This window comes from Pseudophryne corroboree, chromosome 4, assembly GCF_028390025.1.
Source record: "Pseudophryne corroboree isolate aPseCor3 chromosome 4, aPseCor3.hap2, whole genome shotgun sequence".
NCBI lineage: Eukaryota > Metazoa > Chordata > Amphibia > Anura > Myobatrachidae > Pseudophryne > Pseudophryne corroboree.
Genome location: NC_086447.1, coordinates 520,338,731 through 520,410,819, shown reverse-complemented (window position 1 = coordinate 520,410,819; position 72,089 = coordinate 520,338,731).

The following is a 72,089-nucleotide window of genomic DNA, read 5'->3' as shown; positions in this document are numbered from 1 at the left end:
TTGCACATACAATGAATTTGGTGGTGCAGAATTTTTTAAAAAATGAGAGTGGTGTGCAGGAGATGCTGTCGGTGGCCCGAAAAATTTTGGGACACTTTCGGCATTCTGCCACTGCGTGCCGAAGACTGGAGCGCCAGCAAACACTCCTGTACCTGCCTCGCCATCAACTGAAGCAAGAGGTGGTAACGAGGTGGAATTTAACACTCTATATGCTTCAGAGGATGGAGGAGCAGCAAAAGGCCATTCAAGCATATACATCCACCTACGATATAGGCAAAGGAGGGGTAATGCACCTGACTCAAACGCAGTGGAGAATGATTTCCATCTTGTGCAAGGTTCTCCAACCCTTCGAACTTGCCACATGTGAAATCAGTTCAGACACTGCCAGCTTGAGTCAGGTCATTCCCCTCATCAGGCTTTTGCAGAAGCAGCTGGATAAATTGAAGGAGGAGCTAAGACGGAGTGATTCTGCAAAGCTGGCGGTGATGCAGGGCAGTCAGGAGCAAAAGCTGACATCTGGTCCGGACTGAAGGACCTGCCAACGATTACTGACATGTTTACTGTCACTGCATATGATTCTGTCACCATTGAAAGAATGGTGCTGGATTATATGAGTGAAAGCATCCAAGTAGGCATGTACATATACTAGCAGGAAAAAGAGGCAATTTGGAGGCCCTTGCACAAACTGGCTTTATTTTACCTAAGTTGCCCCCCCTCCAGTGTGTACTCCGAAAGAGTGTTTAGTGCAGCCAGTAACCTTGTCAGCAATTGGCGTAGGAGGTTACTTCCACAAAATGTGGAGAAGATGATGTTCATAAAAATGAATTATAAAGTCTTCCGGGAAGACCTTTACCAGCAATTGCCTCCAGGAAGTACACAGGAACCTGTGATGGTGGATTCCAGTGGGGACGAATTAATACTCAGTGAGAAGGATGTACACGGTGAAAGGGGTGAGGAATCAGAGGATGATGATGAGGTGGACATCTTGTCTCTGTAGAGCCAGTTTGTGCAAGGAGAGATTGATTGCTTCTTTTTTGGTGGGGGCCCAAACAAACCAATCATTTCAGCCACAGTCATGTGGCAGACCCTGTCGCTGAAATTATTGGTTAGTTAAAGTGTGCATGTCCTGTTTATACAACATAAGGGTGGGTGGGAGGGCCCGAGGACAATTCCATCTTGCACCTCTTTTTTTTCTTTGCATCATGTGCTGTTTGGGGACTAGTTTATTTTTGTACCATACTGTCTGTATCTGCAGTGCCACTCCTATATGGGCCAGGTGTTTGTGCCGCACACTTGTGTCGCTTAGCTTGGCCATCCAGCTACCTCATTGCTCCTCTTTTTCTTCTTTGCATCATGTTCTGTTTGGGGCCTATTTTTTTTAAATCTGCCATCCTGTCTGCCACTGCAGTGCCACTGCTAGATGGGACAGGTGTTTGTGCCGCACACTTGTGTCGCTTAGCTTGGCCATCCAGCTACCTAATTGCACCTCTTTTTCTTCTTTGCATTATGTGCTGTTTGGGGCCTAGTTTTTGAATAGTGCCATCTTGTCTGCAACTGCAGTGTCACTCCTAGATGGGCCAGGTGTTTGTGCCACACATTCTGTAATTTTAGCTGTTTTTATGGGGTTTTTCCCCCACAAATCATCCAGATCCAAAACCAAAACCAAATCCAAAGCACGAAAGGGTGGTTTTGGCAAAACCAAGCCAAAACCAAAACATGAAAATGGAATTAGAACCAAAACACAAAACACAAAACGTGCCAGCTGCACATCTCTAGTCTGCACTGTATACTGCTATTAGTTAAAAAGAAAAAAAAAATCTGGGTCAGTGGCGAAGTGCCGGTATGCCATACCATGGCATACCAGCCCACTTCAACCACTGTAATGCACTCAGATGTGCCATTTATATAAATTATGCCCCCCTCCAAACACACACATACACACAGATACATACACATACACATAGATACACACACACATACATACACACAGATTCACACACAGATACACACACACATCTTTCCCTCCACATACCATTTGGCTGGCCGCAGTTTCTGTCCTTCTCAGGCTCTGAAGCCTGGTCCCGTGTAGCTCCGGCCCTCGGCGCCATGTAGCCCTGCCCCCTTTTCGTCCAGGGTACGGAGGACACGGCAGGGGGTAAGGGAAGTCTTCAAGCTGCCAGCGCTGCTGCCTGTCAAACGGTGGCCTCCTCCGCACCATGCCGACCACAGCCTCCTCATCCACCGCAGCGCAGACCACAGCATCCTCAGCACCGCCTCTGCTAAATAGGTAATCTTACCCTGCTGCCTTTCACTCTCTCTAGTCCCTACTATATGCCCTTGCTGTCACTCTCCCTGTCCCTGCTGTCACTTTTCCTGTCACTCTCCCTGTCCGTATGTCCCTGCTTTCACTTTCCCTGTCCCTGCTGTCACTTTCCCTTGGTCTCTGTAACTCTCCCTGTCCCTACAGTATGTCCCTGCTGTCACTTTCCCTGTCCCTCTGTCACTCTCTCTGTCCCTATGTCCCTGCTGTCACTCTCCCATGTGGCATAATGTGAATTTCGGCTCATTCTGTGTGCTATAATGTGAATTTCGGCTCATACTATGTGCTATAATGTGAATTTTGGCTCATACTGTGTGGTATAATGTGAAAGGGGCACCAGTACTAGACAGTATAAGGGGTCTTACTATTGTGGTGCATAATGTGTATAAGGGGTATATGGTGTGGTAAACTACACTGAAGGACACACACCCTTTTGAGTGGCCACACACCCCTTTCCAGAGCGTGCGTGACTTCAGCGCGTGCATAATTGCAACCTTCACTTTTCCATACCCCCACTTCAAAATTTCCACTTTGACCACTGGACGTTACACGAAAAAAGGTACTCTACTACAGCATGTGGTGTAATATAAATCAGGGGAAATACATGCGATGTATTGTGAATAAGATTGTGCTACTGTGTAATTTGAATTGGTGGCATTATTATGTGGCTAAATGTCTACCTTGTGAGACCACAGCCCTTTTTTCGCTGCACGAGCTGACCCATTTTTACTTATTGAAGGGAGGGTGCAAATTTATCATTTGCAGGGGGGCTTCTCCAAGACATCACTCTTCCTGTCATATGGATACCGCATTCCCTTTCACGCCAAGGCCACACCCTTGTTGCGAGGCAATGCTTACTCTTTCGGGAGCGCGCACACGCCAACACACTCCTCTTCCCTTGTCATTAGAGGGTGGAAGGGGGAAGCGCCTAAAAAATCTCGCTTAGGCTGCTAGTAGGCCTGGAGCTGGCCCTGTTTTTATGCAAGCATCATGACTCGATCCTCAATGTTTCATGTACGAAGCAGAAAGATTGTATAAGTTCTGTGTGCATGCGTATTGTTTGTGTTCGATGTGGAATATGCTAAATATTATATGCTATTAGTTCTTTAAATGTAACTATAAATTAAATTAAAGGCCTTACTTGATGTTGGTTGTACAGTGCTTCAGATTTAAAATATAATTCTTCTTCTTAACTGTAGATTACAGATAGTATTTACAGAGAAGTGAAGCCAGAAGAAGTAAATTTAGCTTTTGAATATAAAAATGTAAAATAGTTCACTCTAGAAAATCTTTTAATTTGCATACATTTTGTTTTAACCTAGTTAGAGCTTCACATCTGAAATATGTTTTGCAGGTACAGCATGTTTTGAATATGTTTTGAAGTGCACAGATAAAAACATAAATAATATGTGCACACAGTGGTTGAAGTGGGAATTTTGAAATGGGGGTATGGAAAATGTAGAGGCATTTAGTGTTTATACCAGAGTGCGCTGTTGTGGATGCTGGAAAAGGGGGCAGGGTCACTCAAAAGGGGGAGAGCCCTTAAGTCACACACCCTTTTCGTTGGTGTATGGGATGTGCCCAGAGCCTATGGAGATACTGGTCATTCCCAAAGCTCTGAACAGCATGACAGATGCCATATGCATGTAAGCTATGGTGTTAATGAAGCATAGGCTTCTCATGAATGAAACAAAAACATTGACCCTCACAGATAAATAATAAAACACGTAGGCTTTGCATGAAATAAACAAACATATGGGTCCCAACAGGAAAATAATAAAATGCATAGGCTTCACATGAAAGAAACAAACACATGGGCCCCCACAGGAAAATATAAAAATCACAGTCTGTGCATAAAAGAAACAAACACATGGGCCCCCACAGGAAAATATTAAAAAGCTTAGGCATCTCATGAAAGAAAAACACATGGCTCCCCCTGAAAAATAATAAAATACGTTGACTTTGCATGAAAGAAACAAACACATGGGACCCCACAGTAATATAATAAAATGCATAGACTATGCATGAATGACACAAACACATGGACCCCCACAGGAAAATAATAAAACTAATAAGCTTTCCATGAAAAAACAAACCCAGGTATGATAGGAAAAAACTTACACATAGGCCCCCACAGGTAAAAAAATCACACCTACTGTATATGCACCAATAGGAGAAACACACACACATAGGCACCAATAGGAGAACACACATATAGGCCTGCATGTACAACAAGAAAAAACAACACACATATGCAAGGCTGGACTGGGACTAATTAATAGGCCCTGATATTTGAACCACACAGGCCCACATTGGCATCAGCAATGACGGGTGACAGAGAGGAGGAATAGCAGGAGATGTATCAAAGAGAGAGGGAGAAGGAGGAGGATTATGGGTGGTGGAGAGAGAAAAAGAATAGGGGTAGACAGTAGAGAGAGGCGGCATAGTGAGACACAGGAGAGAGAGAAAGAGAGAGGAGGAAGGAATAGTTGGAGACCGGGGAGGATGAATATAGGGAAGATGAGGTTGGCAGAGGGAGTCACAGTCATGGATAAAGGCATAGGGAAGTCATGATGGTGGCCAGTGTGCTGCATTCCCCTACCCTGTACCCTCAGATGACCGGCTCCCTCTTCACCCCAATCAGCATGTCTCACTCTTTGCCCTAACCATTACAAGCCATCCCGGCCCTGCTGCTCTTCCTCCTCCATCCTCCCCCTCACATGCTTTCCTCCAGTGCATGTTCCAGCTCTGGTGATGTCACCCCAGGCAAACCTGTGAGAGCCAGAAGCAGCAGCGGTAGTTGGCTTGGACAGTTACACAGACAGGTGGCACCTTGCAGGACTATGAAGTATCAAAGACATTCCCCTGCTGTACAACTGCTCCAACTCCGGGTCAGTGTGATCGAAGTGCCAGAATGTCATACTGCTACATACCTGCACACGTCGAAAACACTGTGTATACCTGTAATTCGGCTGAAACAATCCCTGATTCTCAGTAATGTGTGGACATGAAGGACATATGGCTTTTATTTTCAATGCACCAGTTATCTTTAAATCAATATCCTTTGGCTTCATGGAAAAATGAAATCTCTTTGTTAAATCATTATGTTGTATTTCTTTTCCATAAGGTTATTGCACAGCTGATCTGGGTACACACTGGAGTCATGTGTACCCAGCAGATATGTCTGCCTGATGGGCTGACATATTGGAACCTGGGTACACATTGAGCAATGTTAATGAATGCGAGAATGATCACTGTTACATCTTTCATTAGCATACATTTCAGGCATACACACTGCCCAATATGCATCAATGTGAGCGATCTGTCGGTCCGATATGCCAGACTGGACAACATACTGTGTCCCCAGCTTTAGAAATAGAAATCAAGGCACATAAAATGTATGTGATACCCTGCAGATGCGTGGTATCAGGACCTGTCCAAGCCACAGATAAAACCCTGCCATTGCAAATTATTACTTTACAGTGACTCTGACAACAGGCACCTCATTAGATAAAAATCCACTAAAATAAGTAGTATAGGTCAGTGCCATTTTTATAAAGTTATTTAGAAACAACAGCAGTTGGAGGAGTGACAGTTTGAGCCATTGAGAGGAGAAAGCTGGGAGACACGACTGAGAAGTGTGATGCAAATAAAAGGATAAGCAGGGATAAGAGACTGCAACAAGCAGAAAGTCCCAATGAATTGAGAGCTGTACTTACCTTTTTATGTGTCCATAAGCATCTACTATGTGCCGCCGGCAGCCAGTAGATAGCGCCTATTGAAGATATTCAATTGTTGCTCCATTCAGGAGCATTCAGCTGCTGGCGCCAGCATTTCAGCTCACCCCTGCTCCCCCGTGAGATGGATACTTAATCATTAGAGGCTGAATTCTCCCCAGTAGCGAATAGGCCCCAAAATATGTCAACATATTTAGTGTTGTGGACATTGGCATTTGGATTAAAGGACCCCCCATTACTTAAAGGGACATTTGTAGAGTGCTAACAGAACACGTTATGTTAGGACTTTTTGAATAACCAGATTTTCTGTTTTTAGTGCATAGAGAATTTGTCTTAAAGAATCATTCTGTAATTTTATAGTAATAGTTCATGAGCGATCATTACTAAAACTGTGAAACTGTATTTAATTCATTGTGAACCTAATGTACATGTAAATCTCATTTAATTTATTACAACCATCTTGCTTCTTATTCCAGTTCTCCTTTGGGCAGTGGCGAATTTCTCATTAGGCATGTGAGGCTCATGCCTATTGGCAGCACTTGGATGCTTGTGTTGGTGCTGTCAGCCCGAAATGTACCAGTAACTGCTAAATACGTCCATTGTACTGTACCATATGCCATCTTGAATGGAGTGTAAATGGCTAGGACATGCACATACTGCCCCTGCAAGCTGTCCTACTTAGTAAATATGTATACATACGGTAATAAAAAAAAAAAAGTGTCATAGTGGCTCTTTTATCATTCTATAAAATTGTCTATCATCAAATGCCTGCTTATAATCAATCAAACAGGGGGAGGGGGCATCTGTTACTGTTGTGCCTCGGGGCACCCTAACCCCTAAATTCGTGCCTGCCTCTGGGGTCACTTAAATTAAGTATTCCAATATTCTACATGCTTGCATGGTTGTGCATTTACTGGGAAAGAATTAGTTTGTTAAAGATGTGCGCAGTAAAAGACAGGATATGCAGCTAGACAGTATATAGAATAGGAGTTCATCCACCTCCAAATTCAATAATAAGAGAAAAAGGTACTATATCCTTTATATAACACAAGAATGAATATATTACTGTACATCCAGCAGAAAGGCAATTGTTCCTTTCCCAGTAAATGAGAGAAGAAGGTACTATGTACTAGCCAAAGCGCCTTCCAATTTACACATGGAGATCAGTATTCCATTCTAAAGTATTTCAACTTTTTAACACATCCCCTGTGTCCTTTAAATATGCCTTTGTAACACATACCAAAGGTTGGAGATAATGATCAATGAGGGCAGAAAGATTTGAGGTTAAACTGTTACAACCCGATATTATCTGGTGGGTTATTCACAACTTTGTGCACTTTGGGAAGGATATAAATTGTTGGGATGGAAGGGTTCGTTATAATTAAAAACTCAAATTCTTTTTGTGTACACCTTTATCGAATGCTTTTTTTGTCAAAGACAGTAAAGCTTTTTCAATTTTCAGGGTGTGGTCACCTTTTAATTTCTTATAAGTGATGCGTCATTTAATTGTCTGTATATTTCCCCCATGTATTTATCCCTATCCATTAATACAATTGACCCACCTTTATCGGACGGTTTTATCATTAACTCTGCCGGTTCAGGTGTACAGCGTTAGATGGGGGTAAAGGCTCCTTTATAAGGAGCGAAGAGCACACTGGTGACCACACTTCTGATGAAGGACCCGGCGAGGTCCGAAACACGTTAAGAGTGTGGTTTTGTCACATTCTCTTTGTGGACATTCACGGACGCTGAATACGATCCCTGGGTGCAGCTGCAGATTCCGAACCTGCTTTTACAGCCACCACGCTGAACATCAGTGTTACTGTGTCTGCCATCCTAAGGATGTTGATATGCTATTTTTAATGTTTGTCTTGTAAGTGCAACTTGTATTAAAATTACGTATCTTTTTAAAAGACTGCTGCACTATTATTATTATTTGTGCTTATTCCCCCTATGTGCAAGCTTGTGTGGGGCAGCACATTTATTGTTTCAGGTTCCCTTTAAAAACAAGCACAATATATACCTGCAACACACCTGGGATTACTTGGCTAATCAGACTTCATTGGAAGCTTGAAGCTCAGTATTTTTAAACATTCTCTTGTGTGTTTTCACGTGGTTCAAACATTTGTGATTTCATCATTGTGGTGCATTATATGGTACATGTGTAAATTGGAAGGCGCTTTGGCTAGTACATAGTAGTGATGAGCACCGGAAATTTTTCGGGTTTTGTGTTTTGGTTTTGGGTTCGGTTCCGCGGCCGTGTTTTGGGTTCGAACGCGTTTTGGCAAAACCTCACCGAATTTTTTTTGTCGGATTCGGGTGTGTTTTGGATTCGGGTGTTTTTTTCAAAAAACCCTAAAAAACAGCTTAAATCATAGAATTTGGGGGTCATTTTGATCCCAAAGTATTATTAACCTCAATAACCATAATTTCCACTCATTTTCAGTCTATTCTGAACACCTCACACCTCACAATATTATTTTTAGTCCTAAAATTTGCAACGAGGTCGCTGGATGGCTAAGCTAAGCGACCCAAGTGGCCGACACAAACACCTGGCCCATCTAGGAGTGGCACTGCAGTGTCACGCAGGATGGCCCTTCCAAAAAACACTCCCCAAACAGCACATGACGCAAAGAAAAAAAGAGGCGCAATGAGGTAGCTGTGTGAGTAAGCTAAGCGACCCTAGTGGCCGACACAAACACCTGGCCAATCTAGGAGTGGCACTGCAGTGTCACGCAGGATGGCCCTTCCAAAAAACACTCCCCAAACAGCACATGACTCAAAGAAAAAAAGAGGCGCAATGAGGTAGCTGTGTGAGTAAGCTAAGCGACCCTAGTGGCCGACACAAACACCTGGCCCATCTAGGAGTGGCACTGCAGTGTCACGCAGGATGGCCCTTCCAAAAAACACTCCCCAAACAGCACATGACGCAAAGAAAAAAAGAGGCGCAATGAGGTAGCTGTGTGAGTAAGCTAAGCGACCCTAGTGGCCGACACAAACACCTGGCCCATCTAGGAGTGGCACTGCAGTGTCACGCAGGATGGCCCTTCCAAAAAACACCCCCCAAACAGCACATGACGCAAAGAAAAATGAAAGAAAAAAGAGGTGCAAGATGGAATTGTCCTTGGGCCCTCCCACCCACCCTTATGTTGTATAAACAGGACATGCACACTTTAACCAACCTATCATTTCAGTGACAGGGTCTGCCACACGACTGTGACTGAAATGACGGGTTGGTTTGGACCCCCACCAAAAAAGAAGCAATTAATCTCTCCTTGCACAAACTGGCTCTACAGAGGCAAGATGTCCACCTCATCATCATCCTCCGATATATCACCGTGTACATCCCCCTCCTCACAGATTATCAATTCGTCCCCACTGGAATCCACCATCTCAGCTCCCTGTGTACTTTGTGGAGGCAATTGCTGCTGGTCAATGTCTCCACGGAGGAATTGATTATAATTCATTTTAATGAACATCATCTTCTCCACATTTTCTGGATGTAACCTCGTACGCCGATTGCTGACAAGGTGAGCGGCGGCACTAAACACTCTTTCGGAGTACACACTTGTGGGAGGGCAACTTAGGTAGAATAAAGCCAGTTTGTGCAAGGGCCTCCAAATTGCCTCTTTTTCCTGCCAGTATAAGTACGGACTGTCTGACGTGCCTACTTGGATGCGGTCACTCATATAATCCTCCACCATTCTTTCAATGGGGAGAGAATCATATGCAGTGACAGTAGACGACATGTCCGTAATCGTTGGCAGGTCCTTCAGTCCGGACCAGATGTCAGCATCAGCAGTCGCTCCAGACTGCCCTGCATCACCGCCAGCGGGTGGGCTCGGAATTCTGAGCCTTTTCCTCGCACCCCCAGTTGCGGGAGAATGTGAAGGAGGAGATGTTGACAGGTCGCGTTCCGCTTGACTTGACAATTTTGTCACCAGCAGTTCTTTGAACCCCAGCAGACTTGTGTCTGCCGGAAAGAGAGATCCAAGGTAGGTTTTAAATCTAGGATCGAGCACGGTGGCCAAAATGTAGTGCTCTGATTTCAACAGATTGACCACCCATGAATCCTTGTTAAGCGAATTAAGGGCTCCATCCACAAGTCCCACATGCCTAGCGGAATCGCTCTGTGTTAGCTCCTCCTTCAATGTCTCCAGCTTCTTCTGCAAAAGCCTGATGAGGGGAATGACCTGACTCAGGCTGGCAGTGTCTGAACTGACTTCACGTGTGGCAAGTTCAAAAGGTTGCAGAACCTTGCACAACGTTGAAATCATTCTCCACTGCGCTTGAGACAGGTGCATTCCACCTCCTATATCGTGCTCAGTTGTATAGGCTTGAATGGCCTTTTGCTGCTCCTCCAACCTCTGAAGCATATAGAGGGTTGAATTCCACCTCGTTACCACTTCTTGCTTCAGATGATGGCAGGGCAGGTTCAGGAATGTTTGGTGGTGCACCAGTCTTCTGTACGTGGTGCCTGTACGCCGAAAGTTTCCCGCAATTCTTCTGGCCACCGACAGCATCTCTTGCACGCCCCTCTCGTTTTTTAAATAATTCTGCACCACCAAATTCAAGGTATGTGCAAAACATGGGACGTGCTGGAATTTGCCCAGATTTAATGCACACACAATATTGCTGGCGTTGTCCGATGCCACAAATCCACAGGAGAGTCCAATTGGGGTAAGCCATTCTGCGATGATCTTCCTCAGTTGCCGTAAGAGGTTTTTAGCTGTGTGCGTATTCTGGAAAGCGGTGATACAAAGCGTAGCCTGCCTAGGAAAGAGTTGGCGTTTGCGAGATGCTGCTACTGGTGCCGCCGCTGCTGTTCTTGCGGCGGGAGTCCATACATCTACCCAGTGGGCTGTCACAGTCATATAGTCCTGAGTCTGCCCTGCTCCACTTGTCCACATGTCCGTGGTTAAGTGGACATTGGGTACAACTGCATTTTTTAGGACACTGGTGAGTCTTTTTCTGAGGTCTGTGTACATTTTCGGTATCGCCTGCCTAGAGAAATGGAACCTAGATGGTATTTGGTACCGGGGACACAGTACCTCCAACAAGTCTCTAGTTGCCTCTGCAGTAATGATGGATACCGGAACCACGTTTCTCACCGCCCAGGATGCCAAGGCCTCAGTTATCCGCTTTGCAGCAGGATGACTGCTGTGATATTTAATCTTCCTCGCAAAGGACTGTTGGACAGTCAATTGCTTGGTGGAAGTAGTAAAAGTGGTCTTACGAGTACGACTTCCCCTCTGGGATGACCATCGACTCCCAGCAGCAACAACAGCAGCGCCAGCAGCAGTAGGCGTTACACGCTAGGATGCATCGGAGGAATCCCAGGCAGGAGAGGACTCGTCATAATTGCCAGTGACATGGCCTGCAGGACTATTGGCATTCCTGGGGAAGGAGGAAATTGACACTGAGGGAGTTGGTGGGGTGGTTTGCTTGAGCTTGGTTACAAGAGGAAGGGATTTACTGGTCAGTGGACTGCTTCCGCTGTCGCCCAAAGTTTTTAAACTTGTCACTGACTTATGATGAATGCGCTGCAGGTGACGTATAAGGGAGGATGTTCCAAGGTGGTTAACGTCCTTACCCCTACTTATTACAGCTTGACAAAGGCAACACACGGCTTGACAAATGTTGTCCGCATTTCTGTTGAAATACTTCCACACCGAAGAGCTGATTTTTTTGGTATTTTCACCAGGCATGTCAATGGCCCTATTCCTCCCACGGACAACAGGTGTCTCCCCGGGTGCCTGACTTAAACAAACCACCTCACCATCAGAATCCTCCTGGTCAATTTCCTCCCCAGCGAGAGGAACACACATATCCTCCTCATCCTGGTGTACTTCAACACTGACATCTTCAATCTGACTATCAGGAACTGGACTGCGGGTGCTCCTTCCAGCACTTGCAGGGGGCGTGCAAATGGTGGAAGGCGCATGCTCTTCACGTCCAGTGTTGGGAAGGTCAGGCATCGCAAACGACACAATTGGACTCTCCTTGTGGATTTGTGATTTCGAAGAACGCACAGTTCTTTGCTGTGCTTTTGCCAGCTTAAGTCTTTTCATTTTTCTAGCGAGAGGCTGAGTGCTTCCATCCTCATGTGAAGCTGAACCACTAGCCATGAACATAGGCCAGGGCCTCAGCCGTTCCTTGCCACTCCGTGTGGTAAATGGCATATTGGCAAGTTTACGCTTCTCCTCCGACAATTTTATTTTAGATTTTTGAGTCCTTTTTTTACTGATATTTGGTGTTTTGGATTTTACATGCTCTGTACTATGACATTGGGCATCGGCCTTGGCAGACGACGTTGCTGGCATTTCATCGTCTAGGCCATGACTAGTGGCAGCAGCTTCAGCACGAGGTGGAAGTCGATCTTGATCTTTCCCTATTTTTGGAACCTCAACACTTTTGTTCTCCATATTTTAATAGGCACAACTAAAAGGCACCTCAGGTAAACAATGGAGATGGATGGATACTAGTATACTTATGGATTGACGAGCGACTGCCGACACAGAGGTAGCTACAGCCGTGGACTACCGTACTGCGTCTGCTGCTAATATAGACTGGACGATAATGAGATATAAAATATATATATATCACTACGCGACACAGAGGTAGCTACAGACGTGGACTACCGTACTGCGTCTGCTGCTAATATAGACTGGATGATAATGAGATATAAAATATATATATATATCACTACTGCAGCCGGACAGGTATATATTATATAATGACGGACCTGCTGGACACTGTCAGCTCAGCACTGCAGACTCCTAAAGTAAGCTACTAGTAGTATCAAGAAGATAGAAAAAAAAAAAACACCACGGGTAGGTGGTATACAATTATGGATGGACTAGCGACTGCCAACACAGAGGTAGCTACAGCCGTGGACTACCGTACTGCGTCTGCTGCTAATATAGACTGGATGATAATGAGATATAAAATATATATATATCACTACTGCAGCCGGACAGGTATATATTATATAATGACGGACGTGCTGGACACTGTCAGCTCAGCACTGCAGACTCCTAAAGTAAGCTACTAGTATCAAGAAGATAGAAAAAAAAAACACCACGGGTAGGTGGTATACAATTATGGATGGACGAGCGACTGCCGACACAGAGGTAGCTACAGCCGTGGACTACCGTACTGCGTCTGCTGCTAATATAGACTGGATGATAATTATATAAAAAATATATATATATATCACTACTGCAGCCGGACAGGTATATATTATATAATGACGGACCTGCTGGACACTGTCAGCTCAGCACTGCAGACTCCTAAAGTAAGCTACTAGTAGTATCAAGAAGATAGAAAAAAAAAAAAACACCACAGGTAGGTGGTATACAATTATGGATGGACTAGCGACTGCCGACACAGAGGTAGCTACAGCCGTGGACTACCGTACTGCGTCTGCTGCTAATATAGACTGGATGATAATGAGATATAAAATATATATATATCACTACTGCAGCCGGACAGGTATATATTATATAATGACGGACCTGCTGGACACTGTCAGCTCAGCACTGCAGACTCCTAAAGTAAGCTACTAGTATCAAGAAGATAGAAAAAAAAAAAAAAACACCACGGGTAGGTGGTATACAATTATGGATGGACTAGCGACTGCCGACACAGAGGTAGCTACAGCCGTGGACTACCGTACTGCGTCTGCTGCTAATATAGACTGGATGATAATGATATAAAAAATATATATATATCACTACTGCAGCCGGACAGGTATATATTATATAATGATGGACCTGCTGGACACTGTCAGCTCAGCACTGCAGACTCCTAAAGTAAGCTACTAGTATCAAGAAGATAGAAGAAAAAAAAACACCACGGGTAGGTGGTATACAATTATGGATGGACGAGCGACTGCCGACACAGAGGTAGCTACAGCCGTGGACTACCGTACTGCGTCTGCTGCAGTGCTAATATAGACTGGATGATAATGATATAAAAAATATATATATATCACTACTGCAGCCGGACAGGTATATATTATATAATGACGGACCTGCTGGACACTGTCAGCAGAATGCGTTTATAGAATTAAAAAAAACACCACACGACGAGTGTTTAACTTTTTCAGGCAGACAATCACAATATACTGGTGGTCAGTGGTCACTGGTCAGTCACACTGGCACTGGCAGTGGCACTCTGGCAGCAAAAGTGTGCACTGTTAAAATATGTACTCCTGCTATAACTGCTCCCCAGTCTCCCCCACAATTAAGCTGTGTGAGCAGTGAGCACTCAGCACAGTCAGATATACAGTATTACATAGATGATGCAGCACACTGAGGGCACACTGAGGCTGAGCACAGATATGGTATGTGACTGTGTCACACTGTGTATCGTTTTTTTTCAGGCAGAGAACGGATTAATTAAACTGGTGGTCACTGGTCACACTATCAGCAAGTAGTACTCCGTCCTAATATGCTCCCCAAAATTAGTAAATCAAGTGTCTCTACTCTCTACTACTCTCTAGTCTACTCTAAACGGAGAGGACGCCAGCCACGTCCTCTCCCTATCAATCTCAATGCACTTGTGAAAATGGCGGCGACGCGCGGCTCCTTATATAGAATCCGAGTCTCGCGATAGAATACGAGCCTCGCGAGAATCCGACAGCGGGATGATGACGTTCGGGCGCGCTTGGGTTAGCCGAGCAAGGCGGGAAGATCCGAGTCTGCCTCGGACCCGTGTAAAAAGCGTGAAGTTCGGGGGGGTTCGGTTTCCGAGAAACCGAAGCCGCTCATCACTAGTACATAGTACCTTTTTCTCTCATTTACTGGGAAAGGAACAATTAACAATTGCCTTTCTGCTGGATGTACAGTAGAGATGAGCGGGTTCGGTTCCTCGGAATCCGAACCCGCCCGAACTTCATGTTTTTTTTCACGGGTCCGAGCGACTCGGATCTTCCCGCCTTGCTCGGTTAACCCGAGCGCGCCCGAACGTCATCATGACGCTGTCGGATTCTCGCGAGGCTCGGATTCTATCGCGAGACTCGGATTCTATATAAGGAGCCGCGCGTCGCCGCCATTTTCACTCGTGCATTGAGATTGATAGGGAGAGGACGTGTCTGGCGTCCTCTCCATTAGAATAGAGATAGATTAGATAGAGAGAGAGAGATTGTGCAGAGTCGCAGACAGAGTTAGTTTACCACAGTCAGTGACCAGTGCAGTTGCTAGTTAACTTTTATTTAATATAATATATCCGTTCACTTCTCTCTGCTATATCCGTTCTCTGCCTGAAAAAAAAAACGATACACAGCACAGTCAGTCACACAGTGTGACTCAGTCTGTGTGCACTCAGCTCAGCCCAGTGTGCTGCACAGTCATCAATGTATAAATTAAAAGCTTATAATTAATTGTGGGGGAGACTGGGGAGCACTGCAGGTTGTTAGCAGGAGCCAGGAGTACAATTATATTAATTAACAGTGCACACTTTTGCTGCAGGAGTGGTGACCAGTGCCTGACCACCAGTATAGTATTGTTGTATACTACTAATATCTCTTTAAATATCAACCAGTCTATATTAGCAGCAGACACAGTACAGTGCGGTAGTTCACGGCTGTGGCTACCTCTGTGTCGGCACACGGCAGGCAGTCCGTCCGACCAGAATTGTATTATTTATTATTATATACCTACCACCTAACCGTGGTTTTTTTTTCATTCTTTATACCGTCATAGTGTCATCCTAATTGTTACGAGTATACTACTATCTCTTTATCAACCAGTGTACAGTGCGGTAGTTCACGGCTGTGGCTACCTCTGTGTCGGCACACGGCAGGCAGTCCGTCCGACCAGAATTGTATTATTTATTATTATATACCTACCACCTAACCGTGGTTTTTTTTTCCATTCTTTATACCGTCATAGTGTCATCCTAATTGTTACGAGTATACTACTATCTCTTTATCAACCAGTGTACAGTGCGGTAGTTCACGGCTGTGGCTACCTCTGTGTCGGCACACGGCAGGCAGTCCGTCCGACCAGAATTGTATTATTTATTATTATATACCTACCACCTAACCGTGGTTTTTTTTTTCATTCTTTATACCGTCATAGTGTCATCCTAATTGTTACGAGTATACTACTATCTCTTTATCAACCAGTGTACAGTGCGGTAGTTCACGGCTGTGGCTACCTCTGTGTCGGCACACGGCAGGCAGTCCGTCCGACCAGAATTGTATTATTTATTATTATATACCTACCACCTAACCGTGGTTTTTTTTTCATTCTTTATACCGTCATAGTGTCATCCTAATTGTTACGAGTATACTACTATCTCTTTATCAACCAGTGTACAGTGCGGTAGTTCACGGCTGTGGCTACCTCTGTGTCGGCACACGGCAGGCAGTCCGTCCGACCAGAATTGTATTATTTATTATTATATACCTACCACCTAACCGTGGTTTTTTTTTCATTCTTTATACCGTCATAGTGTCATCCTAATTGTTACGAGTATACTACTATCTCTTTATCAACCAGTGTACAGTGCGGTAGTTCACGGCTGTGGCTACCTCTGTGTCGGCACACGGCAGGCAGTCCGTCCGACCAGAATTGTATTATTTATTATTATATACCTACCACCTAACCGTGGTTTTTTTTTTCATTCTTTATACCGTCATAGTGTCATCCTAATTGTTACGAGTATACTACTATCTCTTTATCAACCAGTGTACAGTGCGGTAGTTCACGGCTGTGGCTACCTCTGTGTCGGCACACGGCAGGCAGTCCGTCCGACCAGAATTGTATTATTTATTATTATATACCTACCACCTAACCGTGGTTTTTTTTTTCATTCTTTATACCGTCATAGTGTCATCCTAATTGTTACGAGTATACTACTATCTCTTTATCAACCAGTGTACAGTGCGGTAGTTCACGGCTGTGGCTACCTCTGTGTCGGCACACGGCAGGCAGTCCGTCCGACCAGAATTGTATTATTTATTATTATATACCTACCACCTAACCGTGGTTTTTTTTTTCATTCTTTATACCGTCATAGTGTCATCCTAATTGTTACGAGTATACTACTATCTCTTTATCAACCAGTGTACAGTGCGGTAGTTCACGGCTGTGGCTACCTCTGTGTCGGCACACGGCAGGCAGTCCGTCCGACCAGAATTGTATTATTTATTATTATATACCTACCACCTAACCGTGGTTTTTTTTTTCATTCTTTATACCGTCATAGTGTCATCCTAATTGTTACGAGTATACTACTATCTCTTTATCAACCAGTGTACAGTGCGGTAGTTCACGGCTGTGGCTACCTCTGTGTCGGCAGTCGGCAGGCAGTCCGTCCATCCATAATTGTATTATTATTATAATACCTACCACCTAACCGTGGTTTTTTTTTCATTCTTTATACCGTCGTCATAGTGTCATACTAGTTGTTACGAGTATACTACTATCTCTTTATCAACCAGTGTACAGTGCGGTAGTTCACGGCTGTGGCTACCTCTGTGTCGGCAGTCGGCAGGCAGTCCGTCCATCCATAATTGTATTATTATTATAATATATACCACCTAACCGTGGTTTTTTTATACCACCTAACCGTGGCAGTCCGTCCATAATTGTATACTAGTATCCAATCCATCCATCTCCATTGTTTACCTGAGGTGCCTTTTAGTTCTGCCTATAAAATATGGAGAACAAAAAAGTTGAGGTTCCAAAATTAGGGAAAGATCAAGATCCACTTCCACCTCGTGCTGAAGCTGCTGCCACTAGTCATGGCCGAGACGATGAAATGCCAGCAACGTCGTCTGCCAAGGCCGATGCCCAATGTCATAGTACAGAGCATGTCAAATCCAAAACACCAAATATCAGAAAAAAAAGGACTCCAAAACCTAAAATAAAATTGTCGGAGGAGAAGCGTAAACTTGCCAATATGCCATTTACCACACGGAGTGGCAAGGAACGGCTGAGGCCCTGGCCTATGTTCATGGCTAGTGGTTCAGCTTCACATGAGGATGGAAGCACTCAGCCTCTCGCTAGAAAACTGAAAAGACTCAAGCTGGCAAAAGCACCGCAAAGAACTGTGCGTTCTTTGAAATCCCAAATCCACAAGGAGAGTCCAATTGTGTCGTTTGCGATGCCTGACCTTCCCAACACTGGACGTGAAGAGCATGCGCCTTCCACTATTTGCATGCCCCCTGCAAGTGCTGGAAGGAGCACCCGCAGTCCAGTTCCTGATAGTCAGATTGAAGATGTCAGTGTTGAAGTACACCAGGATGAGGAGGATATGGGTGTTGCTGGCGCTGGGGAGGAAATTGACCAGGAGGATTCTGATGGTGAGGTGGTTTGTTTAAGTCAGGCACCCGGGGAGACACCTGTTGTCCGTGGGAGGAATATGGCCGTTGACATGCCAGGTGAAAATACCAAAAAAATCAGCTCTTCGGTGTGGAGGTATTTCACCAGAAATGCGGACAACAGGTGTCAAGCCGTGTGTTCCCTTTGTCAAGCTGTAATAAGTAGGGGTAAGGACGTTAACCACCTCGGAACATCCTCCCTTATACGTCACCTGCAGCGCATTCATAATAAGTCAGTGACAAGTTCAAAAACTTTGGGTGACAGCGGAAGCAGTCCACTGACCAGTAAATCCCTTCCTCTTGTAACCAAGCTCACGCAAACCACCCCACCAACTCCCTCAGTGTCAATTTCCTCCTTCCCCAGGAATGCCAATAGTCCTGCAGGCCATGTCACTGGCAAGTCTGACGAGTCCTTTCCTGCCTGGGATTCCTCCGATGCATCCTTGCGTGTAACGCCTACTGCTGCTGGCGCTGCTGTTGTTGCCGCTGGGAGTCGATGGTCATCCCAGAGGGGAAGTCGTAAGCCCACTTGTACTACTTCCAGTAAGCAATTGACTGTTCAACAGTCCTTTGCGAGGAAGATGAAATATCACAGCAGTCATCCTACTGCAAAGCGGATAACTGAGTCCTTGACAACTATGTTGGTGTTAGACGTGCGTCCGGTATCCGCCGTTAGTTCACAGGGAACTAGACAATTTATTGAGGCAGTGTGCCCCCGTTACCAAATACCATCTAGGTTCCACTTCTCTAGGCAGGCGATACCGAGAATGTACACGGACGTCAGAAAAAGACTCACCAGTGTCCTAAAAAATGCAGTTGTACCCAATGTCCACTTAACCACGGACATGTGGACAAGTGGAGCAGGGCAGGGTCAGGACTATATGACTGTGACAGCCCACTGGGTAGATGTATGGACTCCCGCCGCAAGAACAGCAGCGGCGGCACCAGTAGCAGCATCTCGCAAACGCCAACTCTTTCCTAGGCAGGCTACGCTTTGTATCACCGCTTTCCAGAATACGCACACAGCTGAAAACCTCTTACGGCATCTGAGGAAGATCATCGCGGAATGGCTTACCCCAATTGGACTCTCCTGTGGATTTGTGGCATCGGACAACGCCAGCAATATTGTGTGTGCATTAAATATGGGCAAATACCTTGAATTTGGTGGTGCAGAATTTTTTAAAAAACGACAGGGGCGTGCAAGAGATGCTGTCGGTGGCCAGAAAAATTGCGGGACACTTTCGGCGTACAGGCACCACGTACAGAAGACTGGAGCACCACCAAAAACTACTGAACCTGCCCTGCCATCATCTGAAGCAAGAAGTGGTAACGAGGTGGAATTCAACCCTCTATATGCTTCAGAGGTTGGAGGAGCAGCAAAAGGCCATTCAAGCCTATACAATTGAGCACGATATAGGAGATGGAATGCACCTGTCTCAAGTGCAGTGGAGAATGATTTCAACGTTGTGCAAGGTTCTGATGCCCTTTGAACTTGCCACACGTGAAGTCAGTTCAGACACTGCCAGCCTGAGTCAGGTCATTCCCCTCATCAGGCTTTTGCAGAAGAAGCTGGAGGCATTGAAGAAGGAGCTAACACGGAGCGATTCCGCTAGGCATGTGGGACTTGTGGATGCAGCCCTTAATTCGCTTAACAAGGATTCACGGGTGGTCAATCTGTTGAAATCAGAGCACTACATTTTGGCCACCGTGCTCGATCCTAGATTTAAAGCCTACCTTGGATCTCTCTTTCCGGCAGACACAGGTCTGCTGGGGTTGAAAGACCTGCTGGTGACAAAATTGTCAAGTCAAGCGGAACGCGACCTGTCAACATCTCCTCCTTCACATTCTCCCGCAACTGGGGGTGCGAGGAAAAGGCTCAGAATTCCGAGCCCACCCGCTGGCGGTGATGCAGGGCAGTCTGGAGCGACTGCTGATGCTGACATCTGGTCCGGACTGAAGGACCTGACAACGATTACGGACATGTCGTCTACTGTCACTGCATATGATTCTCTCAACATTGATAGAATGGTGGAGGATTATATGAGTGACCGCATCCAAGTAGGCACGTCACACAGTCCGTACTTATACTGGCAGGAAAAAGAGGCAATTTGGAGGCCCTTGCACAAACTGGCTTTATTCTACCTAAGTTGCCCTCCCACAAGTGTGTACTCCGAAAGAGTGTTTAGTGCCGCCGCTCACCTTGTCAGCAATCGGCGTACGAGGTTACATCCAGAAAATGTGGAGAAGATGATGTTCATTAAAATGAATTATAATCAATTCCTCCGCGGAGACATTGACCAGCAGCAATTGCCTCCACAAAGTACACAGGGAGCTGAGATGGTGGATTCCAGTGGGGACGAATTGATAATCTGTGAGGAGGGGGATGTACACGGTGATATATCGGAGGGTGAAGATGAGGTGGACATCTTGCCTCTGTAGAGCCAGTTTGTGCAAGGAGAGATTAATTGCTTCTTTTTTGGGGGGGGTCCAAACCAACCCGTCATATCAGTCACAGTCGTGTGGCAGACCCTGTCACTGAAATGATGGGTTGGTTAAAGTGTGCATGTCCTGTTTTGTTTATACAACATAAGGGTGGGTGGGAGGGCCCAAGGATAATTCCATCTTGCACCTCTTTTTTCTTTTCTTTTTCTTTGCATCATGTGCTGATTGGGGAGGGTTTTTTGGAAGGGACATCCTGCGTGACACTGCAGTGCCACTCCTAGATGGGCCCGGTGTTTGTGTCGGCCACTAGGGTCGCTAATCTTACTCACACAGTCAGCTACCTCATTGCGCCTCTTTTTTTCTTTGCGTCATGTGCTGTTTGGGGAGGGTTTTTTGGAAGGGACATCCTGCGTGACACTGCAGTGCCACTCCTAGATGGGCCCGGTGTTTGTGTCGGCCACTAGGGTCGCTAATCTTACTCACACAGTCAGCTACCTCATTGCGCCTCTTTTTTTCTTTGCGTCATGTGCTGTTTGGGGAGGGTTTTTTGGAAGGGACATCCTGCGTGACACTGCAGTGCCACTCCTAGATGTGCCCGGTGTTTGTGTCGGCCACTAGGGTCGCTAATCTTACTCACACAGTCAGCTACCTCATTGCGCCTCTTTTTTTCTTTGCGTCATGTGCTGTTTGGGGAGGGTTTTTTGGAAGGGCCATCCTGCGTGACACTGCAGTGCCACTCCTAGATGGGCCCGGTGTTTGTGTCGGCCACTAGGGTCGCTTATCTTACTCACACAGCGACCTCGGTGCAAATTTTAGGACTAAAAATAATATTGTGAGGTGTGATGTGTTCAGAATAGGCTGAAAATGAGTGTAAATTATGTTTTTTGAGGTTAATAATACTTTGGGATCAAAATTACCCCCAAATTCTATGATTTAAGCTGTTTTTTAGGGTTTTTTGAAAAAAACACCCGAATCCAAAACACACCCGAATCCGACAAAAAAAATTCGGTGAGGTTTTGCCAAAACGCGGTCGAACCCAAAACACGGCCGCGGAACCGAACCCAAAACCAAAACACAAAACCCGAAAAATTTCCGGCGCTCATCTCTAATGTACAGTAATATATTCATTCTTGTGTTATATAAAATGGCTCCAAACCTGAATGGCCACCCATGGGTACTGACGGGTTTTTTCCACTTGAACAATAATTGACAATATAATTGAGAAGAAATAGGTGAATTTCAATGCACATCATAGTATATATACTGTACTGTACTTCATGGTGTGGTGCATGCTTCAATATGGTAGTTTTGATAATTTGTGTATTTATCTGGTGTATTATTCAAGCAGTAGAGGTAAATATACAGTCTTCTAGCAAACAAAATAATTTCTCCATATTTATGAGTGGAGCTGAGTCCTTAGAAGTGTTAAGAGGCCATAGATCAAGAAAAGTAGTTGTCCAAAGCCAAAAGGGTTAGTAAACTGGAGTGTAGTGCCAAGCTAATATGAACAAGAAGTATGAACAATCAATGTTGTTAAAGGCCCATACACACTTGACGATGCACACATCGTTAACGACCGTCGTTAACGACTTCCCTTGAACTTCCCTTGAACAGCTGAGCAAACGACATGAGCATACAAACTACCAACGACCAAAGACGAAAGACCAAAGACGAAAGACCAAAGACGAAAGACCAAAGACCATTCATCGTTGAAGCATCCAAGCTGAACAGTTTATTAAAATAATGAGCTGGGAACAGGGCTGGTGAACAGTGGCTTGGTCGTTGGTCGTTGGTCGTTCACACCATACACATTCAACGACGTCTCTGGTCAGTAACGACCATAGTGGAAATTGAGCATACATGCTTCACAGATAAGCGAGGGTCGTTAACGTCCCGCGGGGCCGCGCATCGGTGGTCGTCGGATGCATACACACTTGACGATATAATGAGCGACGTCGTTGATGAGGGCTGAAATGAACGACGTTGTTCATTTTATCGTCAAGTGTGTATGGGCCTTAAGAGTTAAAAGATTAGTCATACAAAGCTAAAGGTTAAAATGTGGCTAATAATTGAATAAAGTCTGCAGTATATGTTCAGAGAAGCTAGTTCACAGAAACTATCTCAGTATACTGGCAATGTCTGGTTCTAAGGAATCTGCTTATATTGGCCTGAAACGAAGTTCTGGTAATATCATTAGGTCAATGTCTCCCAATTCCAGCGCTCAAGGACCATTAACAGTGCATGTTTTACAGATCTCCTCAGATATACAGGTGAAATAATTAGCAACAACTGTAGATCTTTTAAATTGTGTCAGCAAGTAACTACTACACCTGTGCAACAACTAGGAGATCTGGAAAACATGCACTGCTAGCAGTCCCTAAAAACTGCTGCTGAGAAAAACTGCATTAGGCCTTTCATTATTTGCTCCAAAGTGTTGGTGCTTCAGTACCTATAATGTAGACATGTAAACAACCAGTCCTTCCACATGCTTCACAATAGAAAAGTATTTTCTAACGTACATGGACTGACAACTCTTTAAATTATCAAAAGAGTTTTGGTATCAATTGTCTAAAATGTTGTTTCTTATTTTCTATTGATGGTGCACACATGACTGATATGATTAAATTGTCCATAGCATTTGTAATTGCATTTTATTATTGCCAGAGAAGAACTTTGTGAATGCAGGGTATGTTGGCAGAACAAAAATGGATGACAAAAAACAGGATAATAAGATATTCTAGCCAATCAAATATTGGTATTCAACACTAAATTAATAAGACACCCAGATGGGCTTCTGTTAATTTCCAGGAGGGACATTTGTTTGGCCATCAAACTATAATCACCAAAATAGGCAGGGAAAGAGGGAGGGAGTGTGGGATATAAAGAAGATAAGAGGGACACAGTAGCGGATTTCCCAGAAGGCACGTGAGGCACGTGCCTATGGACGGCACATGCTGGGGGGCAGCACGCCTGGCTGATAAAGGCCAGATGATTCTTTGTTTTCGTCATTACAACTTTTATATGTGTGTATGTATATATATATATATATATATATATGTGTATGTATATATATATATATATATATATATACTATTTAGCAAATGATGGGGGTAAGACAATTCGCAGCAAATTGTGGTCCAGGAGTTGGTAGTAGGGTGAGATTGGGGCTGCTTTGGTGGTCTTGAGGCATCTGGACTGGCACCCGAAATGAAGGGGACAATGACATGATTAAAGGGTGGCGGGGGAGGGATAAAAGGGGGCCCAGCCAAAAATGTGCCTAGGGACGGCCTGACTCCCAAAATCGTCCCTGGAGGAACATCTTTCAGCCAACAACTGTCTGTAAAGAATATCAAACACACCCCCTGAAAACTAAATTGGTAAAAGACCTATCAATTAATTAAATAGTGCATAACTTGAATCAGAAGTAACAAAAAACAATCTTTAAGGGGCCTCAATCGAATATACAGTACCTAGGGGTATAACTATGCCCAGCCAGATCCCTGGCTTGCTCTTCAATTAACTTCCTATCCATTACCATCTTCATGTAGACCCACTTAAATACTTATCTAAAACTATCTAATAAATAATGACACATAGCAGTTGCCATTAAATAAGAGTCAAATTTATTTTGACAAATTAGAATTGGAATTAAATGTCATTATTTTTAATAATTCAAGTTCCTGGGAGGGGCATTTATTTGGCCATACTGTATGATAATAAGAGGAAAGTGCACTAACAGATAATTCTTTAGCAATTCAAAAACATACAGCTATTCTATCACCACAGCAAGGCAACTAAAAATAGCCAAAGCACCGCCACTATACACTCTCTTAAGTCTGAAACCTAAACAAACTCACTAGTGACTTCAAGAAATAAAAAAAAGCTTTCAGCTGTCAAATGAACATCATCAGACTGAAATAAATGAGCAGCTCTTAACCTAATCAAGATCACAAATCACCTTGAAATAAAAAAAACAAGCAACAGCAGAGGTGACCTTCCTCCGTGCCTCATCCATGACCGCACCTGACTTAAAGGTTCAATGGAGATCTACTGACATGTGTTGACAAAAGTCATTACCATACAAATGTATAATAACTAGAGATGAGCGGGTTCGGTTCATTGAGATCCGAACCCCCCCGAACTTCACCTATTTTACACGGTTCCGAGGCAGCCTCTGATCTTCCCGCCTTGCTCGGTTAACCCGAACGCGCCCGAATGTCATCATCCCGCTGTCAGATTCTCGCAAGATTCGTATTCTATATAAAGAGCCACGCATCGCCGCCATTTTCACTCGTGCATTGGAGATTGAACGGAGAGGACGTGGCTGCGTTCTCTCCCTGAAAAGCTCCGTAATCTGTGCTCAGTGTGCTGCAAATATCTGTGCTCAGTGTGCTGCAGTTATCTGTGCTCAGTGTGCTGAAAATATCTACGTTCTCTGCCTGAAAACGCTCCATATCTGTGCTCAGTGTGCTGCAAATATCTGTGCTCAGTGTGCTTTGTTGTGGGGACTGGGGACCACCAGTATAATAGTAGTACAGTACTGTAGGCCATTGCTGTATCTTGCAGCTCTGTGTCACTGCAAGTATCCATTCCATATCTGTGCTGCATTTTTGTGAGCAGTATATATAGTATTACAGTGCAGCATTTTGGTGACCAACAGTATATAGTTGTACAGTAGGCCATTGCTGTATCTTGCAGCTCTGTGTCACTGCAAGTATCCATTCCATATCTGTGCTGCATTATTGTGAGCAGTATATAGTAGGATAGTGCAGCATTTTGGTGACCAGCAGTATACATATATAGTACAGTACAGTAGGCCATTGCTCTATCTTGCAGCTCTGTGTCACTTCTAGTATCCTGATCAGTGCTCAATATCTGCTGCCTTGTTGTGACCAGTATGTATACTGTACTGTGCGACGTGTGTTATACATCTGGTGATTATACATCCTGTAATCTGTACTGAGTGATGTGTGAGATACACCTGGGGATTATACACCCTATATACTGTACTGTGTGATGTGTGAGATACACCTGGGGATTATACACCCTATAATATTATTATTATTATTATTATTATTATTATTATTATCCTTTATTTATATGGCGCCACAAGGGTTCTGCAGCACCCAATTACAGAGTACAGAAATAATCAAACAGGAAAACAGCAACTTACAGTTGATGACAGTATAGGACAAGTACAGGGTAAATACACATAGTTACATCAGCAGATGACACTGGAATAAGTATCAGGTGGCAGAAAACTGCTGGATGTGGTACAGTTGAAGATTATTAAAGTAAGACAAAGGATAAGCACATGAGGGAAGAGGGCCCTGCTTGTGAGAGTTTACAATCTAAAGGGGAGGGGTAGACAGACATGGGTGACACAGATGGGGTACATAGAGAACGTGGAACAGAGGGTTAGGATGAGATTTGGCTGGGTTTGGTGAAGAAGTGGACCCCCAGAAGGCACAAGTCAATACTTAACATTGCAACATTTTACTGGGCTATGCAGCAGAAAATTAAAAATAGGAAAAAAAAAAAAAAGAATCGTTAACTTCTAACGCTTTCAAAAAGGTCAATGGAAGCTGAAATAATGGACAACTACCTCATGGAAGCCAGATACGGTATACCAAACAGTACTTAGCAGAGTTAGGAATGAGTGCTTATGAAATACAGTAACATTTTGTCATAATATTTCAGAAACTGCATGGCTGGTCTCTTGCACTCTTTTGCTCTAATACACCACCTGCTTTAGGATTTATATTCAAAAACATTATGTCTCCATAATCCCAAAAACGTCAGTCTTCTTGGAAAGTAGCGATGTGCACCGGAAATTTTTCGGGTTTTGTGTTTTGGTTTTGGATTCCGCGGCCGTGTTTTGGATTCGGACGCGTTTTGGCAAAACCTCCCTGAAAATTTTTTGTCGGATTCGGGTGTGTTTTGGATTTGGGTGTTTTTTTACAAAAACCCCTCAAAAACAGCTTAAATCATAGAATTTGGGGGTCATTTTGATCCCATAGTATTATTAACCTCAATAACCATAATTTCCACTCATTTGCAGTCTATTCTAAACACCTCACAATATTATTTTTAGTCCTAAAATTTGCACCGAGGTCGCTGGATGACTACGCTAAGCGACCCAAGTGGCCGACACAAACACCTGGCCCATCTAGGAGTGCCACTGCAGTGTCAGACAGGATGGCCGATTTAAAAAATAGTCCCCAAACAGCACATGATGCAAAGAAAAAAAGAGGTGCACCAAAGTCGCTGGATGGCTAAGCTAAGCGACCCAAGTGGCTGACACAAACACCTGGCTCATCTAGGAGTGGCACTGCAGTGTCAGACAGGATGGCCAATTTCAAAAATAGTCCCCAAACAGCACATGATGCAAAGAAAAAAAAGAGGTGCACCAAGGTCGCTGGATGGCTAAGTTAAGCGACCCAAGTGGCCGACACAAACACCTGGTCCATCTAGGAGTGGCACTGCAGTGTCAGACAGGATGGCCGATTTAAAAAATAGTCCCCAAACAGCACATAATGCAAAGAAAAAAAGAGGTGCACCAAGGTCGCTGTATGGCTAAGCTAAGCGACCCAAGTGGCCGACACAAACACCTGACCCATCTAGGAGTGGCACTGCAGTGTCAGACAGGATGGCACTTCAAAAAATAGTCCCCAAACAGCACATGATGCAAAGAAAAAAAGAGGTGCACAAAGGTCGCTGGATAACTAAACTAAGCGACCCAAGTGGCCGACACAAACATCTGGCCCATCTAGGAGTGGCACTGCAGTGTCAGACAGGATGGCCGATTTAAAAAATAGTCCCCAAACAGCACATGATGCAAAGAAAAAAAGAGGTGCACCAAGGTCGCTGGATGGCTAAGCTAAGCGACCCAAGTGGCCGACACAAACACCTTATCCCATCTAGGAGTGGCACTGCAGTGTCAGACAGGATGGCACTTGAAAAATAGTCCCCAAACAGCACATGATGCAAAGAAAAAAAGAGGTGCACCAAGGTCGCTGGATGGCTAAGCTAAGCGACCCAAGTGGCTGACACAAACACCTGGCCCATCTAGGAGTGGCACTGCAGTGTCAGACAGGATGGCAGATTTAAAAATAGTCCCCAAACAGCATATGATGCAAAGAAAAAAAGAGGTGCACCAAGGTCGCTGGATGACTAAGCTAAACGACCCAAGTGGCCAACACAAACACCTGGCCCATCTAGGAGTGGCACTACAGTTTTCTAGTGAGAGGATGAGTGCTTCCATTCTCATGTGAATCTGAACCACTAGCCATGAACATAGGCCAGGGCCTCAGCCGTTCCTTGCCACTCTGTGTCATAAATGGCATATTGGCAAGTTTACACTTCTCATCAGACACTTTTAATTTTGATTTTTGGGTCATTTTACTGAACTTTTGTAGTATACTTGACAACACAGAGGTAGAGCAATGTACTACTGTTCCGTACTGCTATATATATACTGCTGGTCAGCAAAATTCTGCACTGTCCTCCTACTATATACTGCGCACAACTAAAATGCAGCACAGGTATGGATGCATAGTATACTTGACGACACAGAGGTAGAGCAGTAAACTACTGTACCGTACTGCTATATATAAACTGGTGGTCAGCAAAATTCTGCACTGTCCTCCTACTATATACTGTGCACAACTACAATGCAGCACAGATATGGATAGTATACTTGACGACACAGAGGTAGAGCAATGGACTACTGTACCATACTGCTATATATATATACTGGTGGTCAGCAAAATTCTGCACTGTCCTCCTACTATATACTGCGCACAACTAAAATGCAGCACAGGTATGGATGCATAGTATACTTGACGACACAGAGGTAGAGCAGTGGACTACTGTACCGTAGTGCTATATATATACTGCTGGTCAGCAAAATTCTGCACTGTCCTCCTACTATATAGTATACTGCGCACAACTAAAATGCAGCACAGGTATGGAGGCATAGTATACTTGATGACACAGAGGTAAAGCAGTGGACTACTGTACCGTACTGCTATATATATACTGGTGGTCAGCAAAATTCTGCACTGTCCTCCTACTATATACTGCGCACAACTAAAATGCAGCACAGGCATGGATGCATAGTATACTTGACGACACAGAGGTAGAGCAGTGGACTACTGTACCGTACTGCTATATATATACTGGTGGTCAGCAAAATTCTGCACTGTCCTCCTACTATATAGTATACTGCGCACAACTAAAATGCAGCACAGGTATGGATGCATAGTATACTTGACGACACCGAGGTAGAGCAGTGGACTACTGTACTATACTGCTATATATATACTGGTGGTCAGCAAAATTCTGCACTGTCCTCCTACTATAGAGTATACTGCGCACAACTAAAATGCAGCACAGGTATGGATGCATAGTATACATGACGACACAGAGGTAGAGCAGTGGACTACTGTACCGTACTGCTATATATATACTGGTGGTCAGCAAAATTCTGCACTGTCCTCCTACTATATACTGCGCACAACTAAAATGCAGCACAGGCATGGATGCATAGTATACTTGACGACACAGAGGTAGAGCAGTGGACTACTGTACCGTACTGCTATATATATACTGGTGGTCAGCAAAATTCTGCACTGTCCTCCTACTATATAGTATACTGCGCACAACTAAAATGTAACACAAGTATGGATGCAGAGTATACTTGACGACACAGAGGTAGAGCAGTGGACTACTGTACAGTACTGCTATATATATACTGGTGGTCAGCAAAATTCTGCACTGTCCTCCTACTATATACTGCGCACAACTAAAATGCAGCACAAGTATGGATGCATAGTATACTTGATGACAGAGAGGTAAAGCAGTGGACTACTGTAACGTACTGCTATATATATACTGGTGGTCAGCAAAATTCTGCACTGTCCTCCTACTATATACTGCGCACAACTAAAATGCAGCACAGGCATGGATGCATAGTATACTTGACGACACAGAGGTAGAGCAGTGGACTACTGTACCCTACTGCTATATATATACTGGTGGTCAGCAAAATTCTGCACTGTCCTTCTACTATATAGTATACTGCACACAACTAAAATGCAGCACAGGTATGGATGCATAGTATACTTGACAACACAGAGGTAGAGCAGTGGACTACTGTACCATACTGCTATATATATACTGGTGGTCAGCAAAATTCTGCACTGTCCTCCTACTATATACTGCGCACAACTAAAATGCAGCACAGGTATGGATGTATAGTATACTTGACGACACAGAGGTAGAGCAGTGGACTACTGTACCGTACTGCTATATATATATACTGGTGGTCAGCAAAATTCTGCACTGTCCTCCTACTATACAGTATACTGCGCACAACTAAAATGCAGCACATGTATGGATGCATAGTATACTTGACGACACAGAGGTAGAGCAGTGGACTACTGTACCGTACTGCTATATATATACTGGTGGTCAGCAAAATTCTGCACTGTCCTCCTACTATATACTGCGCACAACTAAAATGCAGCACAGGTATGGATGCATAGTATACTTGATGACACAGAGGTAGAGCAATGGACTACTGTACCATACTGCTATATATATACTGGTGGTAACAACAAAATTCTGCACTGTCCTCCTACTATATACTACAATGCAGCACAGATATGGAGCATTTTTCAGGCAGAGAACTTAGATATTTTCAGCACACTGAGCACAGATGTTTGCAAGCAGATTGAGCACAGATATTTGCAGCACACTGAACACAGAAACTGAGAACGCAGCCACGTCCTCTCGCTATCATCTCCAAAGCACAAGCGAAAATGGCGGCGACGCGTGGCTCCTTATATAGAATACGAATCTCGCAAGAATCCGACAGCGGGATGATGACGTTCGGGCGCGCTCGGGTTAACCGAGCAAGGTGGAAAGATCGAGGCTGCCTCGGAACCGTGTAAAATGGGTGAAGTTTGGGGGGGTTCGGATCCCGAGGAACCGAACTCGCTCATCACTATTGGAAAGTGAAGAAAAACAATAGGAAAGCGCTGATTTAATCTGCTTGTAGAATTTATTAAATAGTTATTTCTCAAGACTAAAATTAATACCGGCCAGTATCAATAAAAATCAATCACATTTATTAAGAACAATTATATATTATAAGAACCTATAGAGACAGTGACCTAAAAAACTGTGATATAGCTGCAAACCAAGTCTCTGTTAAATGTCCTTAAGTGATACTTTGTATTACCCAAGTGTCACGATCCGGGTATCTGGACGCCATTTCTTACCCATCAGATGCCTCCTAAGGCTGGCTCAGCGCTCCAGGACCGGATCCCATCTGTTATCCTGATGTGTACATTCCTGTATCCTCTCCTGTCACTCTGGGACGCTGTCACAGTAAACGCCATATTACACCTGGCATGGCGTCTCCCGCGGCCTCCGCCGCCGTCCCTGCTCTTCTGCATGCAGAGTGTCTGAGTGGCGATTACGTCAGCCGCGGCCTCCGCTGTGTCCGCGTGGTTGGATGTGCATCTGTCAGCCTGGCGCCTCCTGTCTCCGGTGGCCGGCGCCGCCATTACTGTTTTCATTACCACATGGATTACAAACCAAACTTCCCTCCAAGTGTCTGCATGGGCGCAGCCATCTTGGATTCTGTCAGCTGATCATTTCCACCAATCTGTTCTCAGTATTGATAATCTGCATAATTGCCTAGCCAATCCCTTCCTTGCTGCAGGTATAAATACACTGTGCCTGAGCAAGGAAGGCGTCAGTGCTTTGGTTGTCAAACCTAGTTCCTGTTTGTCTCTCTCCTGTGATTGTCTTCCAGGTTCCAGCTCCTGTCTCAAGACTTCCACCATAGAGACCCGCACCAGCATTCCACCTGCGGTGTAGCCTGACTCTCCAATCCATTGTGGATTCATCTGTTTCCAGCTACAACATTACCTGCTTCCAGCTCAGCTTCCAGCAGAGTACAGCTTCTCTTAAAGGGCCGGTGTCCTTTCTACACTTTACCACTCTCCACCGGTATTATTATTTCTCCGCTCTCAAGTTCTACATTTCAGTTCATATTTCATCGCTCCCAAGTTCATTTATTATTTAACTGGTTCCAGCCAGTATCCACTCCGTGCTAACAACAGTCTGGTTCCAGCCAGTATCCACAGCAGCCGTTTTATCTTCAGCAACCCAGCTTTTCCTGGAACACCAGCTGGCACAATCCTGGGTTATCTCCATTGCTACAGTCGGGCCTGGTAAGGACTTTCCATCTAGAAGATTATAAGAACTATCTCACACTACCAGTGCCCTGTGGCTCCTGCCATCCTGTAGTACCCAGGAACTGTATTTATTCTTTGCTGACTTTTACGTTTTCTTTTACTGCTGCTGTGTTGCGGAGTTGTCATAATAAACATCATTGACTTTTATCCAAGTTGTCGTGGTCACGCCTTCGGGCAGTTATTATTCATGTTACTTACATGTCCAGGGGTCTGATACAACCTCCCAGGTTCCGGTACATCTCAGCCCCTACAACTGAGGCTGCCTCCCGTCAGCTCAGGCCCTCAGTTGTGACAGTAAGCACTGACCTAATGAATCCAGCCGGAGACCAGGATCCAGCGGCCAGGCCGATGCAAGAACTGGCAGCCCGACTAGAACATCAGGAGGCTGCACAGGGCCACATCATCCGCTGTCTCCAGGATCTCTCTACTCGGCTGGATGGGATTCAGACAACTCTCCGTGGATCAGGCACATCTGGTGCGTCAACCACAGTGACTCCAGCTATAACCCCACCCACCTTACCCATTTCTGCTCCACGTCTTCATCTTCCAACGCCAGCAAAATTTGACGGATCTCCAAGATTCTGCAGGGGATTTCTCAACCAGTGTGAGATTCAGTTTGAGCTACAACCTGGCAATTTTCCCAGTGACCGTACAAAAATTGCCTACATTATTTCTCTTCTCAGTGGCTCAGCCCTTGATTGGGCATCACCGTTATGGGAGAGGTCCGACACCCTGCTATCTTCCTACACTGCCTTCGTGTCAACATTCAGGCGCATCTTCGACGAGCCAGGCCGGGTAACCTCAGCTTCATCCGAGATTCTCCGTTTACGCCAGGGGTCACGTACTGTAGGACAATATCTGATACAGTTCCAGATCCTGGCATCCGAACTGGCATGGAACGACGAGGCCCTGTATGCTGCATTCTGGCATGGCTTATCTGAGCGTATTAAAGATGAGTTAGCTACCAGAGACTTACCTTCTAAGTTAGATGAGCTAATCTCACTCTGCACGAAAGTTGATTTACGTTTCAGAGAGAGAGCAACTGAGCGTGGAAGATCATCTGCTCCAAAATCTTCTGCTCCTCCTCCTCGTCAACTGTCACCATCTAAAGATGAGCCCATGCAACTTGGCCGTTCCCGTTTAACTCCTGCTGAGCGCCGAAGACGTCTCTCCGAGTCTCTCTGTCTCTATTGTGCAGCTCCGTCTCACACCATTAATGCCTGTCCCAAACGTCCGGGAAACTCCAAATCCTAGCTCGCCAAGGAGAGGGCCGGCTAGGAGTAATGATCTCCTCTCCATCTCCTCAAGATTGTAATCTCCCAGTCTCGCTTCAAGTTGCTCAACGTTATCGGAACGTCATTGCCCTCCTTGATTCCGGAGCAGCTGGGAACTTTATTACCGAAGACTATGTTAAACGGTGGTCCCTACCCACCGAGAGACTTCCTTCGTCCATTTCTTTAACTGCCGTGGATGGCAGCAAAATTTTTGATGCAGTTATTTCTTTAAGGACTCTACCAGTTCGTCTGAGAGTGGGAGTTCTTCATTCAGAACTTATTTCTTTTTTAGTGATTCCAAGAGCCACACATCCTGTGGTCCTGGGCCTTCCATGGCTCCGTCTTCACAATCCTACAATTGATTGGACGACTACGCAAATCCTGGCATGGGGTTCCTCCTGTGCTGAGACATGTTTGTTTAAAGTATTGCCTGTCTGTTCTTCCTCCCCCAGGTCGTCTGATGTTCCACCTCCTCCATATCAAGATTTCACGGATGTGTTCAGTAAAGCTTCTGCTGATATCCTTCCTCCTCATAGAGAATGGGACTGCCCGATTGATCTCGTTCCAGGGAAGGTTCCACCTCGAGGCCGAACTTATCCGTTGTCTCTGCCTGAGACGCATTCTATGGAGGAATATATTAAAGAGAACCTAGCAAAGGGGTTCATTCGACCTTCTTCTTCTCCAGCCGGCGCAGGCTTCTTTTTTGTAAAAAAGAAAGATGGTGGTCTGCGGCCGTGCATCGACTACAGAGGTTTGAACGACATTACCATCAAGAACCGTTATCCTTTACCCCTGATTACTGAGCTCTTTGACAGAGTTAGCGGAGCTACCATCTTTACAAAGCTGGACTTGAGAGGTGCATACAATCTCATCCGGATCCGTGAGGGTGACGAGTGGAAGACCGCCTTTAACACCCGTGACGGACATTATGAGTACCTCGTCATGCCCTTCGGATTGAGCAATGCTCCAGCTGTCTTCCAGCATTTTGTCAATGAGATCTTCAGAGACATTCTATACCATCATGTCGTGGTCTATCTAGACGATATCCTCATTTTTGCCAACGATTTAGAGGAACATCGTTTTTGGGTTAAAGAGGTTCTGTCCCGTCTCCGTGTCAATCATCTCTATTGCAAATTAGAAAAATGCGTCTTTGAAGTCAAGTCCATTCCGTTTCTAGGGTACATTGTGTCCGGTTCCGGACTAGAGATGGATCCTGAGAAACTACAAGCAATCCAAAATTGGCCGGTACCCTTAACCCTCAAAGGGTCCAGAGGTTCTTAGGGTTCGCCAACTATTACCGAAAGTTTATACGAGACTTTTCCACCATTGTGGCGCCTATTACTGCTTTCACTAAGAAGGGTGCTAACCCGTCCAAGTGGTCTGAAGAAGCCATGCAAGCATTTCATCTTTTAAAACAAAGGTTCATCTCTGCGCCTGTTCTGAAACAGCCTGACATCGACTCTCCTTTCATCTTAGAGGTGGATGCCTCCTCCGTTGGAGTAGGAGCGGTGTTATCTCAGAGGGCTAAAGATGGCCATTTACACCCTTGCAGTTTCTTCTCCCGGAAGTTCTCCCCAGCTGAGCGCAACTATGCCATTGGCGACCAGGAGTTGCTAGCCATCAAGCTCGCTCTAGAAGAGTGGAGGTATCTGTTGGAGGGAGCTTCTCATTCAATCACCATACTTACAGACCACAAGAACCTTTTATATCTGAAAGGCGCACAATGTCTCAACCCTCGTCAGGCCAGATGGGCACTTTTCTTTTCCAGGTTCGACTTTAAACTCCAGTTCTGTCCGGGCTCTCAGAATCGCAAGGCCGATGCCCTTTCCCGCTCATGGGAGCAAGAAAATGAGTCAGAGTCTTCAGACAAGCATCCTATTATAAATCCGTTGGCATTCTCCACGGTAGGGATGGACTCTACGCCCCCATCAGGGAAAAGTTTTGTGAAACCGATGCTAAGGAAGAAGCTCATGCATTGGGCCCATGCTTCCCGTTTTGCCGGACATACAGGTATCCAAAAAACCCTGGAGTTTATCTCTAGGTCCTATTGGTGGCCAACTCTGAAAAAGGACGTCTTGGAGTTTATTGCATCTTGCCCAAAGTGTGCTCAACATAAGGTATCCCGCCAGTCGCCTGCGGGGCAACTGGTTCCACTATCTGTTCCCCGTCGACCTTGGACCCATTTGTCGATGGATTTTATTACAGATTTACCCATGTGCAACAAGTTCAATACCATCTGGGTGGTAGTTGACCGGTTCACCAAGATGGCACACTTCATTCCTCTCACCGGTCTTCCGTCAGCTTCCAAGTTGGCTCAAGTATTCATACAAGAGATCTTCCGACTCCACGGTCTTCCTGAAGAAATTATCTCAGATCGAGGAGTTCAATTCACAGCCAAATTCTGGCGAAGTTTATGTCAAGTCCTCCAAGTCAAGCTAAAGTTTTCCACGGCTTACCATCCTCAGACCAATGGTCAAACCGAGAGGGTGAATCAGGACTTGGAGGCCTTCCTCCGCATCTATGTGTCCTCCTCTTAAGATGACTGGGTTCAATTACTTCCCTGGGCCGAGTTCTGTCATAACAACCAGTATCATTCTTCATCTGCTTCAACACCATTCTTCACTAACTTTGGATTCCACCCTAAAGTCCCTGAGTTCCAACCGCTTCCAGCAACTTCTGTTCCCGCAGTGGATATCACCTTGCATCAGTTTGCCAATATCTGGAAGAGCGTACGATCAGCTCTGCTCAAGGCATCGTTCAGGTACAAGAAGTTTGCGGATAAGAAGCGTCGAGCAGTTCCTGCTCTCAAGGTGGGTGATCGGGTATGGTTATCCACGAAGAATTTGAGGTTAAGAGTTCCCAGTATGAAGTTTGCACCTCGCTATATCGGTCCTTTCAAGATTGAACAAGTCATCAATCCTGTTGCTTACAGACTCCAGTTGCCTCCCTTTTTAAAAATACCCAGGACATTCCATGTTTCCCTGTTGAAACCGCTGATCTTGAATCGGTTTCATTCCTCACTTCCTCCAACTCCGAAAGTCCAAACTCAACGAGGCGTTGAGTATGAAGTGGCCAAGATCCTGGACTCACGTCACCGTTACGGTCAACTACAATATCTTATTGACTGGAAGGGTTATGGTCCTGAGGAACGTTCATGGACCAATGCTTCTGATGTCCATGCTCCTGCCTTGTTCCGGAGATTCCATTCCAAGTTTCCTCAAAAGCCAAAGAAGTGTCCTGGGGCCACTCCTAAAGGGGGGGTGCTGTCACGATCCGGGTATCTGGACGCCATTTCTTACCCATCAGATGCCTCCTAAGGCTGGCTCAGCGCTCCAGGACCGGATCCCATCTGTTATCCTGATGTGTACATTCCTGTATCCTCTCCTGTCACTCTGGGACGCTGTCACAGTAAACGCCATATTACACCTGGCATGGCGTCTCCCGCGGCCTCCGCCGCCGTCCCTGCTCTTCTGCATGCAGAGTGTCTGAGTGGCGATTACGTCAGCCGCGGCCTCCGCTGTGTCCGCGTGGTTGGATGTGCATCTGTCAGCCTGGCGCCTCCTGTCTCCGGTGGCCGGCGCCGCCATTACTGTTTTCATTACCACATGGATTACAAACCAAACTTCCCTCCAAGTGTCTGCATGGGCGCAGCCATCTTGGATTCTGTCAGCTGATCATTTCCACCAATCTGTTCTCAGTATTGATAATCTGCATAATTGCCTAGCCAATCCCTTCCTTGCTGCAGGTATAAATACACTGTGCCTGAGCAAGGAAGGCGTCAGTGCTTTGGTTGTCAAACCTAGTTCCTGTTTGTCTCTCTCCTGTGATTGTCTTCCAGGTTCCAGCTCCTGTCTCAAGACTTCCACCATAGAGACCCGCACCAGCATTCCACCTGCGGTGTAGCCTGACTCTCCAATCCATTGTGGATTCATCTGTTTCCAGCTACAACATTACCTGCTTCCAGCTCAGCTTCCAGCAGAGTACAGCTTCTCTTAAAGGGCCGGTGTCCTTTCTACACTTTACCACTCTCCACCGGTATTATTATTTCTCCGCTCTCAAGTTCTACATTTCAGTTCATATTTAATCGCTCCCAAGTTCATTTATTATTTAACTGGTTCCAGCCAGTATCCACTCCGTGCTAACAACAGTCTGGTTCCAGCCAGTATCCACAGCAGCCGTTTTATCTTCAGCAACCCAGCTTTTCCTGGAACACCAGCTGGCACAATCCTGGGTTATCTCCATTGCTACAGTCGGGCCTGGTAAGGACTTTCCATCTAGAAGATCATAAGAACTATCTCACACTACCAGTGCCCTGTGGCTCCTGCCATCCTGTAGTACCCAGGAACTGTATTTATTCTTTGCTGACTTTTACGTTTTCTTTTACTGCTGCTGTGTTGCGGAGTTGTCATAATAAACATCATTGACTTTTATCCAAGTTGTCGTGGTCACGCCTTCGGGCAGTTATTATTCATGTTACTTACATGTCCAGGGGTCTGATACAACCTCCCAGGTTCCGGTACATCTTAGCCCCTACAACTGAGGCTGCCTCCCGTCAGCTCAGGCCCTCAGTTGTGACACCAAGCTGGCAACACACTTGCTGTTGAATCCACATATACAATGTAACTGATAAAGCATGCACTTGGAAACTCCTTTCTTTATAGTTGGTAGTTGCCTGTTGTCTTTATAGTGCAATTAGTAGCTTTTTATTAGCTTAGCTACCAAGTTCAATGATCATTCATGCATGGCCACGCAATATATCTATCACTTGGTCCAGAGCTCACATCAACAGGTCATAAATCACAGCGTGATTGTAACTACGTCTGCAAACCTGTCACACCACGGTGGGATGATCTTCCTCCCGGCTGCAGCTTTCTTTCACAGCCTTATCTGGAGTCCATAAACCACCTCAGTGACAACGATGTTCCTCCCGGCTTCTAGTTTGCCGTCAGCCTTATCAGGAGTATGTGATCACTTCTCCTTCGCTTAACCCCTGGTTGCAATGGGGTGAAATCTGAGCCGGCCGGCTGGTAAGTGCACCTCTACTATATCCCGTGAATGGGAGAAGAAACAGACGCGTTTCCCCGCCTTCAAACCTCGGCGGCTTCCTCACACTGAGGAGGCCGCCGAGGGTTGAAGGCAGGGAAACGCGTCTGTTTCTTCTCCCATTCATGGGATATAGTAGAGGTGCACTTACCAGCCGGCCGGCTCAGATTTCACCCCATTGCAACCAGGGGTTAAGCGAAGGAGAAGTGATCACATACTCCTGATAAGGCTGACGGCAAACTAGAAGCCGGAAGGAACATCGTTGTCACTGAGGTGGTTTATGGACTCCAGATAAGGCTGTGAAAGAAAGCTGCAGCCGGGAGGAAGATCATCCCACCGTGGTGTGACAGGTTTGCAGACGTAGTTACAATCACGCTGTGATTTATGACCTGTTGATGTGAGCTCTGGACCAAGTGATAGATATATTGCGTGGCCATGCATGAATGATCATTGAACTTGGTAGCTAAGCTAATAAAAAGCTACTAATTGCACTATAAAGACAACAGGCAACTACCAACTATAAAGAAAGGAGTTTCCAAGTGCATGCTTTATCAGTTACATTGTATATGTGGATTCAACAGCAAGTGTGTTGCCAGCTTGGGTAATACAAAGTATCACTTAAGGACATTTAACAGAGACTTGGTTTGCAGCTATATCACAGTTTTTTAGGTCACTGTCTCTATAGGTTCTTATAATATATAATTGTTCTTAATAAATGTGATTGATTTTTATTGATACTGGCCGGTATTAATTTTAGTCTTGAGAAATAACTATTTAATTAAATCTACAAGCAGATTAAATCAGCGCTTTCCTATTGTTTTTCTTTGTTTTGCTGAATATGAGGGGTTTATAAACCAATTACCCCTGGGAAAGCAGCTAGTTTTCTCTGTTCAATAAAGGCGCTAGGTTTTGTTGGTTTTTCTATTGGAAAGTGGTTTGTTCCTTTGTAAGGGAAAGAGAACAAACAATCTCAAACAATGGTTTCTCAATTTCTTTTTCCTCTGGGAAGGGATTGTGGATTCGCAGGAATATCTGAGCATTTCTGTAATCAGAAAGCAGCGACTTTCTACAAATGTTTACGAATAATTCCAGTGATTTTGTAATTTTCTTCCAGTGATTTGGACCAATAATACCATTGATTAGAACGAATAATTCCAGTGATTTTGTCATTTTCTTCCAGTGATTTGGACCAATAATACCATTGATTACAATGAATAATTCCAGTGATTTTGTCATTTTCTTCCAGTGATTTGGACCAATAATACCATTGATTAGAACAAATAATTCCTGTGATATTGAGGTGTTTGTGTCACTTAGCTTAGCCGTCCAGAGACCACAGTGCACCTCTTTTTCTCTTTTCTTTGCATCATGTGCTGTTTGGGGCCAATTTTTTTAAGTGCCATCCTATCTGACACTGCAGTGCCACTCCTAGATGGGCCAGGTGTTTGTGCCGCCCTCTTGGGTCGCTTTGCTTAGTCATCCAGCGACCTTGGTGCAAATTTTAGGACTAAAAATAGTATTGTGAGGTGTGAGGTGTTCAGAATAGACTGGAAATGAGTGGAAATTGTGGTTATTGAGGTTAATAATACTATAGGATCAAAATTACCCCCAAATTCTATGATTTAAGCTGTTTTTGAGGGGTTTTTGGAAAAAAAACACCCGAATCCAACAAAAAATTTTCAGGGAGGTTTTGCCAAAACGCGTCCGAATCCAAAACGCAGCCGCGGAACCGAATCCAAAACCAAAACACAAAACCCGAAAAATTTCCGGTGCACATCTCTAATAATAACACAACATGGAAGATTGAAAACCTTTACATCCTCCAATAACTTAATTTTCAAATCTTCCAAAAAAAAAAATGTAAATGCAGCTAATGCACATCCGCGGCTAATGGAAACAAAACCCATTATAAGCAGTCTCCCATATTGAAACAAAAAAACAAAGGAATGCCAGATAATCAAGACCAGCTTAAAATCTAATTGTTTTGTGTGGATAAAACATTAATAAAGAAAAATGTTAGTATAAACAACTGTCCTCACTCAATAATAGAGAAACACATCAAACTTGTTAGCAAAACAGAGTATGATACCCAGACCAAATGTAAAACATTAAATCTATGTTTTTTTTTTAAATAAATATATTTTCTTGTTTTAAAATAAATTGCTTGGTGCCTTTGTATATATAAAAAAACCCTCATAGATCTCTGTATAACACAGCTAGGAGTTTAATACCTCGAGTTAGCATGCTGATGATTGATGAGAAATTGCTTAATTGGGCTAGATATACTGTAGCACTGAAACAAGCCGACTTCCATTAACAGAAAGCCTGAATATCATAAGTGGAAAACCCCACCGCATCAGTTGAATGAGTGCCAAAGTCATCTGTAGGGAGCCCCATACATAAGAGATTAGTAAGAGATTAGGTTTAGGCTGCGGGGGAAGGGTACGGCTTAGGCTGCGGGGAGGGGAGGTTAGGTGTAGACTGTGGACAGGGGGGGTAGGTTTAGGCACACCTGGGGAGGGATAGGGTTAGGCTGCGGGGTCGGTAAGTATTTTTACCTTGCCCCTGTCGGGAGTCTCACCATCGTTAAGCCACGGACGGTATTCTGATCGTCAGCATCCCGACCGCCCACATACAAAACCCAACCCACTTCAAAGACACCAGAATGCACTATGCATCACAGCCTGCCACTCATTGCATGCATATCAGTATTTACTAATGCCGCATGCATGAAAATTTCCCGAAGAGAGCTGTCCTTTGAAGTGAATGGACTTCTGGGTTTAGGACCCAGAGTCTATCTGTGCATGTGTTGGGAGACACATGTGCCTTGGGGAGTGCTGGGAGGGATCCGATTGGATTCTTCTCAGGGGGCAATGTGATAGATGCCCATAGGCTTATATAGGGTAAAGCAGGGCCATCTTAACAGCAGTGTAGGCCCCTGGACAAAGCGATGCACTGGGGGCCTTACCCATCCCCCAGCAGTAGGGGTGGGGAGTGCTGTCAGTGGCAGCTTTGATGTCTGTCGGTGGTAGGGTGTGTTCTCTCTTCCATGCAGTATGTAGGACCTGAAGCAGTAATTTCTGCTAATTACTCCTTTACTGCACGGTTGGTGGGAGATGGGGAGGGAGGAAGAACACTAAACTGTAGGGGCATTGGGCTTCATGAAGGGGCCCCAGTACATGACTTCCGGGGTGGTAGAGTGTGTTTAATACACAGGGGAGGGAGGTACAGTATAGTGGATTGGGCTTAATATTCATCATTTTCTGGTGGGAGGGCAGCTTGCTTGACTGCAGATACAGATGGAGCGTTCTTTATATTGGCTCTTTATGTGACTAGGCGCGCCCGCCTGGGTGCCCCTAGTCACTGTAAGCGACTCCGTCTGGACGGGCGCGCATGCCCGGACGGAGATGCTCAACATTCACTTTAATTGAGAGCGTCCCCGTCCGCCCGCTCGGATAGAGACGCTCTGAATGGGAAGCAGCTCATGCACTCCCAGTATGACTAGGCGGACGGATTGCCTAGTCACACCGGGAGTGTACGCCTGCACCTCAGCCAGCAAAGATATCGCTGGCTCCATCTGTATCTCTGGTTCCCCTGGGTGGATTCATTAGCATTCAATGAGGTAGAAAACTCAAGAGACCCACCTTTTAGGAGGTACTGGGGATTTGGGGATCAGAGTTCAGAAGCTAGAGCGATATACCGACAAAAATATAAAACTGCATTGCAGACGTGTGGAGCTGGAGCAGGGACCAGCTGCTGGAAGGCTGATATTCCTGGTTCTGGGAATAGTAGGGACAAGCTGCCAGTGTCCAATAAAAGGGGAGAGTCCCAGCTTTTGGAGTATACCCTCAGAAAAACTCTTAGTCAGAAAAACCCTGAGATATCTGGCTGGGAAAAGTAATTGACAGGCTCGGATGGGGACCACTGCTTTGAAGTCGGATATTTCCGGTTCCCAGGGCCGATTTTCAGAAATCTGGTACCACTGGAAAAAGAGGACCCTCAGCTTTTAGCCTAGGCCCCTTATACTCCTGGGGCCATTGGGCAAGTGCCCATTGAGCCCATACAAAAAGACGACCCTGGGGGTAATGCAATAATTTTTGGAGGTTTGGCTTTTAGCATTAATGCATTCCACCAACAGTAAATAAAACGGTCAGTTAGGATATTGACATCAAATCTGTTCAACTCTGCTTCACAATGCTGTACCCAGCAGCACACGAAGGGCATACTACCAAAAAGTTCTGTTTTAATGAGACATATTTTATTTGTACTAATGGTAATGTGAACTATCAAGACAGAAACAAAGTTTTGTAAAAATTAGGTCACTGCCAGACAAATTGGAAGTGCAAGTGGGATGGTTGGGGAGGGAGGTTTGCTCAGACAATTCTTTTTTGACATGCACTTTTCATGAGGCCAGAGGTAAGGCTCAAGAGCCATTGTTCTAAACATAAAGTCAAGTGTGTTATAAATGTACCAAGCAAAAGCTTATATTAATGTTATGACATATGTATCCCTTTTAGATTATATTGCTTTCCAAAGAGAAAAGTTAAAATATACAGAAAAAAAATTGATAAGCCCTGAACATGAACTTTAAAGTGCTACTCTAAGCATCTCACAATGCATACTGCCATGCACTATATGAGACTCAGAAATGCACAGAGCTATAATAGGGTTGAGAACTTACATCTAAATTAGAGATGTGCGCCGGCCCAAATCTTGAGAAGTGACACAAAGGGGAACTGAAATTTATTATGTTAATCTGGCTTTTTCAATGTTTTTTACATGGATGAGGATTTTAAAATGTATTTTTGGGGGATCTGGCTCTTTCAATGTATTTTATGCTGTATCTGGCTTTTTCAGTGTATTTTATATGAGGGGCGTAGCCTAGCAAGCACAAGGCTAAGCTTCATTTTTGCACTCAGACATGGTGTCGGCTCTTTGACATAGCCAAAGATTTTTCCTGGCGGACTGGTTGGTGACTGGTTGGCCACCCCTGATCTACCATTATCAAAGGCAGTGTTAGGACAAAGATAATCCCCTTTCTGGCTGCTCCACCTCCTCCCTCCCCACAGCCCTTCTCCACCTACCTCCATCTAGGGTCCTCTCCTCCCAGTACTCAGCTCCACTCGCTACATTGTGTGTCTAGTTACTAAGTTACTATCGGCTGGCACATCCTCTGGGACCAGCCCTGCACCCTACTCAACTCCAACATCATATGTTCCTCCCCTCTTTCCCCCTTCATCCTTTCTCTCCATCCCTTGGACCCAAATGCACATCCTAGCCTCCCCTCCTCACTGCATCCTTCCAAAACACCCTTGCAGCACCCTGAACCCCCTCTCCTTTATCATCTGGGTTCAGCTTAAAATGTACCCTGTAAAGTCTTATTACCCTCCATGCACAGCGTCAGCCAGTGTGTGATCTATGGTGATATAATTGTGACAGGCAAAGATGATGATGAGCATTTAAACAATTTGGAAAGAGTATTAGCTCAACTTCAAGTATGCGGACTCAGAATACTGTAAATAAAGACTAATGAGCATTTTCCAATAAAGCATTTCCTATTGTGGACATGTAATCGATAGAGGACCTGCACAAGTCGACTGATAAAATTGAGGCAGTACTACAAGGAACCCAGCCCCAGTCTTTGTCACAACTAAAATCTTACTTGGGCGAAGTGAATTATTGCCACAAGTTTTTACCAGACATTTCCACTGACAAAGCTGAATATATTTGTCCTATTAAAAACACGTTAAAGGTTAAAGAACACAGTACGCAATTGGCGCAAAAAGTACCGCAAGGGTACGCCCTTAACTATACCTTAAGGAATGTACTTATACTGTAAACATTTGTGCAGTGATAATGTGTAGATGTAATGCAGTGTAACCTTGTTAGCTTAAAAGCTGTGTGAGCGACTAGGACGCTCTGAGAACCTTTATGCATTTATAATAATCAATCAAATACCGGTCTAAGGTTCTAACGCCTTTAGTGAGAGAATGAACGTTCAAAAAGAATAATACAATACAAGCTATACACTACCAAAATAACATAGAATATCTAACCAAGTAACTAACATATAATACAATAAAGACACAAGTACGTTTAAGGGGGAGGGGAGAGAGAGGGGGAGAGAGAGGGCTAACAATAACAATAAGACAATATGGTTATATGGCTGCAGAGAATCTTACACATGTGAGGAACAATCGCTGCGCAGTTAGTCAATGCTGAGAATCTTTGTGGAGAAAATACTTGAGCTTACCCAGGCTGCCTGTCCCTATATACACAACACCCAGCAACACAATTGTCCCTACAATGCCGCATGGGGCAGAAGCTAGACTCCATTTTGGGAAAAACCTCCCATGATTCCAAAGACTGCAACACATGGTTCAAAGGGGGAGGGGAAAACACCCAGCAGCAGCCATCTTCTACACCTGATCACAATGTAACCACACATATCATCCTGCCATTCCTACAAGCACATGACTACAGTAACAAAAGGAAGTATGTTTTGACTGCAAGCCTTCAGCAAGATGCATCATGTAAAACTACTATAATCTGTTATAAATCACCATCCATAAATTATACCAGAGATGCTATGCTACAGATTGTCTACTGTTCCAATTCATTACAGATTTCATAGAGTATTATCACCGACACATAACAATCACACAACTGCACAAGCCTCATTAACCTTAAGCCATTTGTATCTCCAAACCAACCACTCTATACCAATCACTTCACAACTACTCTACCTCAAACACATATTTAAACTATTCTATGCCAATCAGCCATGTGATATTGAGATTATGATACTTAGCCTTTGTAAGGTGCCTGGTGATGATCCAGCCATGCTTCTGAGAGCTTTGTTCTGAGTGTAGCTACAGTACATCTGTTCTCTGACTTCACAAGCAACTGAACCCTGACCTCTACTCTAGCCAGGAACTACATTCCTGTGTGACTAGTTCCTGGGGGAGGGGTCTCTCTTCCTTTGTATATGCTGATCAGGTTCAGCCCTGAACTGTATCATTCATTGTTCTAACAAAGTGATTTTCAGCTTTTATACATATAATCATATCTATCCGCTGCAATGTCCCACAACTTCACAACAAGTATCAAATTAATCTACACACCAATGTGCTTGTTTCAATAGTAAACATGACGGGTTTATCTGGTTCGGTTCAAATAATACACATTCATGACATTAATTCATTAGCTAATTTTAAATCTCCATGATGTCTGGTGCTTGATATTATTATAATTATGTACTGTATGAAATAAGTGTCGAATCCATCTCTGTGCCATGTCCGTGTAAATGCGTGTGTTACCATATATTGCTGTGCTCGCTGCGCATATTTGCAAGTATAGCGACTTAAATGTGTGCAGTTTGTATGTTCTCTCTATGTAATATTTTTGACTTTGACAGTCCACCCTTTGGCAGTCACCAATAACTGCCACTTCCTAAAACATTTCAAAAAGAGAAAAATATATGTCATATGTAAATACATTTCTATGATTGGGTAAGGGAGGAGAGAAGAAGGTGGGAAAAGGGTATGACCTAGTGAAATAGTAAAGGTATGTATGTATGAATCCGTGTTTGGGGGGTCATGTATCATCGTGCCGTACGTGTTTTAAATCAAGCTTCGAGGTATTGCGAAGTATACATTTGAATTCCTTCTTATCCCGTGGTACGGGTCTGTGGATGGGCTGTCAAACTTTACCGAGCTCTCTTCTGCTTTTGGTTACAACAAAATGGTGGAGCACATTTTAGTTGATGATACATGAATGGGGGAATATGTGAATGCTGATATCTGTGCCTGTATTCCCTATCGACTATGTGTGTTATTACCTGAAGGTTGTAGAAATGAAGATAAAGAACAATTATGGGAAATGCAGTCGTATTCTATGTCAGGTTAATGAACATTTGTCGGTTGAAGTCTTGTCTGGTGTCTGTTGAATGCAGTCTTCTTTGGGCTTTTGCCAAAAAGTGCGAGCAAAAAGCTTTGTCAATGTCCATAGACTTACAAAAGTGTTGGGCTAGCGTAAATTTAAAATTTCTAGGGAAACTGGGGGTCTATGGCATAGTTCATCAATTATCTGTGTACAAGGTTGTCAAAACTTCTTCTTTTAATCCATCTGTTGTCTGTATACAGGATCGCCAGATTCCTCTTCCAAGTGGGTCTTTTTACCTTGGAGAAAGATAAAGGAGAAACGGGTGAAAGAAACAGGTCGTGGAATCACCTTTTATCACAGCGTGGTTTCAATGGTTGGGTCGTAAATCAAATCCATTTTGTTATGCGATACAGTCATTACTTCAGGTAGTACTTTTCCAATATAACATAATCCTTCTGAGTTTGGGGCAAGCCACTTATACGCCTTCCTCCCGCATATGAAATATGCATCATCGGGGAGAACATATGGGACGGAGTAGGACATAACCATATTACACATTTTCCATATGAAATTTCCTAACCCTAATTCTCCCATCTGTCTAGTACACGTATCTGTTTGTATGATATGTGCACAGTATCCTGGTGATACCTCTCCAACTCTCATGGTCCTACTTCCTAGGGTATACCTATATCGGAAATATTTTCCACTACCGGCTATGTGGCGTATAAGTTCTGTATCTGTTGGCATTCTATCGGCTCTGTATGAAAAGGTCATGGTTTGGTTATTCCATGACACTTCCCAATTTCCCGGCTCTCGGGGATTGGAAATGTTAAAACATATTAGGGACCTATCCACATGATATTGGTGGAGCTTCAAACTAGGAGGACTGGAGATATTAAACCTCCTGTCCACCGGTCTCCCACCCTTTAGCTCAAGTACCTCCCCTACCGTTAAAGGGAATGGTACTAATCCTGATTTGCTATGGCCTTGAGGTACTTGAGAGCATACCCAACAATCTGTCTGATTTAACACATTACCCACTAAGGAGTGATAGTCACTCAATGGATGCCGGTCCATGTGGATATTAAAACTGGACTGACATTTCTTGATGCACCCATCCTCAACTACATTGTCACAGAGTCTACAGATACAGTTCTCTTTTCAGCTAACAATCCTTCACAATGTTTACAAATAACATGGCTGCTAGATCGTTTCCGGTACTCGCCTTTGCTTGGTGGTTGTGTTGCTATTGGAAATTTACACCTTCGTCTCAGTCATCAGAACCTTTCTGGATCCTTTCTCGACCTCACTGGTACTCTCGCCGGAACAGACTGCTCTGGTCAACATCATGGTCAACAGGAAAATCCGTATCACAGTCTCTTGGGGCAAGTCCATCTTACAGGAGGAGAAAAGGAGAAATTTGTAATGGGGGTACAGAAAAACAGTTTGAGGGGGAGAGAAACTTGTTACGATAATTAGTTCTCTAGTCTTGTTGTTCTTCTTGTTCTGCTGTCATCTCAAAGGTGCTGTCTCTCAGTCTTCCAACCGAACACTCCGGTGATACAATATTTCTTCCGAACCAGCGATCTTTCTGTAAGGAGCAAAAATCTTGCATTACCATTTGTCTAACTGATGTGTGACATACCATCTTTAAAATATGAAAACATGAGAAAGAAGAGGGAGAGGAGAAAAAAACAACAAGAGAGAGAGAGAACCGTTCATATATGTATATATCACATAAATCAACAATAAACAACAGGAAAATAAACATTTTTCAAACATTTTTAAAATATTGTCAGATCATCAGGCTGTCATATCTACATGTCCCATGGTTTCCTTGCGCAGTCCCTCCCACCAGCACCTCCATACTCCACCCTCTGTATCTGGCCAGGATACATTGATGCGGATAGGTCGTGCTGGGGTTTGGTAGACTTCTGCAAAGACCAAGCAGATATGCAATGTTTGAGTCCTACCAATAATCGTCAGAGATGGGGAGAGAAAAAGAAACATTTCACAGATACATTTACAACGTTTCACCCGGTCATTCCTGTGTCTTCAGGGAATGACCTCCCAATTTATTAACCGTTACCTCAGGCTTAATATCAGTCCTAATGATCACCTTTCCTGACTACATATCATGAGTGTGGGCCAAAATTCTTCCTATCTGATCCCTGGTTACAATTTGGTGTGTCCTAACTTTTGCTCATTTTCATGTCTAGGGGGTCTGACTTTATGTGGGCTGTTGCAGTTGCTGGCATAATGCCCTTCTCTTTTACAACGATAACAAATCCTTGAGTTCCTCCATGTGCCAATGGCCTGGGGTTTTGGTTGATTTGATGTCTCCTCTAATGCTTGGATGCCCATCGCAATCAACCGCTCTTTCTGTGTTTCTCTGGTTCTTTGACTATTATGGTCATGTTGTTGTCTAGTGGGTGTATATACCTTGTGTGTGTTTTTAGACCTACAATCTCGTGCAACATGACCTTCCCTTAAGCAGTTGTAACAGCTTTTCACCTTTAACTTACCCACAGGGATCTGAGGCTTCTTTGTTTCCCCGTGCTTGATGCTGTTTTGCTCATGCCCAACAGCAGAGTCCCTTAATGCAGTTATTGATTTATCTCTCCAGTATGGATTTGTGATCTGTATCCTTGCTCTCAACACTTCCTTTAAAAAAACATCCATTAGCACAGATACTGCTACTTCTCTGTGCGGTGCACTTGTTTCGATGTTTTCTATACCCGTATACCTAGTCATGTCCTGCAATGCCCGGTGGAAATAATTAGAAGTACTTTCCCCTTCGTTTTGTCTTATGGAGAAGATTTTGTTCCACTCGACAATGGCTGGGAAATATATTTCTAACTGTCGGTTGATCTGCTTAATACATTCCTGATTGTGTTCCTCCGTACAAGGTACCTCCGTGTCTAATTTACAATCAGCAATAAATTTCGCAGGGTCAACACTGGAGGGCAAACATGCCCTCAGCACTGTCCGCCACTCTTTGTTGGTGGGTTCTGTGGAGTTTCCTAGTTCTTTAATAAATCTTTGACATGTAACTAGATCTTCCCTAGGATCAGGGAATTCAGACATAATTGATCTCAATTCGGTCCGGGACCAGGGACAGCGCATTGCACTGTCCTTGACGGGAATGGTTCCCTGATCGTCAGTCTTCCCATTGGGGACTGTGATCACCCTGACAGGACTAAACTCAATTACATCACCTTGTTTTGGTCTTACAATATGGGGTACATTTGTTTGTGTGTGATGTATAACACCGTACGTACCTGTGGACACGACCTCACCTGACCCTCCGTTAGGGGGTTTGATTACTGCCTTTACCGATTTGGTCGCGTCCACCTGGATGTCTGGTAGGCTGGCTGCTGGAAGAGGTGCTGATATCGTGCTGGGCTCACTTCCTTGTTTGTATTCCTGAGGGAAGTTTAACATGGGGTGCAACTTGCATAGGTTAATAGTTGTACATTTAACAGTATTACAATTATCATTGTTATGTTTATTACAATTATTCTTATCATCTATAATACAGTTGCTAAGTGCATTTTTATTGTACAACATTGTGCCTTTCTCCGCAACCATAATCCTCTCCATTGCCATGTCTCTCCTCCCAATGTGAGAGTCAGATATGTCAGTTAACTCTCTTTGCATTTCACTTTCCTGTTGCCACAATTTTAAACAATCATAATGTTTGATCCGTCTCTTTGCTGATTTAATAAGACCTATCCTTCTCCTTAGATTTAGTAACACATCTGGGCTAAAGCTGCCTACTCTTGGGAACTTCTCCCCGTCATGTACAGTCATTCTTTCCCATTCATCACATAAAACCTCTGTGTGTGAACCGTATTTTTCACACATTACATACCTTGCCGACCCGATTGGTCGGTTTACTAAATCAACCCGAACCGAGGTTGATCGCCCCCTACCTGAACAACTGGCCCCCATAACTTGCAGGTGTTGCTTTCACTACCTCTGACCTTAATCAGGGTCTTCAGTGAACCCTTACAAAAACCAAGATGTTCAGGATAGGCCGACGGTGGCGGTTTACCGAGTACCCCACTCACTCGCCCACGCCGACCAATACGCCCACACACTGCCTTAGCGCAGGCGTACTCGACCCATGGCCCCTGCGACCTGAACCGCTATTTACTGGAACATGTGAGGGTGATCCGCAGAGCACTTACTCTTTCCAGTAACTATTGGTTGCTGGATAGTTACTGAGTGACCAGCGAACCTCCCTTAAAATAAAAAAATTACACAAATCACGTTAGAATGTACAAATAGCGTTTATGATCCCTTTCGTACGCAAATGGTACTGGGTCAAATTACTAACTAATGCACACAATTACGTGCGGTACAATCAGTCTGCACATAAGCAACTAATCTTATGTGCGGAGCGACTAGTGGAATCGAAAATTGCGGCTGCGAATTCTTTCAGCATGAGCTTTAATGGCCTATATGGGTTCTGCACCAACCCCCTGGGTTGTGCTCTTTAATTTATAGCGGACTTCCTTGTCTGCTGTACCTGGACCTCCTGGTCAATTCTGGACCTCCTGGTCTGTGCTACAGTAGACCTCCTGGTCTGCTATACTCTAATGCTCAGATTTTTATGTTTAACAAGGGATGCCTCCCTAGCCACCATGCACGTCACTTACATGTATGTACCTCACGAGAACTCGACTTCTTGTGGTTCAACCTCAAAAAAATTGTAGAAACTTATATATGCAAACACTCACTCACCACATGTACACTTTACTTTTGTTTCTATTTCTATTTCTGCGCAGAAATTTCTTTCCTTTAGACCAGATGAGTCGTAAATTTAGAGAAGGATCTATTAATTTAAATTTCGGACACTAAAATCGATTTGCGCTATTTATCGAGTTGCCACCTTTTCGCCTGTTTAAAATAACCCTTATCGTGTGATTTGTTACGTGGGCGTACCCGGACGCTCCGTTGCGTAATATACGCTGCGTGCGTCGGCCTTCGGGTTGTGTACGCGAGTCTCAGCTTTTTGTTAGAGACACGTGTACGCAAGGCAGATATCCACCGTAACACAATTAACACGTTTATCAATGTAGGTGATCCTCGATCATCTACCGAGCACCACACAGATCTCTCCTTGTATCTTTAGGCAAAGCTGTGTGTGTGTTTTACAAATTACCCCTTAATGTATCATTTTTACTCTTTAAGTACCAATAGCAACAAATCTTTCTCAGCACGTTATCAATTATGAAATGGCAACCAGGAAAGTGAGATGTGAAGATTACACAAATGAACATGCAATTCTAAATTTAATCTAATAACATACATTGATGTAAGCACACTCATATAGATATTACATATAAGTACCAATCACTATTACTTATGATTGACTATGATATAGATTAAATAAATGCATTAAAAAAACTAATTAAATGATGATTTTTTTTGACAATGGATGGCTGATTATTTCCTGAGTCAACTGAAAATCAGCCGCTTAGGGAGAAAAAAAAATGTGACCTTCCCAAAATGGCCGCTGCTCCTCCCCCTTTCACCTCCATGAGGGTCACACAAAATGGTGGACAGACCATGCGGCCTCTTGTCACAAAGAAAGTCATCATGCCAGCCCCTTTTAGTTATCACGCTATGCAGAGCGATTAAAAATAATTTTAAACCTATTTTAAACAGACAAACCATCCAATCTGCGTGTGCAGTTGGCACCAAATAGAAATAAAAACCAGATTTACAAATACAATAGCTTAATGTTCCTACCTTCTTCGGATTCCACCAGCATCCCTACAGACCAAAAGAATCAGACGCAGACTCTCATCTGATCAGCACTCCAAGATACTACCTTTTCCTCCCTTTGCTGATCGATAAAAGTCTGTGCCTTTTTCGCCTGACTGCGCATATGAGATGGACCGGACTTGCCCCCACTTGACAAAGCTGAATATATTTGTCCTATTAAAAACACGTTAAAGGTTAAAGAACACAGTACGCAATTGGCGCAAAAAGTACCGCAAGGGTACGCCCTTAACTATACCTTAAGGAATGTACTTATACTGTAAACATTTGTGCAGTGATAATGTGTAGATGTAATGCAGTGTAACCTTGTTAGCTTAAAAGCTGTATGAGCGACTAGGACGCTCTGAGAACCTTTATGCATTTATAATAATCAATCAAATACCGGTCTAAGGTTCTAACGCCTTTAGTGAGAGAATGAACGTTCAAAAAGAATAATACAATACAAGCTATACACTACCAAAATAACATAGAATATCTAACCAAGTAACTAACATATAATACAATAAAGACACAAGTACGTTTAAGGGGGAGGGGAGAGAGAGGGGGAGAGAGAGGGCTAACAATAACAATAAGACAATATGGTTATATGGCTGCAGAGAATCTTACACATGTGAGGAACAATCGCTGCGCAGTTAGTCAATGCTGAGAATCTTTGTGGAGAAAATACTTGAGCTTACCCAGGCTGCCTGTCCCTATATACACAACACCCAGCAACACAATTGTCCCTACAATGCCGCATGGGGCAGAAGCTAGACTCCATTTTGGGAAAAACCTCCCATGATTCCAAAGACTGCAACACATGGTTCAAAGGGGGAGGGGAAAACACCCAGCAGCAGCCATCTTCTACACCTGATCACAATGTAACCACACATATCATCCTGCCATTCCTACAAGCACATGACTACAGTAACAAAAGGAAGTATGTTTTGACTGCAAGCCTTCAGCAAGATGCATCATGTAAAACTACTATAATCTGTTATAAATCACCATCCATAAATTATACCAGAGATGCTATGCTACAGATTGTCTACTGTTCCAATTCATTACAGATTTCATAGAGTATTATCACCGACACATAACAATCACACAACTGCACAAGCCTCATTAACCTTAAGCCATTTGTATCTCCAAACCAACCACTCTATACCAATCACTTCACAACTACTCTACCTCAAACACATATTTAAACTATTCTATGCCAATCAGCCATGTGATATTGAGATTATGATACTTAGCCTTTGTAAGGTGCCTGGTGATGATCCAGCCATGCTTCTGAGAGCTTTGTTCTGAGTGGTGATGATCCAGCCATGCTTCTGAGAGCTTTGTTCTGAGTGTAGCTACAGTACATCTGTTCTCTGACTTCACAAGCAACTGAACCCTGACCTCTACTCTAGCCAGGAACTACATTCCTGTGTGACTAGTTCCTGGGGGAGGGGTCTCTCTTCCTTTGTATATGCTGATCAGGTTCAGCCCTGAACTGTATCATTCATTGTTCTAACAAAGTGATTTTCAGCTTTTATACATATAATCATATCTATCCGCTGCAATGTCCCACAACTTCACAACAAGTATCAAATTAATCTACACACCAATGTGCTTGTTTCAATAGTAAACATGACGGGTTTATCTGGTTCGGTTCAAATAATACACATTCATGACATTAATTCATTAGCTAATTTTAAATCTCCATGATGTCTGGTGCTTGATATTATTATAATTATGTACTGTATGAAATAAGTGTCGAATCCATCTCTGTGCCATGTCCGTGTAAATGCGTGTGTTACCATATATTGCTGTGCTCGCTGCGCATATTTGCAAGTATAGCGACTTAAATGTGTGCAGTTTGTATGTTCTCTCTATGTAATATTTTTGACTTTGACACCACAGTACTAAATGCCCTACACGGAAAACAAACACACATTGGAAGTGGACAAAAGACCATGAAAAATCATTCTCAGAAATAAATAATGACATCTAATAAGGTACTTACCCATTTTGATTAGAGATGAACAGGTCTGGTTCCCTGAGAACTGGACCCACCCGAACATAGGGATCCGATCTTCTTTCCTGCTCCAGATCCCAAATCAAGTCAAAACCTCAAAGTCCTACAGTCGGATCTTGGGGTTATGCCTCTGGCACCAGTCCCATTGAATTCAATGGGCTGACCGCTTATTGGCGGAGAGCAGTCTGACATGCCAGTGCAGAGATCAGTTGCAGTAGGGGGACTGATCATCAGTATCCTCTGCATACGCTCCGCTGTGTACTGCATGTATGGGGGGATGGCTGGGGTGAGAATATACCCATGGAGGTGGAGGGAGTGGAGGGGGCATGGCCTTGTGGCAAGGGCTGTGGCCTCACAACAAGGGGCATGGCAAGTGCTACGATCACAAGCCACACCCCATTTTCATCACTTTGGGGGAATGAACAGCGCTCAGTAAGCTGCTGGCCATGCCCCCTGTCTCTCTCTGCTGGGGAATAGACGCTGTGCGCATGCGCACAGCATTTATTCATTGCTGCTCTGCTCAGCGGAGTGAGTGACAGGGAGGATATCCCAACTTCCCCCACTCACAGTGGGACACTGCGACCCACGGGTGGGACAGCGTGAAAAATTGGAACAGTTGGGAGGTATGCAGAACTATTCAGATGCAGCATGTTCTGTGAATACAGATGGAGTCGCACTCATCTGAGGTGGCTCCATCGCAGGCGTGGACTCCTGGCGTGACTAGGCAATCCGTCTGCCTAGTCACGCCGAGAGGGCACAGAGACGCACCCATTCTGCACCTAGGCACAGACGGAGTCACGACTAGCGTGGCTCCATCTGTAGTTTTACCATTCTATTTACTTTTGCCCTTCTAAACAACTGTATAACCCAGAAAATATAACAGGTATAGGAAGTGTGCTAGAGTCAGTTACAAAGGCATGTCAGGTCTTTGTTATTGAGGACAGATCCACTAACAAGCAGCATAAACTGTAACTACTGTACCCTGACAACAGCCCAGGACAGACACAATTTTACACTGACTGGGCGGTATTCAAATGATATATCACACCCAATGTCCTTTCTAAAGTGATCCCCGTTATAGCGCATATCGCGCCCATAGTAATCAGGTTTAGCTGCGTAAAGGGTTGGGCGCCCTCACTATCCCAGGGGTAGCAAACTAAAATAATTATACCATGCCTGTCAGCAGAAACAGAATGGGTGTGGAAAGGGGTGAAAAGAATTGAATACCTCCCAATGTGTCCCAATTGAAAGTGGGTGAGGCCTCATAAGAAATATATTGGGAATTAAGAAGTTTGTGGAGTGGTATGGGAATATAGAAACACTAAAAAGAGTGTTTATATAGCAAACTCAGATAATGCTTGGCTCTTGCAGTAAACCTGTGTGTTCCAGAACTGATTAATATGTACTTAATATATAGTCTGTGCGCTGTCATGGCTGTAATGGTGCCCACACACTGAGCGATTCGCAAACGATGCAATATCATTAACGATTTCCCTTGAACTCCCCTGGCAGCTCCCCGGCAGTCCTGGACAAATGATATAGGGAATCATTCTGACCCGTTGCACGCAGCGGTTCTTCACTGCGGTGCGTACGGGTCTGGAATGCGCACGCACGTCATTGCCGGGCAACGATGCTGGTTACGAAGAAAGCGGTCGCAGAGCTGACCGTAAGAAGATTGACAGAAGGTAGGCGTTCCGGGGCGTCACCTGTCCATTGGCGGCCGTTTTCGGGGAGTGGAAAGGAAAACGCAGGCGTGTCCAGGAGAACGGAGGGCGGATGTCTGACGTCAAAGCCGGCCTCATCATCGCTGAGATCGTCGCACAGGGTAAGTATGTCCAGGGTTGGTCTTCTTTTACACAAAACTTTTTAAGCATAGCAGGGCTGCACAAGTGATCGCAGCCCTGCTATGCTAAAATACACTCCCCCTTAGGCGTGGACTAGTTGATCGCACCAGCAGCAAAAAGTTGCTGGCTGCAATCAACTCGGAATGACCCCCACAGTGCATATACTGTACATAAGAAAGATCTTAAGTTAGTTCTTAAGATCTGAGGAGTGGCTACAGGGGTAATTCCAAGTTGATCACAGCAGGAAAATTTTTAGCAGTTGGGCAAAACCATGTGCACTGCAGGGGAGGCAGATATAACATGTGCAGAGAGAATTAGATTTGGGTGTGGTGAGTTAAATCTGCAATCTAAATTGCAGTGTAAAAATAAAGCAGCCAGTATTTACCCTGCACAGAAACAAAATAACCCACCCAAATCTAACTCTCTCTGCAAATGTTATATCTGCCACCCCTGCAGTGCACATGGTTTTGCCCAACTGCTAAAAAATTTCCTGCTGCGATCAACTTGGAATTACCCCCTAAATCCAGGAGCATGCTGATGATACAGTACATAGCTTCAGATACTGACTGTAGCAGAGTAGATCAGAGGACACATCAAACAAGCATCGGGGACGTGCATCGGAAACGTTATCATTCGTTGACAATGAGCGATTTTCACTTTTGTAAATGATGTATCGTTACAACGTATTGTTTTCGGATAAATCACCCCTAAAATCGCTCAGTGTGTGGGCACCATAAGTTTTCTATCAATGTGTTGTTACTGTTATTAAACATATGTTAAGACTTTTGGTGGGAATATACGGAGCAGAGATTTGGTCAAATCACTGGTTTTCTGTGATTTTTAGGTGAGCCACAAATGTAGATGTATCGTAAGAAAAAGCAAGCAGAAGATTACTGAAAGCCACTTAATTATGCTTGCCAAATATCCCTTTAATCCGGGACACATATGTGGCTGGTTAAATTCAAGCCTGCATTTCACCTAGATTTTATAAGCCACAGAACCACTGGCGTATTTACAATGGGTGTAGTGTGTGTGGTGCACACGGGGTCCAGGGGGGACCACAGCGCACACCCTGCACCCATTATTTTTATTACATACCCTTGGGTGTCCCGCGGCACAACAGTGCTACAGAAATCACTGGGAAAATGGTCCGGCACCATTTTCCTGGTGTTTTGCGCATGCGCAGTAGAAAAATCACTGGGAAAATGGCCACTGCACATTTGTACCGGAGATCTGCGCATGCCCTGTAGACCCAATGATATAGATAGCGCTAGTGCCCAGAGCTAAGCGTTTCCGGCTAGACAGGAGTGAGCCCAGACGGAGCCTGAACACGGGCCTCCTCCTAACTAGAAATGTCCCTGCACAGAATGTGTGTAAATCATAGGAACCCCGGATTAATGGGATCACATGGCAAGTCTAAACTTAATTTCTGAAATGCTGCAATTTTTACCATCCCTTGAATACAAATCATCACAGTTATTAAGCAGCAGTTTTACATGTTACTGTTACTGCAAAACCCATCAAACAAAACAGGTGCACCTGTCAAGTGAGATAATCCAAATGGGACACCAGTAGCCTATTAGCATGCAGAAAGCATGCTAACAGTTATTGACCTAGGGTATATATTAATTTAAGACAGTGGTTCTCAACTTCAGTCCTCAAGTACTGCGTCAGACCGTCTGACCGGGCAACCACTTCCAGTCCATTTATGCCGGGACAATGCTTAGAGGTACCCATTTCTCTGCACTTGAACCTGCAGTCAATGCGTTGCAGGCAGCTGGTCCAAAGAGGCTGGTGCTTTTAAACATTGTACTGGCATAAATCTACCGGAAGCGGTTCCCTGGTCAGACAGCCCGATGTTGCTCAAGTGCCACTAGCATTTCATGTTTTGTGAATATCTTTAATCATGAACAGATGTGTTAGATCTATTTCGCTAGGTCAGTAATTATCCCACCTGTTTCCACAGACAGAAATCCTCAATACATAATCTACTGGAAAAACTTGAGGGTTGTGGTTGAGAACAACTGATTTAAGAGATGAATATGGAAGAATCAATGTTTGAGTAATGTGTTACTAGTAGGGATGAGTGGGTTCAGTAAGTACTGCTGCTGCCGTACACTACTGCTATATATCTGTGTGTGATCCAAAGCAAAACATATTAGTGCGTCACTACTGCTATATATCCTCTGTGTGTGATCCAGAGCAAAAAATATACATCTATTGGTGCGTCACTCTGACTACAAGTACTGCGGCTGCCGTACACTACTGCTATATATCTGTGTGTGATCCAGAGCAAAAAAAAATGTCTATTGGTGTGTCACTCTGACTACAAGTACTGCGGCTGCCATATACTACTGCTATATATTTGTGATCCAAAGCAAAAAATATTGGTGCATCACTCTGTCTACTAGTACTGTGGCTGCCATACACTACTGCTATATATCCTCTGTGTGTGACCCAGAGCAAAAAATATATATCTATTGGTGCGTCACTCAGTGACGACTATCAGTACTGCTGTACACTACTGCTACCTGTCCATTTATGCTGGGACAATGCTTAGAGGCTCCCAGTTCTCTGCACTCTAACCTGCAGTCACCTGTAATGATCTGTTTGATCCAAAGCAAAAAATATATTTCTATTGGTGCGTCACTCTGACTACAAGTACTGTGGCTGCCGTACACTACTGTTATATATCTGTGTGTGATCCAGAGCAAAAAATATATTTTATTGGTGCATCACTCTGACTACAAGTACTGCGGCTGCTGTGATCCAAAGCAAAAAATGTTGGTGCATTACTCTGACTACTAGTACTGTGGCTGCCATACACTACTGCTATATATTCTCTCAGTGGGGTATATTTACTAAGGTCCCGATTTTGACAGAGATGCCGTTTTTTCATCAAAGTGTCATCTCGGTAATTTACTAAGCAATAATCACGGCAGTGATGAGGGCATTCGTAATTTTTTGGAAGTCCAAGAAAAAAATACGAATGAATACACCATCGGTCAAAACGCGTCTGTTTAAGTATGAATCTCGGTCATTTACTAAGAAGTGCAAAGCAAAAAAAAAAAAAAACACTGCCGTGAAAAATTACAACTCGTAAAAAAGTGCTAAAAAAAAACAGACCTGCTTTTTTAATCCGTGATTGTATAGGCATGCAGGGATCCATGAGATCCGTGCATGTATATCAGTGGGAAGGGGTGGGAAAGTGGTTATTTTCTTTAAAAAAATTGCGTGGGGTCCCCCCTCCTAAGCATAACCAGCCTCGGGCTCTTTGAGCCGATCCTGGTTGCAGAAATATGGTGAAAAAATTGACAGGGGTTCCCCCATATTTAAGCAACCAGCATCGGGCTCTGCGCCTGGTCCTGGTTCCAAAAATACGGGGGACAAAAAGAGTAGGGGTCCCCCGTATTTCTAAAACCAGCACCGGCTCCACTAGCTGGACAGATAATGCCACAGCCGGGGGTCACTTTTATATAGTGCCCTGCGGCCGTGGCATCAAAAATCCAACTAGTCACCCCTGGCCAGGGTACCCTGGGGGAGTGGGGACCCCTTCAATCAAGGGGTCCCCCCCCCAGCCACCCAAGGGCCAGGGGTGAAGCCCGAGGCTGTCCCCCCCATCCAATTGGCTGCGGATGGGGGGCTGATAGCCTTTTGTGAAAATGAAAAGATATTGGCCCTCATTCCGAGTTGATCGCTCGCAAGGCGAATTTAGCAGAGTTGCTCACGCTAAGCCTACGCCTACTGGGAGTGTATCTTAGCTTCTTAAAATTGCGACCGATGTATTCGCAATATTGCGATTACAAACTACTTAGCAGTTTCAGAGTAGCTTCAGACTTACTCGGCATCTGCGTTCAGTTCAGTGCTTGTCGTTCCTGGTTTGACGTCATAAACACACCCAGCGTTCGCCCAGACACTCCCCCGTTTCTCCGGCCACTCCTGCATTTTTTCCGGAAACGGTAGCGTTTTTATTCACACGCCCCGAAAACGCCGTGTTTCCGCCCAGTAACACCCATTTCCTGTCAATCACACTACGTTCGCCAGAGCGAAGAAAAAGCCGTGAGTAAAAATACTATCTTCATTGTAAAATTACTTGGCGCAGTCGCAGTGCGAATATTGCGCATGCGTACTAAGCGGAATTTCACTGCGATGCGAAGAAAATTACCGAGCGAACGACTCGGAATGAGGGCCATTGTTTTTAGTAGCAGTACTACAAGGCCCAGCAAGCCTCCCCCGCATGCTGGTACTTGGAGAACCACAAGTACCAGCATGCGACGGAAAAACGGGCCCGCTGGTACCTGTAGTACTACTACTAAAAAAATACCTAAAAAAAGACAAGACACACACACCTTGAAAGTAAAGATTTATTACATACATCCACACAAACATACATACATACTTACCTTATGTTCACACGAGGGTCGGTCCTCTTCTCCAGTAGAATCCATGGGGTACCTGTTGAATAAATTCTACTCACCAGATCCAGGGTCCCAGGCTCCTCGTTGCATCCATTTGTAATCCACGTACTTGAATAAAATAAAAAAACGGAAAGCCGAGCCACGCACTGAAAGGGGACCCATGTTTGCACATGGGCCCCCTTTCCCCGAATGCCAGAAACCCACTCTGACTGATGTCTAAGTGGGTTTCTTCAGCCAATCAGGGAGCGCCACGTTGTAGCACCCTCCTGATCGGCTGTGTGCTCCTGTACTGTCTGACAGGCGGCACACGGCAGTGTTACAATGTAGCGCCTATGCGCTCCATTGTAACCAATGGTGGGAACTTTCTGCCCTGCGGTTGACCGAAAGTGACCTCACCGCTGAGCAGAAAGTTCCCACCAGTGACTACTAGTACTGTGGCTGTGAGGAAAAAACTCAGTTTTCTGAAGAGACCCGCAGATCAGTCAGGAACCATTTTTTGACATATGGTCCTGACTGAAGTAGCTGCCTGCATGTCTACTGACATGTCTACTGTCACTGCATAAGATGCTGTCAACATTGAATGAATGGTTGACAACTATTTCAGTGATAGCATCCAAAAATAGGCAAGTCAGACAGTCCGTTTCAATACTGGCAGGAAAAAAAGGCAATTTGGGGGCCCTTGCACAAACTGGCTTTGTTTTACTTAAGTTGCCCACCCTCCAGTGTGTACCCAGAAAGAGTTTTTAGTGCAGCCGAGAACCTTGTCAGCGATCGGCATAGGAGGTTAAGTCCCCAAAATGTGGAAAAGATGATGGTCATCAAAATGAATTACAAATTCCACGAGGAAGACCTTTACCAGCAATTACCTCCAAAAAGTACAGAGGAACCTGTGATGGATTCCAGCGGGGTGAGAATTAACAGTCTGTGAAGATGAGGATGTACAGTACACACTGATGTGGGTGAGGAATCGGTGGATGATGATGACGTTTTGCTTCTGTAGAGCCAGTTTGTGCAGGAAGAGATCAATTGCTTCTATTTTTGTGGGGGCCCAAACAAACCAATCATTTCAGCCACAGGTGTGCCAGTCCCTGTTGCTCAAATGATTGGTTTGTTAAAGTGTGAATGTCCTGTTTTTACAACATTAGGGTGGGTGGGAGGGCCCAAGGACAATTCCATGTTGCACCTCTTTTATTTGCATTATGTGCTCTGTTGAGCATTTTTTGGGCATAGTTTCTAAAACTGCCATCTTGTCTGCCACTACATTGCCACTCCTATATGTGCAACGTGTTTGTGCCACCCACTTCTGTCGCTTAGCTTAGTCATCCAGCTACCTCAGTGCAACAGTTTGGCCTAAAAAAAATTGTGAGCTGAGAGGTGTTCAGAATAGACTGGAAATGAGTGGAAATGAATGTTATTGAGGTTAATAATACTGTAGGAACAAGAACACCCCCAAATCCTGTTATTTTAGCTGTTTTGATGATTTAAAAAAAAAATCCAGATCTAAAACCCACAAGGGTGGTTTTGGCAACATCAATCCAGATACAAAACATGAAAAAGATCCAGATACAAAACCAAAACCCAAAACCCAAAAAAATAGCCCGGTGCACACCCCTAGTTACTAGTACTACTATAATCTGTATAATGCCATTCAGCACAATATTTGTAAATTACCATTCACAGAATTGGGAATATAATGCAGCAAATCCATTTAATCTGTGTGGTGTGATACCAAAGCACCAGGGCCATAAGTAGAGGTTGACTAGGTTGGCACTCGCCAGGGACTCTGGTCAAAGGAGGACCCCATAGCCATGGGCAAACCTGCAGCAGTCTTCCTAGCCTGACAGTCAACATGACACTACTCAGATGGTTCACAATGCCAACACAACTGTGCCCTTCCCACAATATAAATTATGCAGGTGTTGCTCCCATCTATTGGCCGACCGAGAGCTGGCCTTAACCAATATGATGCCCTAGGTAAGATTTTGGCTGGTGCCCCCTAGCACTGCCGCTAGTTCTGCAGGAGATGCCTGGCATGAGTCAGCTGGCAGCTCTGCTAATGTCGGGCGCCTTCTGTTTATGAAAATGCATCCTATTTGCGGTACTATGTGGCTAGGATGCACAAGCAGCTTCTGCTGATTAAAATGATATGCAGCATGCCTATATTCTGTGTGTGACTGTGACTGTATCTGCATACAAAATGCTACATTACAGTGATTTCCAGGAATATACTGCAATATAGCATTTTGTATGCAGATACAGCCGCAGTCACACACACAATATAGGCATGCCGCATATCATTTTAATCATCATAAGCTGCTGGTGCCCCCTAAGCATACCAAATGCCGTAGGCATTTGCCTAGTTTGCCTATGCCTAAGGCCGGATCTGGGCCGACCTCTCCCGCTTCCTTTACAAGCCTGCATGGTGATATGCAGACTTGGAAAAAGTGACTGGATAGGAGTCAAGAGTGGAGCTGATGGAGCATTTGCAGTAGCCATATCTACCAACATCGTAAAATTCCATATCAAAACTTCTTCTGTGTGAAAGAGGGATGGCCTCATGCTTCAGTTTTTAATCATACTGAGGGCTTCCCCAGCACTCCAGGAGCTGCTGGACAGCCCACAGCCTCTCCTAACACAGTGTGGATGACATGCACACGCACGTGTCATCCACCACTGCTGCTTCGCTTGACTATGCAGAGCAGCAATGACCCAGTACCCCCTCCAACCTCTCCCCTCACTCTCAAGAAACTGTGGCTCATGGTTGGGACAGCAAAGCGGGACTGTTCCTCTGAAATTGGAACAGTTGGGAGGTACTGTATGCTGAGATCTGCAAGTTAATAAAAAATATTATGGGGTAGCAGTGTAGTTTGTCATTCAAAGGACACACTGGCTGGCACTGTAGTATTGAAACTGGCTGCAGGGTGTTGAATGGCACAGGCAGCATGGGGGCTGACCCCAGGGCACTCCGCCCATGTTACGGCTCTGCATTTTGGTGACATCAGGGTTGAACTGGCCCACAGGGTTACAGGGGAAACCCCCAGGTGGGCCCCACTGCCTTCCTCTAGGGATCAAGATCCAGACTGTGAATTTGAATTATAGATTATACATGTGTTGCATTATACTGTACAGGACTATGCTGTATTTTCTTCAGTGCATTCCTGGTATAATATGGTACATGCATGAACTAGCAGTATTTACATATTTATCAATGGGCACGAACCATGCACTCTCTAATAGTTAGCCAAACCTCTGTGTTAGCCACAACACCTCTGGAGATTGACCACACCCCATCTGGAGACTGGCCTCACTCCTAAGCATGGGCCCGTACCAATGCATTCCCACAGTAGTCCCTTCATGCCCCAGTTCAATACTGGGTGTCATAGTAAGCATTTTCTATCTGAATAGCAATGGTAAAAATAGGTCGCAATATGCGAATTAAGGGGGTTATTCAGGATTGTTAGCAAACCAAAAAAGTTAGCAATTGGGCAAAAACCATGTTGCACTGCAGGTGGGGCAGATGTTACATATGCAGAGAGCGTTAAGGGCTCTACACACTGGACGACATTTTAGAAGGATATGAACGATATTGTTCAGTGCGGAGACACAGACGATGAATGATGCACAGTCGTTTATGGTTGGTCTATCATTGTTTATTCATGCAAGCCAATTTGGACGATATATATGTTTGCAATGTCAAATCGTTCAAATTGTTCATACAATCATTCAGTGAGTATGCAAAAAATCATTCCTTGTGCTTATCGTTCAAAGTTCAAAGTGCCCAAATCGCCAAGTTTGTGGGGCCCTTTAGATTTGGGTGGGTTATATTGTTTCTGTGCAGGGTAAATACTGGCTGCTTTATATTTACACTACAATTTAGATTTCAATTTGCATACGCCCCACCCAAATATAATTCTCTCTGCACATCTGCCCCACCTGCAATGCAACATGGTTTTGCCCAATTGATAATTTTTTGGGTTTGCTAACAACCAGTGATAGAATCGCAACTTATTGCAGTTAACTGAAATCCCCCTATGTGTAGGCTTGTGTATTATTTTGTAGGGATGAGTAAGGTGAAGACCAACAGCACCAGGTGACTGATTTGTTTGGGAGAGAGGTTAGAGGATTCTGCCATACTTTCATTTGAGCAAAAGATGGTGTAGAATACAGATTTAGAGGGCATAGGACCTTATTCAGTAAGGATGGCAATTTATGCTAAAAAGCAGTTGCTGCATTCAAATAGTTGCCACCCAGATATAGAGAAAAAATGCCCATTGCAGAAATTGCGAATGTGTCGCAATATGTGGGCTGATCGCAAAACTATATGCAATTACCGGAACATTGAAGATTTTTCCTATCTGTTCCAGGTAAGGTTGTCCACAATCCTTGAGACACAAGAGGCTGGAAGTGGTCATCACTTACGTCACAGGTCCTCCTTAAAAACGCCTGGGCACGCCTGCGTTTTTTCAGTCACACTCAGAAAATGACAGATTTCCGCCCAGAAATCCTGTCAGTCAAACAGTGGCTGCATTGCTATCACGATCTGTATGCAATTTCTGTTGCTAATTTTGCTCACACATGCGCAATGTGAATGATGTGCATACGCAGTCGTTCGATAATCGTCCGGAAAGCGAATCGCTAATTTTACAATCCTTAATGAATAATTTCCATAATCCTAAAATGCGAGTTTATAGAAGTTTGGATGTTGCCTGTAGCAACCATCCAGATTGTACTAATCTAGCTTCCTCTATTAGATAATAGCTAGAATCGGATTGATTGATTGATTGATTGATTGATTGATTGATTGCTGTGGGCAACATCTCCAATTGTATAAGCCTGTACTTTAGCAAATAAACCCCTTTGCCCTAATTAAAGCTAGAAAAGTGATTTTGTGTTTTGTTTTCTGGGGGGCTGGGTGTTAAGTCATTCTCTTTGCCAGGGATGCCCAGACTTCCAGTTATGGCAGAGCATGTGCAAGAGAGTTTCTGGTTTCTCCTGCCTTCTAGCAGTATGGAATGCAAGAATACTGGATTTAATAATAAGTAGCCAACACTGGATACAATGGATTTGCATTATTAACAGACTCTTAAGAAAGGTGTATGTTTCTTATGGGCCATACACATTGGCCAATTACACTGAAATATATGAATGATCTCGTTCATCAGCCATATTGGCCGTCGGGCACCTCGGTGGCCAATCGGCCAGTGTGTAGGGCCTGTTACTTTTTCCTATATAATGGACTTTAAAAAGTAATGTATATCAAAAGAAAGACATAATTCAAATCTTAGTACTATCTCTCTCTAATTTACTTTGATAGACATAAAGAATAAAGAAAACAAAAAAAAAACAAACAAAGAATTTACAATGATTCGTCTGTTTCAAACTTAAAAAGTTGGATAATTTATAAAGGGGGGGACCTCCAGTTGTTGAAGTGGTTAACCATTATAGGAAAATAAAGCAGAATAATTAAAACATTATATAAACTGAAATCATGAAAGTGTCCATGTGTGGGCTAATTGCCTGTCAGCACTGTGCAATTAAAGATAGTTAAAAGAGATAATTTTGTTTTTCCACATGCAATTTATTTTTTACTGTCCTAAATAATTTCAATATTTTTTATTTGGTTAATGAAATACTTTTCAAAAATGACACCAGACAAACTTGTAGATACTTCAAAAACGGATGACTTTTTTTTTTCTTTTTATGTTCTAGTCTTATTTTCTGTAATTTATCCCACTACATAGAAGTCAATGCAATGTGTGTATACAAGCAAAGGTCTTGTGTCAACATATTTAAGTCAAAGGTGAAAAGTACATCTGCAGCCCTGAGATGACTGCTATCCGGCACTACCACTAGGGTGCCCTAATACAGCAAAAAAGGGACATATGAGTAAATGTAATTACCTGCAATTATAAGGTTTCAGCACTTTGCAACCACATTTTAAGCAACAACAATGTAAAAGGCACAACCTACTGTAGCTGGTTTTGCATTTTAAATGATTGCAACTATAAATCTAGCCTCAAATCCTGAAACCTACAGGTGCCTACAGTTGGAAGGCTAATACATTTACCGCATAATGGGCCTTATTCAGGTTCATTTACATTTACAAAAGCATATCGTCTGATTATCGACCGCCTGCGCATGTGCGGGGGGCAGCGATGTGGTATTGGTACGGAGTGGTGCGGGAAACGCAGGCATGTCATGGGCATTTTCTGGACAGGCAGATGACATCACGCTACAATCAAAAACATGGCGCCGCTGCACCTGCATACCCAGCCTGGCTGCGTATGCAGGTGGGCAACTGGTATTTCTGATGGTACTCGATTTCTGTGATGTGCTCGCATTTGAAATGTGAATGCATCGCAGGCTGGTACTTCACATGCTGGGCAGTTCTCAGGATGCGATTTTTAGCAGTAGCAGATCTGCGATTTTAGCTGAACCTGAATGAGGTCCAATGTCACTCATTTAGGGGCTTATGTATTAATGATTGTGGCACTGCTGTGATTATTTAGATTAAGATTCGCAGTGGATATTTTTATTTGTGATGAGAATATCCACACTATGTACTAATTGAAACACACAGTAACAGTGGTAGTGATAACCGCTGTCCCTGCTACAGTAGTTACTTCCCCTAAATTTTGGAATAGTTTTTCACATTTGCAAAACATCAAGGTTTTATTACATCATACCATCATGTCTTTTCAAAGCTTCATCTCAGACAACATGACACCAAAGTTTTCACTGCCTGTATTGTACTTTGCTGTTACAGTATGCTGTCCAAGATGAAAATTATATATATACTGTATATCATTTTTTTGTTTGTTTCATGATGCACATATACAGATGGAGCCGCATACACAGGGCCGGCTCCAGGCCTACTAGCACCCTGAGCGAGAAAATGTAAAAGCCCCCCCCCCCCTTCCCCTTATGGCATGCCCCTGGGAAAGTGGGCGTGTCCTCTGGAAAAGTGGGCGTGGTCTTGTAACTTCATATCATCAAACTATAAATAAATATATTTTCACACCCTCTCTACACACACAATTAGCAGCCTTACACATAACAGCCACAGTAGTATTCCTTACACACAATGTCTCCAGTATAGTGTCAGATACACATACTGTCTCCAGTATAGTGCCAGATACACATAATGTGCAGTGCCAGATAGACATGATATGCCCCCCAGCAGTGCCAGCTACACATGACATGCCCCCCAGCAGTGCCAGCTACACATGACATGCCACAAAGCAGTACCAGCTACACATGACATGCCCCCCCAGCAGTGCCAGCTGCGCACATTATTCCCCTCAGCAGTGCCAGCTACACATGATAGTGTTCACTTTTTAGGGCAGGGTGCTGATCACAGGGAGGGCACATTTTTAAGTTAGGAGGGCAAAATGATGTATATACTGTAATGCTTGTTGTTCCCATACCTACAAGGTGAAGCATGTACAGTGCGCGCCGAAAAATTTGGGGGCGTTGCTTCGTGGGGAAGGTGCGTGTCCACATAATAGTGGCAATTCACATTACACCACACAGTAGTGCAGCTAATACACATTGCACCAGGTAGAACCTCCTATACACTTTGCGCCAGGCACAGCACGTTAGACACTTTGCACCAGGCACAGCACGTTAAGCACTTTGCGCCAGGCACAGCACGTTAGACACTTTGCGCCAGGTAGAGCACTGAGACACATTGCGCCAGGTAGAGCACTGAGACACACTGCGCCAGGTAGAGCACTGAGACACATTGCGCCAGGTAGAGCACTGAGACACATTGCCTAGCCACAGACGCCTAGCGGGAACACTACATGATATGCTCCCCAGCCATGCCAGCTTCACGTGACATGCTCCCCAGCAGTGACAGCTACACGTGACATGCCCCCAAGCAGTGAAAGCTACACGTGACATGCCCCCCAGCAGTGCCAGCTACACGTGACATGCCCCCCAGCCGTGCCAGCTACACGTGACATGCCCCCCAGCAGTGCCAGCTACACGTGACATGCTCCCCCAGCAGTGACAGACACATAAATGGCCACACAGTGCCAGATATGTCCCCACAGTTCCAGATACATAAATGCCCCCACAGTGCAGATATTAGAGATGAGCGGGCTCGGTTCCTCGGAATCCGAACCCCCCCGAACTTCAGCCTTTTTACACGGGTCCGAGGCAGACTCGGATCTTCCCGCCTTGCTCGGTTAACCCGAGCGCGCCCGAACGTCATCATCCCGCTGTCGGATTCTCGCGAGGCTCGGATTCTATCGCGAGACTCGGATTCTATATAAGGAGCCGCGCGTCGCCGCCATTTTCACACGTGCATTGAGATTGATAGGGAGAGGACGTGGCTGGCGTCCTCTCCGTGTAGAATAGATTAGAGAGACACTTGATTTACTACTTGGGGACCATTAGGAGTACTCAGTAGAGTGCAGAGTTTTGCTGATAGTGACCAGTGACCACCAGTTTTATTTATAATCCGTTCTCTGCCTGAAAAAAAATGATACACAGTCACATACCATATCTGTGCTCAGCCTCAGTGTGTTGCATGATAATATCATCTATGTATATCTGACTGTGCTGAGTGCTCACTGCTCACACAGCTGAATTGTGGGGGAGACTGGGGTGCAGTTAATAGCAGGAGTACAGTGCACACTTTTGCTGCCAGTGTGACTGACCAGGACCACCAGTATATTGTCTGCCTGAAAAAGTTAAACAAACACTCCTGTGGTGTTTTTTTTTTTTATTCTATAAACGCATTCTGCTGACAGTGTCCAGCAGGTCCGTCATTCATTATATTATATAAATATTTACCTGCAGTAGTGTTATATTTTTTTTGTTCATCTCTATCATCTTTATCATCTCTATATTAGCAGACGCAGTACGGTAGTCCATGGCTGTGGCTACCTCTGTGTCGTCAGTGCTCGTCCATAATTGTATACCTACCTGTGGTGGGTTTTTTTTTTCTATCTTCTTCATACTAGTAGTTTAGGAGTCTGCTGACAGTGTCCAGTAGGTCCGTCATTATATTATATATACCTGCAGTATGTGATATATATATATTTTTTATATTTTTATCATCTCTATACTAGCAGACGCAGTACGGTAGTCCACGGCTGTAGCTACCTCTGTGTCATCAGTGCTCGTCCATAATTGTATACCTACCTGTGGTGGGGTTTTTTTTTCTATCTTCTTCATACTAGTAGTTTAGGAGTCTGCTGACAGTGTCCAGCAGGTCCGTCATTATATTATTTATACCTGCAGTAGTGATATATATATATTTTTTATATCATTATCATCTCTATACTAGCAGACGCAGTACGGTAGTCCACGGCTGTAGCTACCTCTGTGTCGTCAGTGCTCGTCCATAATTGTATACCTACCTGTGGTGGGGTTTTTTTTTCTATCTTCTTCATACTAGTAGTTTAGGAGTCTGCTGACAGTGTCCAGCAGGTCCGTCATTATATTATATATACCTGCAGTAGTGATATATATATATTTTTATATCATTATCATCTCTATACTAGCAGACGCAGTACGGTAGTCCACGGCTGTAGCTACCTCTGTGTCGTCAGTGCTCGTCCATAATTGTATACCTACCTGTGGTGGGTTTTTTTTTTCTATCTTCTTCATACTAGTAGTTTAGGAGTCTGCTGACAGTGTCCAGCAGGTCCGTCATTATATTATATATACCTGCAGTTGTGATATATATATATTTTTTATATCATTATCATCTCTATACTAGCAGACGCAGTACGGTAGTCCACGGCTGTAGCTACCTCTGTGTCGTCAGTGCTCGTCCATAATTGTATACCTACCTGTGGTGGGGTTTTTTTTTCTATCTTCTTCATACTAGTAGTTTAGGAGTCTGCTGATAGTGTCCAGCAGGTCCATCATTATATTATATATACCTGCAGTAGTGATATATATATATATTTGTTATATCATTATCATCTCTATACTAGCAGACGCAGTACGGTAGTCCACGGCTGTAGCTACCTCTGTGTCGTCAGTGCTCGTCCATAATTGTATACCTACCTGTGGTGGGTTTTTTTTTTCTATCTTCTTCATACTAGTAGTTTAGGAGTCTGCTGACAGTGTCCAGCAGGTCCGTCATTATATTATATATACCTGCAGTAGTGATATATATATATTTTTTATATCATTATCATCTCTATACTAGCAGACGCAGTACGGTAGTCCACGGCTGTAGCTACCTCTGTGTCGTCAGTCACTCATCATCCATAAGTATACTAATATCCATCCATCTCCATTTTTTACCTGAGGTGCCTTTTAGTTGTGCCTATTAAAATATGGAGAACAAAAATGTTGAGGTTCCAAAAATAGGGAAAGATCAAGATCCACTTCCACCTCGTGCTGAAGCTGCTGCCACTAGTCATGGCCGAGACGATGAAATTCCATCAACGTCGTCTGCCAAGGCCGATGCCCAATGTCATAGTACAGAGCATGTAAAATCCAAAACACAAAATATCAGTAAAAAAGGACTCAAAAATCTAAAATAAAATCGTCGGAGGAGAAGCGTAAACTTGCCAATATGCCATTTACCACACGGAGTGGCAAGGAACGGCTGAGGCCCTGGCCTATGTTCATGGCTAGTGGTTCAGCTTCACATGAGGATGGAAGCACTCAGCCTCTCGCTAGAAAAATGAAAAGACTTAAGCTGGCAAAAGCACAGCAAAGAACTGTGCGTTCTTCGAAATCACAAATCCACAAGGAGAGTCCAATTGTGTCGGTTGCGATGCCTGACCTTCCCAACACTGGACGGGAAGAGCATGCGCCTTCCACCATTTGCACGCCCCCTGCAAGTGCTGGAAGGAGCACCCGCAGTCCAGTTCCTGATAGTCAGATTGAAGATGTCAGTGTTGAAGTACACCAGGATGAAGAGGATATGGGTGTTGCTGGCGCTGGGGAGGAAATTGACAAGGAGGTGGTTTGTTTAAGTCAGGCACCCGGGGAGACACCTGTTGTCCGTGGGAGGAATATGACCATTGACATGCCTGGTGAAAATACCAAAAAAAATCAGCTCTTCGGTGTGGAAGTATTTCAACAGAAATGCGGCCAACAGGTGTCAAGCCGTGTGTTGCCATTGTCAAGCTGTAATAAGTAGGGGTAAGGACGTTAACCACCTCGGAACATCCTCCCTTATACGTCACCTGCAGCGCATTCATCATAAGTCAGTGACAAGTTCAAAAACTTTGGGCGACAGCGGAAGCAGTCCACTGACCAGTAAATCCCTTCCTCTTGTAACCAAGCTCACGCAAACCACCCCACCAACTCCCTCAGTGTCAATTTCCTCCTTCCCCAGGAATGCCAATAGTCCTGCAGGCCATGTCACTGGCAATTCTGACGAGTCCTCTCCTGCCTGGGATTCCTCCGATGCATCCTTGCGTGTAACGCCTACTGCTGCTGGCGCTGCTGTTGTTGCTGCTGGGAGTCGATGGTCATCCCAGAGGGGAAGTCGTAAGACCACTTTTACTACTTCCACCAAGCACTTGACTGTCCAACAGTCCTTTGCGAGGAAGATGAAATATCACAGCAGTCATCCTGCTGCAAAGCGGATAACTGAGGCCTTGGCATCCTGGGCGGTGAGAAACGTGGTTCCGGTATCCATCATTACTGCAGAGCCAACTATAGACTTGTTTGAGGTACTGTGTCCCCGGTACCAAATACCATCTAGGTTCCATTTTTCTAGGCAGGCGATACCGAAAATGTACACAGA